The sequence below is a fragment of the Helianthus annuus genome, chromosome 16 (genome assembly GCF_002127325.2).
Source record: "Helianthus annuus cultivar XRQ/B chromosome 16, HanXRQr2.0-SUNRISE, whole genome shotgun sequence".
NCBI classification, from domain to species: domain Eukaryota; kingdom Viridiplantae; phylum Streptophyta; class Magnoliopsida; order Asterales; family Asteraceae; genus Helianthus; species Helianthus annuus.
In genome coordinates this window covers 101,908,593-101,980,681 of record NC_035448.2, presented here as the reverse complement: position 1 = coordinate 101,980,681, position 72,089 = coordinate 101,908,593, and the positions used below count along the sequence as shown (strand labels likewise).

The 72,089-nt window shown below is 39.0% G+C and overlaps 1 protein-coding gene across 2 annotated transcripts; it reads left to right on the top strand.

The window, feature by feature from the left end:
* The first annotated feature begins 57,150 nt into the window (after positions 1–57,150).
* On the top strand, positions 57,151–61,398 carry LOC110917127. 2 transcript variants are annotated; one of them, XR_002580360.2, is made up of 8 exons: positions 57,151–57,291; positions 59,039–59,176; positions 59,263–59,331; positions 59,419–59,573; positions 60,219–60,350; positions 60,437–60,650; positions 60,810–61,012; positions 61,096–61,398. XR_002580360.2 is itself a non-coding variant. In XM_022161742.2 (8 exons), exons 2-7 carry the CDS (start codon positions 59,072–59,074, stop codon positions 60,852–60,854), a joined length of 720 nt encoding a protein of 239 aa, XP_022017434.1. In that variant the 5' UTR covers positions 57,151–57,291; positions 59,039–59,071; the 3' UTR covers positions 60,855–60,896; positions 61,096–61,398. The 2 variants fall into 2 exon arrangements, 1 of the variants encoding a protein (XP_022017434.1); XM_022161742.2 differs by having other exon boundaries at positions 60,810–60,896.
* The last annotated feature ends 10,691 nt before the right edge of the window (positions 61,399–72,089 follow it).

Genomic DNA, 72,089 nt, shown 5'->3' with positions numbered 1-72,089 from the left:
TGGCTGAGCACGGGGCGTGTTCAGTCTTCTGACTTCTCTTCTCTGCTTGGGATGATGCCGTTGAGGGTTCGGGCAATCCACTTTTGTTCCTTTTCTTGTATTTTTGTTAGAATTAGCTGTCTTTTTGCTTCTTTTGTGAATTTGAGCTTATTTCATCCTGAAAATACAAAAGGAAGACAAAAACACTCTTTTTCGAACATTAGTACTTAAAAAGGGTTAGTTTTATGCCTCATTTGATGTAATTTATATGTTGCATTTTACACACATCACCTTTGCTACTCCGATTACCATTACTCAGCAAGCAATGTTGGAAAACGAAACGGGCACTATGCAGAAACCACCTAAGCTCGTGAACATCGAGGAGTAAAAAGGATGGGAAGAACGGTTTGAGAACTGGGTACAAGCAAATTATTTGGATGCTTGGGAATGTATTGAAACGAAATATGTTAGACCGATGAATGATGATGAAGAGGAGATTGCTATCAAAGATCTTAGTGCGGATGAGAAAAAGAAATACAAGAATGAAAAGATGATGATTAGTTTATTGCAATAAGCTGTGAAAGAAAATATCTTGGTCTTATTGCAACACAGTGGAAGTGCATATTCGATTTGGAAAGCGTTAAGATCTAAGTTTGTTGGAAGTCAAGAAATGATTAAGAACAAAAAATCGCTTCTGAAAAAGGAGTTTGATCTATTTCGTGGTTTGAAAACTGAAAACACAAAGCAGATAATTGAAAGATACTACAATTTGTTAGTAAACATGAAGAGGGTGAGCATCACAAAGGATAATGAAGAGCTGATTGAAAAACTGGCTGATGCATTGCCACATGAAACTTGGGGCACACACTTGATGATGTTAAGAAATAAGAAAGGGTTTACCAATCTAACTTTGAGTAAGTTCATTGAGAAATTGGAAGCTCAGGAGATGGAACAAAGAAAGATTTCAAGAATGAAAGTGTTTGATGGTGAACAAGATATTAGGCTGTATTACAAAGCAGGGTTGAATGAAAAGACTAACATGTCACCAAAAGTTGAAACTGCATTCAATGCAAAAAGTTCATCGGGAGATTCATCTAAAGGATCAAGCAGCAAGACAAGTTTTTCATCATATCCGTCATTTGATCCAAACTTAACAGCCACAAAGAATGGCAAGAAGTTACAATGCAACATTGTTTTAAATCTTGAGGATGATCAAGATTACTTGGAAGAGGTTGCAAAAAGTCACATGTCTTTGTTGGGAAATGTGCTAGAATCATATGGAAGCTTAGTTGCAGGTCGGATCGGGAATCCAATGTTGACAAAAGAGGATTACGATCAGATAGATTTTGAGGAGATGGAATTGATGGATATAAAATGGTGCTTAGCAAGTGTGTTGAGGAGAGCTGAGAAATTCAAACAGATCACAGGAAGAGATGATTTCCGCGATGCAGGTGTTTCTACTTTAGGATTTGATAAATCTAAAGTCACTTGTTTTTGTTGCAGGGAAAAAGGGCATTTCAAGAGGAAGTGCACAAACCGCGAAGCAAGTGGAGCTCAGAATCCGTTCAACAACAATGACTACTATCGGAAAGCGATTTATCATCAAGTTGCTCAACAATCACATCAACATGAACCACAGGTGGCTCATGGTAAAAAGGTGATCGAGGATTCTTCAAAGAGAGCATGTATGGTAAATCATGATGAGAAGAAGTCATCAACAGGATTCAACTCGGACAAATATGTTTCAGCAGATGGTAAAGCATGTCTGATAGATCAAGATGATGAAAAATTACCAGAAGGATTTAGCTGGGAAAATTTTAGTTGGGATAATTACTGTCCGGAGAAAGAAATTTTGAAAGCCAAAGCTTTTGTTGCTCGAATTGAAGAAGATAGTGATGATGATAATGATTATTATGCAAAACGAATGCAGAAGCATTTAAAAATGATGGAGGAGAGTGACAGTGAAGATGATAAAGCTAAAAAGAAAAAGAAGAAAATTAAAACACCTGTCAGCAGTGATGATGAAGAAGTTCCAGTGGTCAAGAGAAAAGTAAAGAAAGTTCCAGAATTCAAAATTGATGCAGAAGCTGATGCACGAAAAATCCCAGTGAATTGTGAAAACTGCGAGATTATAAAGAAGAAAAACAGTGAATTGATTAACAACATGAACAGGTTGAAAAAATCATACGATGTTCTAAACAAAGTCATGAATCAGTACAACGATTCAAGCAGTGAACAAGAAATAGCAATGAAAACACTTCAAGGGGCTTTCATGACAAAGCGGAAAATCGTCAACAACTACATTGAGAAGTGTGTCGTGCTGGAGTAGAAACTGGAGAAACACAGAATTGAAACAGAAAGAGTTAATAAATTGTTAAAAAGTTACTCATGTTCTTCTTATGTCATTGACAGGATTTATCCAACTGTTGAAGGCATGAAAGCTTTTGAAGAAGAGATTCTCGAAGAAAAGAATTCTGAAAAGAAAAATACATCTGAAGAAAAGACTTCCAAAACAAAGAAGGATATTAAAGTGAACAAATCTGGTAAAAAACATGTTGGACCGGTTTCTGACCCTAAACAGTCAGTATAAGGCAGTTCATCTCCAAATACAAAGGCGGAATCAATGTAGATGAAGTAACACAACTGTTCCTTTCAATTCCTTCTCTTTTTATGCTTTCTAGAATGATTTTGACAGAGTTTTGTTACAAAGCAATGACTAGGTTCCGCTCATAGTTACAATGAACATCACACATCCGGTATAAATACTTCAGCTGGTTCGCTCATAAGACATGCCTTATGAGCGAAACCCCATGTGTATGTATAAGCGAAACCATCAAGAAACCACATGAGCGAAACCTATGTACCTACAAGCGAAACCTCACTCTAAATATGTACATATAAGCGAAATAGTCAAGATAAACCCTAATTTTGACTTTCAAGATCCAATCTTGACTTATCTTGACCTAAGACTTAATGCAAACGTAGTCAACAGACATTTCATGCATCAACAGACTCCCCCTTGGATGTTGACGAAGTCTTCAGCTCCGAGTCTTTAGTCTTGGTCTTTTCTCCAACTCTCTGTCTTCACATAATAATCATTCTATCTTCACAGGTTCACAATCTTGTCCTGGCTCCATCTTCAGACTTCCCTTTGAGCGTTGATCCAGACTCCCCCTTTCACAGACTTCCCCCTCTCGGTATGCTAGAATCTGAGGACTTGATCTGGTTCAAGCTTTGACAATTAGCTTCCGTGGGAATAATGAAGTCCAAAACCTGTGTCTAAAACATCAATCATTACAAACTTATCTTTTTTACAAAATCACACAATCAATCAGTACTAGAAATCCACTCAAGTATTCAGTTCCAAGTTAATGACCCTGACTACTCAATTAATCTACCAAGTCCAATTTAATGACCTTGGTTGATCTTTTGACAAAACAGACTAATTTTGTAAAAACATTTTCAAACATTTTCTGAAACATGTAACAAGCATCAAATTAATGAACTTGTTTTAACTTTGAAAACATCTCAATCTCTGACAAAGTAAGCTCTCCTCATTCTTCAGCTCAGAACTTTTCCTGCATCTGCTTCAGTCTTCGAGAATCCAACGATTAACTCTCCACTTTGGTTTGTCAAAAATAAAACAGAAACAAAATCTTTTTGGATTTTAATAAAGTGTTCTAAACTAAGAAATGAAATACAGAAACTTAAATTGCAGAAATTTAAAGAATTTAAGCTATTTACAAACTTATTTTTGATAAGCGTGTCAGGGAATCATATAAGCTTTTCAGACAAATTACTAGTATCGTTAAGCTTCATTTCATACTCAGACTTAAACAATTCACCTTGATTGTCGATATACTGATCCATCTTAAATTCTCACACAAATTTCAATTCATTCAGGATACGATTTAGATGTCTTATGAACTTAGCTCATTCATGTGTCCCACCTCTTGAATATACTCCCGTATCCAGAATCCCAGATATCCAGTCTTACAGGTGTGTATACCACAGATGATATCTGTCAGGGGTTAAATGCGAGGGCCGTGAGAGCTCAGGTCGATACTTCCGTATACGCAGAGAGATGACGGCTTCGACTTTCTGGTGTGTCCCCTTTAGAGGATCTTTTAGTTACAACAGCAGCGACTATCAATTTTATTGTTTCATCAGCTTGCTGAGGGTGATGCTATGTTTCAAGCATTTGCAGAAAGTATTATTCGGGGACTAGGTCAGAACTTCCATTCAGCAGAATTCCCGGAATAATACCCCAGATATCACTGAGTATAAAGACCTAGTATCTCAGAATATGGGACCTTTCAAACGAAATTTCAGGGGTTACCTATATATCCAAGTAGTGTTCCCCACGAATTTCACAAGTTTGAAATTTTAGGTTTATATCCCGAATAAATCTACTAAATGTGCGAAAACCTATCGACACATCATTAGTGAGACTGTTTAACTCAGTTAATCTTTACAATTCTTTAGCATACTGTAATTGTCTAGCCGATGTACTATCATTTTCCCTTTTTACACAAGCTCTTTTTTTGATTTTATATTGTTTTTGGATTTTTGCATTTTTTACTGTTTTTGTATTTTCTGAAATATAAACTATATACATCTACTCCCCCTAAATACCAAAACAAGTAAAAAATCGACAAACCATTGCAGATTGTTTCTCATCTTCATCCGCAACAGTACTCTCATCAACGCCAATTATGCCATCCGACACCGAAAGAAGCTTCATACCGTTCAGTTTTAACAAATATTTAAACCGATTTTTATCAAAAGCTTTGGTATGTAAATCAGCTTTCTGTTCGTCAGTGTGGATTTTCTCAATTCGTATCAACTTTTTCTCGAAGCAAACGCGAATAAAGTGATGACGAATTTCTATATGTTTAGTTTTAGCATGATGTAATGGATTCTTTGTTATATTTATAGCGGCCTCATTATCAACAAAAAGAGGTGTGTTAAGAAACTGCAAACCGTAGTCGCGCATCTGTTGTTGTATCCACATGATCTGAGAGCAGCAACTACTAGCAGAAACGTACTCCGCTTCACATGTAGATAGCGCCACAGACGTTTGTTTCTTACACTGCCAGGTAACCAATCTAGGTCCAAAGAACTGGCATCCTACAGTCGTTGATTTGGTATTAACTTTGCAGCATCCGAAATCCGAATCGGAATACCCTTCGAGCGTAAAGTCGCCTTTTCTAGGATACCACAACCCCAATGTAGGAGTTCCCTTCAAGTAGCGTAATATCCTCTTCACAATAATCATGTGCGAAGCTCTCGGGTTAGATTGATATCTTGCTGCGAGGCACGTTGGGTACATAATATCAGAACGTGAAGAAGTTAGGTACATCAAAGAACCTATCATGGAACGGTAGAACGTTTCATCAGCCCTGTCTCTGGTGAGATCTGGATGAATCCCATGATTTGTTGCAAGTGGGGTAGCAGCTGGAGTAGAACTTGACATTCCAAATTTCTCTAGAATATCATGCACGTACTTCGTCTGATGAATGAAAATTCCCTCAGGTAGTTGTTCAACTTGTAGTCCAAGAAAGAATTTCATCTCCCCCATTGATGACATTTCGAATTTTTGCTTCATCACCTGTTCGAAATCTTTGCACAATTTCTCATTCGTTGACCCAAATATTATATCGTCCACATAAATCTGAACTATCAGAAGATGTCCGTCGACCTCTTTAGTGAAGAGAGTGGCATCCACTTTTCCACGTATGAAACTGTTGGCTAGTAGGTGTTGAGACAAAGTCTCGTACCAAGCTCTCGGGGCCTGGTGTAAACCATACAGCGCTTTGTCCAATAGGTAGACCTTGTTTTTGTGGATTGGGTCAGTAAAGCCCGGCGGCTGACCGACATAAACCTCCTCTTTGACCTTCCCATAAAGAAACGCCGATTTTACATCCAACTGATATACTTTGAAGTTCTTCCAAGACGCAAATGCAAGGAAAATTCTGATTGCCTCTAGTCGCGCCACAGGAGCATAGACTTCAGTAAAATCAATCCCCTCCTGTTAACTAAAGCCCTGAACAACGAGTCGAGCTTTGTTCCTTACAACAACTCCTCTGTTGTCTCTCTTACACTTGAATACCCATTTTGTATTGATTTTCCTTTGACCATCCGGTAAATCCACTAGCTTCCACACTCCCAACTTTTCAAACTGACTTAACTCTTCTTGCATTGCAATGACCCAAGAGTCTTCAGTAAGCGCCTCTTTATACTTTCTCGGTTCGATCTGCGAGATAAAACAACTTAATGAAAATTCAGTTTGTAAAGGTGCTACTGTAGAATAAAAACATGTTAAGCCCTGGTCTATTTGACGTCTCGTGCGAACGCCTGCTTGCAAGTCTCCTATGATCAACTCCTCTGGATGATATGAAAGAGTTCGCGGCATTACTTCGCTTGGAATATCCACATCACCTTCCAGATTAGTAACATTTTGATTTGCACTTTGTTCACCAACTTGGTTTATTTGACTTGAATCCAGAATCTGCTCCCCTTCAGAATCTGAATCTCCATGATCAAAGATCGGCATGTTCTCTGATTCTTGATTATCATTCTGATCCGACTGATTATCTTGAGCAACTTCATTCTGTTGGACATCATCGTATTCACCAGCATTACTCGGACCTACTTCATCATCATTTGAAGTTTCCCGTGGTCGTCTTGAATACTCCGCTGGGAACCAACTCATCAAAGAAATCTTTTTCTTCTTCTTCTTCTTCTGTCATGTCAAATGATTCCCACAACTTTTCGTAATGATATCGCCATGAATCTCCTGGACTTTGTGGCGGCATAGTATAACCTTGACATTCAACATTTGCAGCTTCAATAATCCGCTTCTCACTTGGATCGAAGACACGTCGTGTAGGACTTGAATATCCAACAAATATACCCTCAATGCACTTCGGACCAAACTTTCCATAAGGCTCTAAAACTGTACAGGGTGACCTGAACGGTTCTAGATACTTCAAATTCGATTGCGATTATTGATCAGCTCAAAGCATGTTTTGTTGAACTTTTTGACAGTAAGAACCCTGTTGAGCGTATAACATGCGGCGGAAACAGCTTCAGCCCAGAAATTAATTGGTAACTTTGAATCTGCGAGCATAGTTCTAGCTGTCTCGATTAGTGTCCGGTTTTTGCGTTCTGCGACTCCATTCTGCTGCGGAGTGTACGGAGCACTAAACTCATGCAAAATACCTCTTTCATCACAAAATTCTTCCATTTTGCTGTTCTTGAATTCAGTACCATTATCACTTCGAATTCTTTTAATACGCCGTTGGTACAGATTCTTAATTCTTTTGAACAACGCCATCAAACTGTCAAACGTTTCGTCTTTCGTTTTCAAGAAAGAAACCCACGAAAATCTGGAATAATCATCAGTAACCACAAGACAATATTTATCTCCCGTAATGCTCTTGACATTCACCGGACCAAACAAATCCATGTGAAGTCTCTCCAGAGGTCTTGAGACTGAATTGACTTGCTTTGTAGGGTGTGACTTTTTCTTCTGCTTGCCTTTTACACAGCTAATGTACTCCCCTTCCAGATGAAAACCTTTGACATGAACTCCTGTAACCAAATCATTATGCACCAAATGATTCATTTTTCTAAGATGTACATGCCCCATCTTCCGGTGCCACAATCTTGATTCTTTTTCAGTTGCTCTGGACACGAAACAATGAGCCTGACCCGTGGTTGTAGTAGCTACACTCATATCCAACACGTACAGATCATTAACTCTCGGTGCCCTCATGATAATCCATTCCTCAGGGATAAAAAATCTTGGTTTCAAGATCAAACATTCTTTATCAGTGAAGTGAGTGGTATACATCCTGTCACAGATCTGCGAGATACTCAGCAGATTGTTCTCTAGCTCAGCAATGTAGTTAACCCTCTCAAACGTCACAATCCTGTTGGATAACGTTCCTTCACCAATAATCCTTCCTCCTTGATTACCCGCAAAACCTACGTATGCTCCATTTATGTTTCTGACATCATACAGCAACGCAGTCTTCCCTGTCATATGTCTTGAAGCTCCACTATCCATGATCCATCTGGATACAAGTTTTGGAAGATCCTGCACATAACCAACTTTGACTTAACCAACTTCAATAAAGATGCCGATTCATGTTTCGCGATCCAGGAAGCTCCGGAAATTCAAACTGCTTAGTCAAACATGGTGTCTACCCAGGCCTCATCAGCCTTAGGTGTAACCTTGACAGTTTTAACTCTCGCAACTTGAATTTTAAAGTTTTCAGCCATCAGAGGTGGAAAATTTGCATCATAATCAACTTGAATTGAATCCTCAGAAGGTGAAATCTTTTTCTCAATTTTAGGTTTCCAAACTTGTTGAGATATGTAACCCGTTTGTAAAATTTGTCATTTTTAGTTACCGACTTCTTTACAGGTTCATTTTCCACTTTGATGTTGTCATTTTTCACACACTTTTTCTCAACAAAAATTGGTGTTTTACCCTTCACCTCAACTTTCTTTTGTTGAGTCTTCACAGTTTCAGTCTTAGGCTTCACGTTGGTACACTTTCGTGCAATGTGACCAACTTGATTACATCTGAAGCATGTTCGAGTATCAGCCACTCGACTTGTGCCTTCAGACTGAGCCTGTGAAGCTCTTTTCTCAAAGAACTCTTCATTCGATTTTGAAAATATCCCCTTCTCTTCATCAGCAAGTGAACTTGAACTGTTCACAAACTTTTTCTTTTCAACAAACCTCTTGTTTGGAACATTTCTTTTCTGATAAGGCTTACCCCCTGATAACCACCTGACCAATTGTTTCGATTTTTGTTGTTATTATAAAAACGTGATGGATTAACAGATTTCTTGTTGTAAGCTTTTTCTTTCTCAAAACTCATTTTTCTCTTCGTTTGACTCAGATTGTTCACTGCTGACAACTCAACTTCGACCAACTTGAAAACATTTGTCAATTTGTTCATGTTTACATTCTCAATTGGAAACTCAGAATCCGAAAACAACTTATCTGAACCCAACATATTGTACATGACAAGATTTGATTCTTCATTTAAGTTGTTCTTGGATTTTTGTGTCGGAATGTATTTGTCCGAGAAACATCCATCTTCCTCAGTAGTGTCATTATCCGTTTTTAGCACATTTTCAACAACACCTTTTACAATATCATTTTGGATACTATCGTCATTGGAAGATGTAAACGTGACATCAATTGAATCCGGAAGATTCATTTCACTTTCTTCTTCAATTTCAACAAACCCAGATTGCCTTTTCGTGTAATTATCCAAAATCGGCGGTGGAACTCTATGAAAACCCACCCCGGTTCCATCAGAATAAACATCTTCGCCAGCTTTGTTTTTCCCGATGGGTTTGGGAACAATGTGTTGCAAAACAAAGCTTGCGGAGCTGTAACTCTTAAGCTTCAACTAGATTCGCTCGTTTTCGATTTCAGCCTCTTGAAATTTAAGTTTCAGTTTAGCGATTTCATCCAGTTGTTGGTTGATTGATTCTTCTTTTACTCTAAGCACTGCTTTTAGTTGAACGTTTTCTTTGTATGTTTTACCATTTCGATCATCACTATCTTTCATTGTGCTTTTGAGTTTTTCAAACTTCTCTGAAATCTGACGGTTTTCAAGAATTAACTTTTCATTTTCATTTTTAACTCTTTCATGATCAGTTTTATCATTTTCAATTTGGTTAGTTAATTCTTTTATCCGTTCAGTTGAAGCTTGAACCCTTTTGTCACGATCAAGAATTTGATTCTCAACGCTTCTGACTTTTGCTGTCAGATCTTCAACTTTCTTACCGTTGAGATACGTGACTGTATTACAAAATTTGCACTCTTTGTTGCAATTTTTGCAATCAATTTCCATCAATTTTCTTACCTGACGCATTTGTTGACAAGTTTGAACTGACCTACCTTTTTGACTCAAACACGGAGTTAGAGTCTACCTCAAGTGCCTTAGCAGCCAGCACTTTGTCAGCCATTTTTCTGAGGTTTTCAGCAGTTAACTCCTGCGTTGTGTCAATAACCTCAGTGTCAACTTTCTTTGCCTTCTCTATCTCTTCTTTCTCTTTCTCTTTCTCATCTTTCTCTTTCTCATCTCCAGTTCCCCACCATTTATTCTGCCAATAATCATCCTCATCTTTAAACTCCTTGATTATTGCTTCCAGATCAAGAGTTTTGTCATCAACTGCAATATTTCCATAGGGGTCAAGATAACACTCCCTGTCCGGATCCCATCTTCTCGCTATCCTCGCTTCCAGATAGATGCCAGATATTCTAATTATTCTGTTTTCAGCCAACATTTTTCTGTATTTATACTTTTGCTCTTCAGTTCTGTTGTCTTTCCACGGAATAGGTTTGGTTTTTGCCATGAATGCGTAGCCAACCGCATCTTCCTCCGGTAGAACCTCTTTACTCCAATCATACCCCTCATCATCATAAATCACCGCAAGAGCTCTAGATTTCTCTTTGTTATCTTCAACCTGCTTCAATCTAGGCGGCTCGGATTTATTCTGATGATATATCGCCTTCTTGTAATAGTCTTCTCTGAAAGGGTTCTCCAACTCATCAGCATATGCGTTTCTGTATTCTCGCTTAAAATGACCTTTCTGCTTACACTTGAAGCACGTCACCTTGGACTTATCAAAACCCAGCTTGGTAGATGGACCACCAATTGTCTTCCTGCCGGTTATTTCCATGAAACGCTGTGCTCGACGAACAGCACTGGCCATACACCAACGAATGTCGATTAGCTCCATTTCTTCAGGATCTATTTGATCATAGTCCTCTTTCGTTAGGTTGGTGTTGCCTATCTTCCCTGCTACTAACCCTTCATATGACTCCAACACAGATGCTAGGAAAATCATCTGCTGTTTAGCTGACTCCTCATCAAAATTCTGAGCATTCTTTAAGTCTATTGCGATGTTGCATTGAAACCGATTCTTTGCATCAGAATGACTTGCAGATGATGAAGATCCACTGTGATTTCCACTGCTTTGACCACTTTGACTTTCTTTGCTTGCCGTGGACACATTCTCAACAGAAAATGCCGTCTTGGGAGAAGTTGCTTTTGGCATCTTGCTTTTTGGATAATACAAATCCAAATTCTGCTGGTAGGATGAGTGATTGACTTTGTATGTCTTCTTCAGTTCCAACTCATGACTTTCAAGTCTCTCAATCAACAAATCCATAGTAAGATCTTTCGGCAAGATAGTGTTTCTTAGCATGAGAGCATAATATCTCCAATCCATCTCGTCTGGTAATGAATCGAACAACTTGTCTACTAGCTCATCGTTAGAATACGTAATTTCATGTCTAGCTAGCTCTAGTTTCAAATGCCCAAACCTCTCGATCATCTTTGACACTGATTCATTCTTTAGACAACCAAACATATCAAACTCTTTCCTAAGAAGTTTCTTTTTACTTTTCACAATTTCAGCACTTCCTAGACATTTTGTTTCTAGCTTTTTCCAGAGATCTTTTGCATTTGAATAATCGATCAATGAGATTATGTCTTCCCGAACGAACTGAAATAACAATGCCACACATTTTTGCTCAGCTACAAATGATTCAATCTCCTCAGCTGATCTTAAAGTTTCACCATTTTTGTTTCCATTTTCATAACCGTTTTTCATACTCTTCCAGCTGGGAAATGCAAATGCCATCAACCAATCTTCAAACTTTCTTGACCACCGACTGTATTCCTCGATAGCCATTAGCTTTGGAGGTTTATTGAAGGTTCCAAATGCACTTTCAGATTCCCAAGCTTCCATTAACTTTTTCTTCGCATTCGGCGGATTCTCATTCGTATTGCTTGACGAAGTATCATCATTTCCAGAATTTCCCGAGAATGCATACATGTCGCTAAACGGGTTCAAGAATATGTCATCCATCTTGAGTATTCCTGCAAAATCAGCAAACACTTAGAAAAATTTTCGAAATTTTTAAAACTGTGACAAATGAGCGGAATCAGTCTGAGTGACTGATAAGCGAAATAGCTAAGTGTCGAATAAGCGAAATCACACTTGACAAATAAGCGAAATATCAATGTTCTTATGAGCGAAACCAGGTATTGTCCGTATGAGCGAAACTAGTGATTGTCCGTATGAGCGAAATATGTCCTAAGAGCGAAATCACAAGTCCGTATGAGCGAAATACCTTTGTTGTCCGAATAAGAGAAATATGGTTTTTAACTGATTTTTACCATTTTTAAGCCGTGTTTTAACCTGATTCTTTCTAGGGTTGGTTATTACTGTGTTTCACACGTTATATTCAAAATTCAGGCCATTTCAACCGTAGGAACCAGTTCAAATCGAAAAAGTATGAGAGAAAGTGAGTAGAAATGAGAGAATCTGGTAGAATCAAGCTGTAGTAGTATGAACTCCTCATCCTGAGCTCTGATACCACTTGTTGGACCGGTTTCCGACCCTAAGCAATCAGTATAAGGCAGTTCATCTCCAAATACAAAGGCGGAATCAATGTAGATGAAGTAACACAGCTGTTCCTTTCAATTCCTTCTCTTTTTATGCTTTCTGGAATGATTTTGACAGAGTTTCGTTACAAAGCAATGACTTGGTTCCGCTCATAGTTACAATGAACATCACATATCCGGTATATATACTTCAGCTGGTTCGCTCATAAGACATGCCTTATGAGCAAAACCCCATGTGTATGTATAAGCAAAACCATCAAGAAACCACATGAGCGAAACCTATGTACCTACAAGCGAAACCTCACTCTAAATATGTACATATAAGCGAAATAGTCAAGATAAACCCTAATTTTGACTTTCAAGATCCAATCTTGACTTATCTTGACCTAAGACTTAATGCAAACGTAGTCAACAGACATTTCATGCATCAACAAAACAAGGTGTCAGTTACAACAAGTGTCCACCCCCGCTTGAAAATGGATATTCTCCAAGAAATTCAAATTCAGAAAGAGTCGAAAAGACGACCAACTTACAGTGGGAGTCAGAGTCTTCAGTCAATTTACCAGAAAACATTGATGTCACGTTTACATCATCTGACACTGATCATGAGTCCGAGTTAATAAAGAAAGTGGTCGATCAGGTGTTGGATAAAAATGAAACAGAGGAGCAAAGTTGGAGTCAAAATCAAAGTCAAAGTCTGAATCCGACACATCATGTCCAAAATTCAAACAAGGCAAAAGAATTTACAATAATGAATTCCTGCTATCAAAATCTAATTTGGGTGATGAAACATTCAAAGTTGCATATACATTGAATGATTCTGACAAATTATATTCTGATGAGGAATTTCCAATAAAAGGTGTCAAAACTGAAATGATAAAAAAGGTTTTCAAACTAACAGAAATCAGTATTTCTGAAATAAAAGATGTAAATCTTTCTGAAAAACCTAGAAAATACACCTCAAGAGTTAAACAAAGAGAAAACAAGAAAAAAAGGTTACAGTTCTGGTTCTGGTTTTCAAAAGAAACCAAACCATATTGGTAATTTCAAAAAGAAAGGACTTGGTTTTGTACCACCAGAAAATTATAAAAATGATAAAACTTATAAACCAAAAACAGTGTTTGTTTCAGGGGCAAGCTCGGAAGAAGAGGAGAAAAGCGCATTCTGGAGACAATCAAACAAAGAATTCCTTGCAAAAAAGCAAGATGAAATGAAGAATGGAGTTGCTCAGAACAAAGATGTGACAACTCGTGATTCGAACCTGCTTCTGTGTAACGTTACGTGCTTACGTGAACTGTGTGAATTGAATGTTGTGTTTTGTTATATGTGAATGTGTGTAATCCATGTTTAGTTGAAACCCGGATCGTACAACGACACACACCCACACTTGATCGTACAAAGCCATTTGGGCTTTACACCTTGTACGCGGGTCCATAGGGCACCCGAATGGGGTTCGGCCCACTTGTATTGCACGTAAACAAGCATCCATCTAGGGGTTTTGTTCTTTCACTTGTTACAATTCTCACACATACACAAACCCTAGACTTCCTATCTCTATCTCTCGTTTTGCTTGGAACTCGACGGCAGCCACAACTCTCTCCCTCTCGAAGCTCTTGTCTTGGCCGGTTCCCCTTTCCTCCTTCTAATCGGTTAGTTCTTGTGTCTTTTGATTTCATGTTGTTGATGCTATGATCTATGTGTTTTGCATGATGTTTATGTAGCGATGTTCATGTGAATGGTGTTATATAATGATATGCTATGAACCGAATAGAATGATGATAAATCTGTTGGTATGTTATGTAATTCGGATTGTGAAATTGTTTATGAATCGGGCTGTTCTTGATGTATGCATACCGAATGATTCTTAATCGACCGTATGGTGGTCACTCAACATTGTTCCTATGATTTGGATTTGCATGATCTAGGGTTAGAACCAAACACCTAGTAATCGGCTGTGATAGAATAAAACGGATATATGTTAATGATTTTGGTTGGTGTTCGTGATTATGTTTTGTTTAGGGTTCATGTGATTTGAATGCTAGATGTGCTTGTTTGATCGATAATTGCTTTGGTTTAGAAACTGTTTCTGTTGATTGATATCATAAGTTTGGAAACCATTTAATTAGTTGTAACCGATTGCTTGATATTCGGATAATTAAACCGATCGCACAAGGCATCTTGTTCGCACAAGATGCCCATACGTACAAGCTGACCAGTCACACAAGTCCCGGTCGCACAAGATTGGCATGATCGCACAATATGATATGGAATCGCACAACATGCTGGGCCACACACAAACGTACAAATTGTTAAGCTGTTGGGCCGATCAGCCCAAATAGAACCGCACAAGAATCAGGTCTGTTCTGTTGGGCCGGACAGCCCAAGTGTCCACACGCACAAGAGACCCTGGTCGCACAAGGGGTCTCCAGTCGCACAAGGTGCCTCAGTCGCACAAACTAATTGTTGTCTGCTATTTGGGCCGGGTACGGTTGGGCCTCAAAACTTAAACCCTGTCACGCAAGCCCAACAGGAACGCACAAGGCTTTTGTTTGAGCCGAGTATTTTTATGTTTGGGCTTTCTAATCGCACAAGACTTGAACGCTATTTGTTGGGCCGTTTTCTTTTTAGATATTGGGCCGCTTGTTACTGGGCTTTACCATTGGTTGTGTATACGTGTTAGCATGATATGAACTTGACTGACAATATGTGATACATGTTTGCCATGATCTATACGTGTCTGTAACGTGATTAACTCCGTGTAACTATACGTGCTTTACTCGAATCAAACCTGACGCGTATGATAAACATGCTAGGACGTGGTTGATCACATTGTAGCTTAACTGAATCTTTTTGTGTATCATACCGAGCAATCCCAGGTGAGTTCATTGCATTTTCTCAAGCATGCGTCCCGGTGGTTTGGGACAACTGGTAAACATTTGGAAGGGAAACATTGGGTAAACAACTTAATCGGTTTTGGTTATTGCCTGGAGGGCAATGGGGGTAATTAGTTGATAGCGCTATTAGGTGGAAAACCTCACACCGGGCCGTAAGGACGGGGGTGAACTAATTATCTGGGTTTCACTATGGTTGTTTAGAGGCACACTCCTCGGTTACGTAAGGGCGGCTCCCCTAGGGTAACTAACTGAACAACATAGTGGGTTGCTAAGAGGCACACTCCTCGGTTACGTAAGGGCGTAGCCCCTAGGGTAACTAACTTGAGCAACATCGTAACGCATCATTGAATCGCATTAACATATATCTGGTAACACAACACGTAAGCAACACTTTGAACTCACCAGCGTAGTCTGACACACTTGTTTGCATGCTTGTAGGTCGTTAACGTTTGGAACATGGACTTGCTATCTGGGAGTGCTGGAGTGGTCATGGATCGAGACTCTTGGATTCACTTATAAACAATGCATTGATTTTGATTATTATTATGAAACGATTACATGCTTCCGCTACACAACTTTTGAGAATTGATATCATGTAGACATCTTATTTGGTAATTAATGTCATGACTTATCTAAATATTTATCATTGGTTCAATGTGATTGGTGGCTCGAACTCTGATGCGTAACACGCCTCGTGGGTTTCCGCAGGTGGAATTTGGGGGTGTTACAGTTGGTATCAGAGCCACTGGTTATAGTGAACTAGGTTTTAAAACGTTTTGTAAAACCAGACTATAACCGAACAACTTCGAAAATCGATCATGACACTCAGCTCCAGATTGCAAGGTTCGTCTCTCTCTCACTTTATACGTTACTTGCTTAGCAGTCACACACTCACAGCGTACATGAACTGAAACATTTAACACCATAGTGACTCGATAGTGTGACACTACTCTTCGACTTATGTAAACCATAGAACTGTGATATCATCTGTTGTGTTGTTTGAACGGGGGAAACTTCGAGCGCAAGCTAAGAGGCACTGAGACAAGCATGCAAATTGCCTTATTATTATGGGTGCACACTTAATAATGACGCGGGGTGCATGCGAGTCCCAGTGAGGCTTATCGAGCGTGAGAAGGGTTCTGCCTTACTATGTGTGGACTTGGTAGTACGTAAATATCAGTATGATACTTAACTCCTATCTCGTTTCGATTTCTAAAACGGTTTATTCCCAACTATAGAAACATGAGTGGACGAGGACACGGACGTGGTAACATCACCATGACTCAGGCTGAGTTGACTGACCTAATCAATACTCGCGTGGCTGAGGCTTTAGCAGCCTATCAAGCTGGTCAACAAGCGCAACCTCAACCTAACCAGCCTGCGTGCACATTCAAAATGTTTATGGACAGTAAGCCACAGACCTTCACCGGGACTGAAGGGGCTGTGGGACTCCTAAGATGGTTCAAGAAAGCAGAATCTGTGTTTGCTATCTGTAACTGTCCCGCTGGGGACAGGGTGAAATATGCTGCGGGTACCTTGGCGGATGGTGCCCTAACGTGGTGGAACGCCCAGGTACAGTTATTGGGCATCGAGGCAGCGAATGCGACAACCTGGGAAGACTTTAAAGAACTGATCAGGGAGGAGTACTGTCCTCGGGATGAAGTGCAGAAGTTGGAAAACGAGTACTACGACTTGAAGATGGTTGGATCTGAAGTCGAAGCGTATGTGAAGCGATCGTATGAACTGGCCGACATGTGCCCGAACTTGTCCCGGCCTATGTCTCGGAGAATTGAGTTATTCATCAAAGGGTTGCCTCCCGTGTGAAGAGCTTGGTCACTGCAGCCCATCTCAATGATCTGACACAGATCGTTCGTCTGACTCATAAGATTGTGGACCAAGAAGTAGAAAGCGATTCGTTACCCCCGCGTATTTCGGCCACTAATGCTGCTACACCCACTGCCACTGCGTCCGCTAATGATAACAAGCGGAAGTGGAGTGATCATGACAAAGCATCTAGTGCTGGCCAGACTCAGAAAAGGCCAGACAACAGCAACCGCAACATCAGCCAGTCGTCTTCTGTCAATCAAGGCCAGGGAAGTGGTCACAACCAGGGTTCGTATGCAGGGAGAAAGCCACGGTGTAACAGGTGTGGCTATCATCATTGGGGGCCGTGTGGTCGGACGTGTAACCAGTGTGGTAAGCCGGGCCATGAGGCCAGGGATTGTAGGACCTCACAACCCAAACACCAGCAGCAACAGAACCAGCAAGACCAAGGACAACAGGGGCAACCATCCCAGCAGAACCAGGGCTTCAGGAAGGGGTGCTATCAGTGTGGTGATGAGGGTCACTTTAAACGGGATTGCCCTCAGTTAAACCAGAACACCAACAACAACAACCGCCAGAATAACGACAATGCTGGAAACAACAACAATGGCAACGCGGCAAGAGGTCGAGCTTTCGTGTTAGGACAAGGGGACGCGATGAACGATATTTGAACTAATAACTTACTTTGGGTTTTCATTATTATGTTTTCGCTACTCAAACAAAGTTTGGTTTGAACATCAATCGTATTGGGTTTTATGAATTATTTTAACTACTTTACTTTATGTTTGATATGATGGATGGTTTGATAATATTGAACGCACCTACCGTATTTGTGAACCTTATGAACAGGGTGTGCAAACCCTATCTAGACAAGTTCTTCATTGTCTTCATCGACGACATTCTGATCTACTCCCAGAGTCAGGAGGAGCATGAGCAGCATCTACGCCTTATTTTGGAGCTTCTTCGAAATGTGACTTCTGGCTTCGTGAAGTTCACTTCTTAGGCCACGTAGCGAACAAGGATGGGATCCATGTCGACCCATCCAAGGTAGACTCGATCAGGAACTGGCCTGCACCACGTACGCCAACGACGCCAACGGAGATACGCCAATTCTTGGATTTGGCAGGTTACTACAGACGGTTTATCAAGGATTTCTTGAAGATTGCGCAGCCACTTACACTACTGGCCCCGAAAGGGTGTCACCTATCGTTGGAGAGAGCCCCAGGAGACTGCTTTTCAGCACCTGAAGGATAGGCTTTGCAGCGCACTTATTCTCTCTTTGCCAGAGGGCACAGACGATTTCGTAGTGTATTGTGACGCATCCATCCAAGGTCTCGGATGTGTATTAATGCAGTGTGACAAGGTCATTGCTTACGCTCCGCGCCAACTTAAGAATCACGAACGGAACTACACGACACACGATTTAGAGCTGGGAGCTGCAGTTTTCGCGCTTAGGATATGGCGACACTACCTGTACGGTACCCGGTGCACGATTTACACCGATCACAGGAGTCTCGAGCATATTCTTAAGCAGAAGGATTTGAACATGCATCAACGACGATGGGTTGAACTACTGAACGAGTATGCATGCGCTATCAAGTACCATCCAGGCAAGGCCAATGTTGTGGCTGACGCCCTCAGTCGGAAGGACACTTTACCTCGGCACGTGCGAGTGCTACAGCTTACGATTCAGCCTAGCCTTCCAGCACAAATACGAAATGCTGAAGCCATACGTGGCTCACGACAGCGATTAGAACAGAAGGCAGACGGCGCTTACTACATAACTGGACGCATTTGGGTCCCATTCTTTGGCAAGCTTACTTTCCGACGCGTGAGACATTCGGAATACTGGAAAAAACGGTGACTTGGTTCACAAACTCAGGCTAATTGATGAAACGGGATAACTATCGTAATGGTATGTATGCCCTAGGTTTAAGGCAGTGGTTGCCCGATGAAACCCTGGTGATACCCTTACCAGAATTTGAGGTCATCGGATCAGTTGTATATATCAGGGAATCTATCGAAAGCATGGGCTAAGAAGTCAAGGTTCGTTGGCAGGAGTCTTATGACAATCGTGAGGGCTTGTTAAACTTCAATACGTGGACTGAAGATCAGTACGGATATGTTAAAACTTCAATGTTCTCAACTATTTAAGGGATTGAACCAACTCTTGTTACCACTGGTGAATTTCGGGACGAAATTTCTTTCAAGATGGGGAGGATGTGACACCCCAGGAAAACCAGCAAACGATATAACTTACTTAGCTTTAACTTATCTAACTTTCTCAGTGAGTGCGTACCAAATTTCGGGACGAAATTTCTTTTTAGTTGGGGATACTGTGACAACTCGTGATTCGAACCTGCTTCTGTGTAACGTTACGTGCTTACGTGAACTGTGTGAATTGAATGTTGTGTTTTGTTATATGTGAATGTGTGTAATCCATGTTTAGTTGAAACCCGGATCGTACAACGACACACACCCACACTTGATCGTACAAAGCCATTTGGGCTTTACACCTTGTACGCGGGTCCATAGGGCACCCGAATGGGGTTCGGCCCACTTGTATTGCACGTAAACAAGCATCCATCTAGGGGTTTTGTTCTTTCACTTGTTACAATTCTCACACATACACAAACCCTAGACTTCCTATCTCTATCTCTCGTTTTGCTTGGAACTCGACGGCAGCCACAACTCTCTCCCTCTCGAAGCTCTTGTCTTGGCCGGTTCCCCTTTCCTCCTTCTAATCGGTTAGTTCTTGTGTCTTTTGATTTCATGTTGTTGATGCTATGATCTATGTGTTTTGCATGATGTTTATGTAGCGATGTTCATGTGAATGGTGTTATATAATGATATGCTATGAACCGAATAGAATGATGATAAATCTGTTGGTATGTTATGTAATTCGGATTGTGAAATTGTTTATGAATCGGGCTGTTCTTGATGTATGCATACCGAATGATTCTTAATCGACCGTATGGTGGTCACTCAACATTGTTCCTATGATTTGGATTTGCATGATCTAGGGTTAGAACCAAACACCTAGTAATCGGCTGTGATAGAATAAAACGGATATATGTTAATGATTTTGGTTGGTGTTCGTGATTATGTTTTGTTTAGGGTTCATGTGATTTGAATGCTAGATGTGCTTGTTTGATCGATAATTGCTTTGGTTTAGAAACTGTTTCTGTTGATTGATATCATAAGTTTGGAAACCATTTAATTAGTTGTAACCGATTGCTTGATATTCGGATAATTAAACCGATCGCACAAGGCATCTTGTTCGCACAAGATGCCCATACGTACAAGCTGACCAGTCACACAAGTCCCGGTCGCACAAGATTGGCATGATCGCACAATATGATATGGAATCGCACAACATGCTGGGCCACACACAAACGTACAAATTGTTAAGCTGTTGGGCCGATCAGCCCAAATAGAACCGCACAAGAATCAGGTCTGTTCTGTTGGGCCGGACAGCCCAAGTGTCCACACGCACAAGAGACCCTGGTCGCACAAGGGGTCTCCAGTCGCACAAGGTGCCTCAGTCGCACAAACTAATTGTTGTCTGCTATTTGGGCCGGGTACGGTTGGGCCTCAAAACTTAAACCCTGTCACGCAAGCCCAACAGGAACGCACAAGGCTTTTGTTTGAGCCGAGTATTTTTATGTTTGGGCTTTCTAATCGCACAAGACTTGAACGCTATTTGTTGGGCCGTTTTCTTTTTAGATATTGGGCCGCTTGTTACTGGGCTTTACCATTGGTTGTGTATACGTGTTAGCATGATATGAACTTGACTGACAATATGTGATACATGTTTGCCATGATCTATACGTGTCTGTAACGTGATTAACTCCGTGTAACTATACGTGCTTTACTCGAATCAAACCTGACGCGTATGATAAACATGCTAGGACGTGGTTGATCACATTGTAGCTTAACTGAATCTTTTTGTGTATCATACCGAGCAATCCCAGGTGAGTTCATTGCATTTTCTCAAGCATGCGTCCCGGTGGTTTGGGACAACTGGTAAACATTTGGAAGGGAAACATTGGGTAAACAACTTAATCGGTTTTGGTTATTGCCTGGAGGGCAATGGGGGTAATTAGTTGATAGCGCTATTAGGTGGGAAACCTCACACCGGGCCGTAAGGACGGGGGTGAACTAATTATCTGGGTTTCACTATGGTTGTTTAGAGGCACACTCCTCGGTTACGTAAGGGCGGCTCCCCTAGGGTAACTAACTGAACAACATAGTGGGTTGCTAAGAGGCACACTCCTCGGTTACGTAAGGGCGTAGCCCCTAGGGTAACTAACTTGAGCAACATCGTAACGCATCATTGAATCGCATTAACATATATCTGGTAACACAACACGTAAGCAACACTTTGAACTCACCAGCGTAGTCTGACACACTTGTTTGCATGCTTGTAGGTCGTTAACGTTTGGAACATGGACTTGCTATCTGGGAGTGCTGGAGTGGTCATGGATCGAGACTCTTGGATTCACTTATAAACAATGCATTGATTTTGATTATTATTATGAAACGATTACATGCTTCCGCTACACAACTTTTGAGAATTGATATCATGTAGACATCTTATTTGGTAATTAATGTCATGACTTATCTAAATATTTATCATTGGTTCAATGTGATTGGTGGCTCGAACTCTGATGCGTAACACGCCTCGCGGGTTTCCGCAGGTGGAATTTGGGGGTGTTACAAAAGAGACAAGAACCTGTTTTCAATGCAAAACAAGTGGTCATATTGCCAAGAATTGTCTTAATGCAATACAATCAAAACAGGGAGTGTCTCTAAAACTGAAAGAAAAGATGGTTGAAAATGAACCACCAACCGAACCGTTTGTTGTTTTCAAAAACTTTAAATTTGAGGTTGGTGAATGTTCGAAAAGATTTTACAAGAAGAAAGCAAATCTTGATAACCAAAAATGGGTTGTTAAGAAATCTGATGAAAGTACTAGCAATGATTCTGATTCGTCAAAATCAGAGGAGCTATCTTCTGGCGATGAATCTGATTCCACAAAGTCAGAGGAGTCACATGTTGATCCAAAATGTGAAAACTCAGTACCTCCAATGGATGATGCAAATTTTCCACCATTGAGGGCTGAAAATTTTAAACAAAAGGTTGGAAAAGTTGAGATTTCAAATCAATTCTTTTCAGAAAAAGAAGAATTTGATGTTGAAAAAGCCTTTAACCCCAAAGTAAAGCATATTTTTGGAAAGATGATTGACAGGAAAGTCAAAGGGGTAAAGGAATTTTATGAGAAGAAGATGAACGGTAAGAAACCGAGTGTAGGTAACTCGGAAATTCCCAAGGTCTGTCAGGCTTGGGAGAACATTCTTAACTGAAAAACCTGACATGCCGGAGCTTCCAGGTGGGTAAGTGTGGAGCAGGAATCGGCATCATTTTTTTATATCAGGATTGTTTGTGCATACCTACAAGTGGTATTTTTCTTGAGAAATTCACGAAAAGTGATTTCGTCCTACAAGTGGTACAGAGGTTGGTTTTTACTAAGTGATTAATCAAGGTCATTAATTTGAACTTGATGTAATCCTCATACAAATGGTTGAAAAACAATGTGATGAACCCCTAACCTAAAAATGGTTTTAAAATCAACAAAACTTATTTTCCGGAAAAACCATTTTGATTAAAACAAACTTAAGTGTTTTGAAATCATAATGGGAAAATAGTTTGTTGTAAGGGGGAATTCTGATTGTTTATGCCGAGTGAAGGGCGAATTGAGGCGATTCGATTTCAGTTGTCAATTTTCTTGTACAGTTTGTTTTCAAATTTCTTTAAATGGCGAAATGAATAAATATTTCTTTTCTTTACTGCATTTTGTTTAAAAAAATCTTACATCCAAAAAGATTTTGAGTGTGTTTTAGCATAAAATGTCACACCCCGACCACGTAAAACAACAAAACGTGGCGGAAACGTCGGGGAGTGTTGTAACAGAATCATTGTTTCACAACCATGGAATAAATAGTTTCGTTTTATTAAATCAAATGTATTACATTACATTAGAAATTAAAACAAAACATAAACAAATAGTCTTTCGTTGTTATTAAGTCACTAAGGCCTCGTCCATTCCTATGTGAGCATACACCAATATTGTCACACCCCGATTTCCACGTGTATCACCGGTGGGCCCGGTAGGGGATTACCGTGACGTAGTTGGCAACAATATAGTCAAACCACACAATATATAAATGCACAGCGGAAGCAATAAGATAAATATATTTCAACCATTGAATGTAATATCAAAGTATCACAATCGTTGAAATAAAATCCACAGGGGATCAAATTAAAATGTAGGTATTGTTCCACAGGTGTAGGCATCTTAAGCTTGCGAGACTCTTTATTGATGCTAAGGAGAAATATCCAGTCAATTACGCTTAGAACCTGCATTTAATCTTTTTAGGGAAAATATGTCAGTTTACACTGGTAAATACATTCAACCGACACTTTTATAAAATGTTTAATAAAATTGATTTGAATGCACAAGGCACAAACTCTTTATAACTTGGGATAATTTATGATTAAATCTTGTAAAAGAATTACATGTCACTATGCGTTCGGTCGCCCGGGTCGTGCCGGGTTAAAGGTTAATAGACACGCCACAAAGCATAAAGCCGTGGCGGGAAAACCAACGGTTATACCTTTAATAATATAGACACATTACGGGTGTACGCCTACACCCGTGTGTCGAGGTCGTGGCCATTTCGTAAAATGATGCCAAGGATATCCGGGACATGGTCATTAAGCTCCCAAAGGCGTAAAGCCAACAAAACAAGTTTTTAAACGGGTCACATTGATAATACCCAACTACTAATGAGTTGGGGTCAATTTCCCGACCAAGCGGTATTTTAAATACCGTAACCCAAGCCCGTATTACGGAAAATAAGTTAAAAGTATTTACCTGAGCAAGTATTAATCCTTAATAAACAATGCAAGTTTCTTTTACTGGTCTCCTATTCTGGAACGAAGGTTTAAATCAACCTATTAGAATCCTAACGGGTCTTTAATTTAGCCTTAGCTTAGACCGGTCAGTTTCAAAGGATATTTACGGTTTAATCGCGTGAAAGGCGAAAACCGGGAATGGAATGTGATTCAGACCCGACAAGTTTGAAGACTTGTTTTATATGGGTAATATAATCACACTCTGGATTTTGAGGTCAAAACAGTAAGGTTTGACCCGTTTCGGCTAGTTTATGTAAACTAGTTACATAAGCCGAACCGTGCGCGCAAAAGGCGTAACGGGTAACCGTAAGAGTCCTACACAAATTTCCTAAGTCAATATGCTTTAAAGAAGTTGTGGTATCAGTAGGATACCTTCCATAATGCCCGTAACGAGTTTTAATCCAATATGTGCCCCGTAGGGGTATTTCGGTCATTTTAAAGATCATAAAAGAGGTTTCTGAGTTCTACAGGAAATCTGGGTTTTTCGATCAGTTTATAAAGTCAAAAATACTCTATTTATTATTTAAAATCAGTAGCAACTGGAATCGGGTCAAAATACTTTGTAGAACTCAAATTATGCTCGAAAAGGGTATATTCGGTATTTACCGAACCGATGCCATAACCGCAGGTTATGAGCAGGTTAAAAATCATTAAAAATCTTTAAAAATCCCAAAATATTATTTTACATCAGTGGGTAAAAGTTTTGGTGTCGAAATATGGGTTTAGATAGGCGTTATGCTAATTGCGCCATTTAATTACTAAAGATTCCGTAATTGCGCTATTTAGCATAACTCTTATCCTGGACCTCGGATTGACGTGAAATTTTAGGGACATGCTTAAAAATCAGTAACTAAGGTTATGGTCCTTTCACATGTCTGAAATTCTCGTTTTAAAGTGAAAAGGGCGTTACGGTCAACTTTTAAGCATTTAACGGAAAGGTGTAAAAGACTCGGACAAACAACGAACCCGTCACAGAGGGTCATACCATCATGTAACCTGGTCCTAAGAGAGTCCTGAGGCATATCTAAATCATACCATAACGGGTCAGAACTGAAGTCAAAGCAAAAGTCAAAGTTTTGCGACTTTCGGTTCCGAACCGGGTCAAAACAGTAAATGGTCGGATCAAACAAGCCTAGACTAGTTAATATACTTATTATCATGTTATATGAGTGTTAAAACAGATTACACGCCATCTACATTATGATTATGCTTAAAATCGCAAAATAGCATTCTGTTGACTTTTTCTAAGCAAGTTTGACTCGACATTCGGACTAGTTAGAGTGGGAATCAGAGGGTGCCCTTTTAGGGGTTTAATGCCCACATGATTACCAACATATAACTACTTTTGATTCGACAAACCACTGGACCATTTGTGATTTATCGCCAAGTCAACCGTTAATTACGATGGATTGTCTTTTAGGCTATATCTAAGCAAAAACTAAGCCACAAAGGGTTAGGCATACTTACAGAAGCTTGGTGCACGACCAGAGATGTTAGAAGAATGCTCTTGAGCTCCAGAAGTGGTCAAGAAAGCAGGTTTGAGGTGTGTTGAACAATGGTGCACTAGATGGCCTTTTATAGTGAAATTTTGGGCACAAGATCATTACAACTCAACCTATAATTGCTCATGGATGATCAGCAACTGTCCCTGAGTGTTAGGGGACATGTAGGGGGCGCCCATGCTTCAATTAATGCATCTAAGGTCGGTTACAAGCTCAAACAGTGAATCTGTGATGTTTTCTGCATCTGGCACCTTGACGCGGCCCGCATTAAGGTTCAGGCTAGGCTCACGCGGGCCGCCTGAATCCCTATGTCAGGAACCGTATCTTCATATGGCTCTCTCTAATGCGGGCCGCCTGAGGCCTGTAAATCAAGATTTTCAAATCTTTTGCCATTATTAGCCTGACCTTTCGGTTTCGAAGGGGTAACTTTGCGATTTGGGCCTCGATTATTTACGAATAAGGGCCTCGTGACTTTTACCCGCGTAGCTAAGTCCCCGGTTAGTTTAATTACTATCCGAAAAGCCTTATCTTTCATTGTTGACGCTTCTAACCCCTCGCATACGAAATTGATCATAAATTTCTCGTTTTAGAACGGAACTTCGCGAAATTTATATCGTATATTCTAGTGAGCGAAGTTTACTGTTACAAAGCCTCGGGTATGTTAAAGGGTCACTCAGAGGTATAACTTAAACATGTTGACACAATTAACCCCTGTAGTTTGTAATCTCTCACTTTCTTCCGTATTTCGTTCCGTACGATCCATGATTTATCCGTTTGAAGGTACGAGCATCATTTCGGGTTACTGTACAATGTATTTATCCCTCGTTGACATTTTTAACCCTCGAATTTACATATTTTCCATGTTTGTCAACTTTAGTCCTTTATTCTGTATCTAATACCACGTGTAAACTAAAGACACGTGTCAATACATTATTGGACGCAAAATTTCGAGGTGTTGCATCCTCACCCCCTTAAAAGAAATCTCGACCTCGAGATTTATTGGAATAGATGAGGGTACTTCTCCTTCATCGTGGACTCTACCTCCCACGTATACTCGGGACCTCTACGGGCATCCCATTTCACCTTCACAATAGGTATGTACTTCCTGCGAAGTTTCTTGACCTACCGATCCTCGATTGACACAGGTTTCTCAACGAATTTTAAGCTCTCGTCGATGTGTACATCTGTATGTGGTATAACCAGTGATTCGTCAGCAAAACACTTCTTCAGGTTACAGATGTGGAACACATTGTGGATACCACTGAGCTCCTCTGGTAAGTTTAATTTGTAGGCAACCGATCCGACACGTTCGATTACCTCGAAAGGTTCAATATATCTCGGGCATAGTTTGCCTTTCTTACCGAATCGCATCACCCCCTTCCAGGGTGATACCTTAAGTAAAACCTTGTCGCCTATTTCGAAATTGAAAGGCTTACGCTTCAAATCTGTGTAGCTTTTCTGCCAATCGCGGGCAGCTTTTAATCGATCATGAATTTGGAAAATTTTGTCCGTGGTTTCAAATATTATATCAGGTCCTGTCATTTGGACATCTCCTACTTCTGCCCAACAAACGGGCGTTCTACATTTTCTACCATATAAAGCTTCAAAAGGTGCAGCCTTAATGCTTGTGTGGTAGCTGTTGTTATAGGAGAATTCGACCAATGGTAGGTGGTTATCCCAACTGCCACCTAGGTCGATCGCACATGCACGAAGCATGTCTTCTAACGTTTGGATTGTATGCTCACTCTGTCCATCTGTCTGAGGGTGGTAAGCCGTACTGAAATTCAAACGTGAACCCAAAGATTGTTGGAAGCTTCTCCAGAAGTGTGATGTGTATCTGGTATCTCTATCCGAGATGATAGATACAGGCACTCCATGAAGGGCTACAATCTTGTCTACAAACAACTGGGCTAATATATCGGAGTTATGAGTCTCCTTTATGGGTAGGAAATGTGCTGACTTGGTCAGTCTATCAACTATCACCCATATTGTATCGTTTCCCTTCTTTGTCTTTGGTAATTTAGTGATGAAATCCATCGTCACCATTTCCCATTTCCACTCGGGAAGTTCAGGCTGTTGTAGCAAGCCGGACGGCTTTTGATGTTCAGCCTTTACTTGCGCACAAGTCAAGCACTTTGCTACATAGGTGGCTATAGACTTTTTCAAGCCTATCCACCAAAAATTTGCCTTCAAGTCCTGGTACATCTTATCAGCACCAGGATGAACAGAATATCGGGAACTGTGGGCTTCCTGGAGAATAACGTCACAAAGACCTCCATAAACAAGAACCCATATCCTTCCATTCAATCTCAGAATTCTGTCTTTGCCAGAAGATAACTGCTCTTCAGTTACCCCTAGCTTTTTGTTTGGATAGTTAGCTTCTAACACAGCTTCTTTCTGTGCAGCTAACAATCGTTCATTCAGACTGTTCTTGATTTCAATGCTCTTGGCATTGATCCTTATCGGCTTTACTCTTTCCTTCCTGCTCAAGGCATCTGCGACTTCGTTGGCCTTGCCTGGATGGTATCTTATTTCACAGTCATAGTCGTTCAGAGTTTCCATCCAACGTCGCTGCCTCATATTTAGATCTTTCTGATTGAACAGATGCTGAAGGCTTTTGTGATCAAAATAGATCACAAATTTAATGCCATACAGGTAATGCCTCCATAGTTTTAGTGCAAATACAACGGCACCCAACTCCAAGTCGTGGGTGGTGTAGTTCTTTTCATGTACTTTTAATTGTCGCGAAGCATAGGCAATCACCTTGCCCCTCTGCATAAGCACACAACCCATACCGGTGTGCGATGCATCACAATATACGACGAATTCTTCCATTCCGTCTGGCAATGTCAACACTGGAGCATTGCTCAGCTTTTGTTTGAGGATATCAAAAGCTTCTTACTTCTTAGGGCCCCAATCGAACTTTATTTTCTTTTTAGTTAAAGAAGTTAGGGGTGCATCAATTCTTGAAAAGTTTTCGATGAAGCGTCTGTAGTATCCTGCCAGACCTAGGAAACTGCAAATCTCCGTAGGTGTCTTCGGCTCCTGCCAGTTCATGACGGCTTCAACTTTAGCGCGATCCACCTGGATACCACGCTCGCTGACTACATGTCCAAGGAACTGGACCTCTCGTAGCCAAAAGTCACATTTAGAGAACTTGGCATAAAGCTTTTCTTGATGAAGCAGTTTAAGGATAGATCGAAGATGCTTTTCGTGGTCAGCTTGACTTTTCGAGTAGATAAGGATGTCATCGATGAAGACGATGACAAATTTATCCAAATAAGGCTTGCAAACGCGATTCATGAGATCCATGAATGCGGCAGGTGCCTTGGTGAGCCCGAAAGGCATCACTAGGAACTCTAAATGACCATATCGAGTCCTAAACGCAGTTTTATGCACGTCTTCGTCCTTGACCTTCAATTGATGGTACCCTGACCGTAGGTCAATCTTGGAAAAATAGCTCGCTCCTTGCAACTGATCGAACAGATCGTCGATCCTGGGCAAAGGATACCTATTCTTGATCGTCACTTTATTCAGGTCACGGTAATCGATGCACAGACGCATCGAACCATCTTTCTTTTTGACAAACAGGATTGGCGCTCCCCAAGGAGATGAACTTGGTCTAACAAAACCTTTGGCCAGCAGATCATCTAGCTGCGTCCTTAATTCTTTCATTTCCGTGGGTGCCAATCTATAAGGCGCTCTTGCGATAGGTGCGGCTCCGGGAATGATGTCTATACTGAACTCCACTTGCCTATTTGGTGGCAGGCCAGGCAGTTCTTCTGGGAACACTTCGGGATAATCAAAGATGACTGGGATGTCTTCAATTCTGGGTTTCTCCTCACCGACGATTACCTGTGCCATATAAATGACACATCCTTTCTTCAGACATCTGGATGCCTTTAGCATAGATACATGTGCAGGCAACCCATGTCGAGTATCTCCTTGGATGGTAAGTGGTTCTCCAGACGGAGTCTTGATTACCACTTGTTTCTGGTTGCACACGATTTGGGCTTGGTTATGCGATAACCAATCCATACCCAATACTACATCAAAACCAGCGAGTTTAAAGGGTAACGGGGATAAAGGAAATGAGTGATTCCTAATGGATATAACACATCCATCTAAAACAGTTGAAACTGTCCCCATAGTCCCATCAGCTAGTTCTACTTCATAGTTTACATTCAAGGTTTTAACAGGCAATTTTAATAACTCGCAGAACTTATCATCCACAAAGGATTTATCTGCTCCGGAATCAAATAAGACTCTTGCGAAAACATCATTGATAAGGAACGTACCGGTTATGACATTGTCGTTCTGAATAGCCTCTTTAACATCCATCTGAAAGACCCTCGCATTGGTCTTCTTACCTTCTTCAGCCTTCTTTGCCATCTTTCGGCAGTTCGTCTTGATATGCCCCTTCTCATTGCAACTGTAACAAGTTGCATCCTTGAGTTTCTTGCACTCAAGAGTCCTATGCTCAGAGGACTTGCATATCCCACATGGCTTCGGTGGGGATTTCTTTTCAAACCTGCACCTTCCAAAGTGGTGCTTCTGACAAACCTTGCACAAGGGCTTATCGCCCGACTGTCGGTCATTTCTCTTGTTCTCTGACCCCCTCTTGTGGTCACGATTTCCCCGGTGCTTCTTGTTGGATTTACGCGAATCATCATCTTCACGCTTCCTCTTCTCACTGTCGGCATTCCTCAACGATCTCTGCCTCACTGCATCAAGCGTGAGAGACAGAGATATATCTGCCACGGATCTGAAGGTAGCAGGCCTAGAAGCCTTTACAATAGCTTTTATTTCTGGGGCCAAGCCCCCAATGAAGCGCGCAATCCGTTTGGGTTCCGGTGATACAAGATATGGAACCAATCTCGACAGAGTGTTGAAAGTCGTGAGATATGCCTGGCAGTCCAGGTTCTTCATGACTAGCGATAGGAAGTCAGGTTCGATCTTTTCAACCTCGTGCTGAGGGCAGTAATTTTCTTTGATGAGAGCCATAAATTCCTCCCATGTCATGCTATGCAAAACAGCCTTCCCGGAGGCTTGAACCAGAGATCTCCACCATGCTAGGGCTTCACCCTTGAATGACTGTGAAACAAACTTCACCAAGTCTCTCTCAGCACAACCACTGATGTCCACAACAGTGTCCATCTCGTCTAACCAGGTCATACAATCCACCGCGCCCTTTTCCCCAGTGAAATCTCGGGGTTTGCAAGATACGAAATATTTATACGTGCAACCCTTGGCGCGAGGTGTATCCTCGACCACTTTCTTCTTAGGGTGAACACTATTCTCATTGGATGAGTGCCCATCGTCGTCCTTCTTAGGCTTAGACGGAGTTGAGGGTGGTTTGCTGTGAGATTTAGAGTGGGTTTTTGGCTTTGAGTGTGGTGTAGATAGGGTTCTGCTTCGGGACTCGGTGTATTCTTCATACTACCGATCCAAGGCTACCTTAACAGCGTTGTCTACTAGAGCTTTTAGTTCAGCGCCCGTCAAATGAATCTGAGCGTTATCATTGTCATCCTCCTTCGAATGACTGTTAACTCCACTTGGTTCAGCCATTGTATCTTGAATCTGCTACAGAAGATAATGACAAAGTTTATTTAGGAGTTTATTATGGAATTTTCTTTTATGGCAATTCATTAACCATGGTAAACAGAGACCATATTTGGTTAATTTGTCACTCACAGTTTATTTAAGATTTGAATATAACTTATCCTATTTACAAATAATATTGTTAGTGGCACATAAGCCTAGTCACAAGGACGTTTTTATAATATAAGCCGGGATTACAGAGAATCAAGGCATGGAGGTTTGAACCATAGTTCTTTTACCCCTTTTCTGACAGGGAGTCATAGACTACAACTGTCTTTTGTCTTATATGACAACAAGTATGGCCCGTGGGCACTACATCACTAATGGATGTTTTAAATAAATGATCATCTTTATTGACGATTTTAACCCATGATTTTACAATTCATTAATTTGGGTTTTGGAATCCCTTAATGGATTCGTATATAAGAATGGCACGTGTGATTTTAACGAATCACATCTGCCAAGGATGTTAACATGTTTACAGAGGTTAACTGGAATCTGAATCTTTTTAATTAAGTCTTACCATCTTGGTCGGGTCTTGTAATGACACTAGAGTAGGTTTCACTATTAAGATTCTTTATTTAGGCAGATTAATTTAAAAGGAATGATCCTTGTTTCATTGTATATAATAACAAAATGAAATTTATAACATATATTCCATTAATCATAATAATGGTTACATACTGCCCTAAACGGGACTTTTAAATAAATAGATACCTACGCAGAGGTTTACAGAAAACAAGTCCACGCAGGGACCAAATACATAAATAGATGTCCGCACAGGGACTAAAAGATAAGTCCTCGCAGGGACGGAAATGCTTAAGGCTAATGTCCTCACAGGGACCTGATTGTAATTGTAATTACTATAGTGCATAAGAGACTAATGATCTCGTTTCTTCCTCCCTTTTAGTAGGTTTGCTAGGCCTTTAAGGAATCCGCGATTACTTTTACGTTCTTGCTCAAAGTCTCGTTCCACTCGGTTTAGACGGTGGAGAATTTCTTCTTGCTCCGGTGGAGAAAAACGTGGTTGCTGCGACGGTTGTTGAACCGGAGGTCTAGGAGGTATTGGATACCCATGAGCTGAGTAATCTGATCCCCAAAGGTTTCCATAAGCTCTGTCTGGATGGAGGGCATTGTAATTAGCCGCTACCACGTATGGGTCGGCATCATAATTATAGTTGTAGCGCGTGTGAGTCGGCTGCTCAAACGGGTTGTACGCGGTGGAACCGCCGTATGCTGGTATTGGATTGTCATAGCCGAATGGTGGTGGAGGTGGTGCAACTGGTGCAGAATTCACCTCTGCAGGGTGACCAGAAGGTTCCCCTAACTGTGGTTCTTCAGGTACTGGCGGAAAGTGACTTGCACTCGAGTGGCGAGGGGTGCTAAAATGGAATTCCCCTCCTCGAGTGGGCATCCGCGCGCCTGATCTCCTACGCCTTGGCGGATCTGGAGGTGCTGGTTGAACTGGTGGCGGAGGAGACGGTGGCGTAACTGCCACGAAACGCGAATCCTCAGAAGGATCCTGTCGCTGTTGCTGCTCATGAGGCGAGAAGTGATGAGAAGGTGTGAAGTACCAATCACACTGGTTAAACCTCGCCTGGTAACTGTCGGGACCTTGATAGGGCGTTCCATGTAAGGATGACCCATCAGAGATCTCGATAGGGTGGTTGGGAGTACCTCTTGCAGGTTCTATGGGATCTGTGTCTTCATCCATATCTACCGCACTATCTTCGGAGAAATGGTCTTCAGGTCCTAAAGGGTTATAACCTATTGGTTCTTGGACGTAATCAGCCGGGTTAAATCAGCCTTGAAAGAAAGGAGTAGGATCGCCATAGGAATGGTGCGAAGCAGATCGCTGGAGAGGTATAAACGAAGGTTGAGGGTTACTGGGATCGTTCTCCGAATTTGGTCCAAAAGAGTGACGGTATGAAGGTGTCGAACTGTGCGAGGTAGAATGTCTTGCAGGCTCAAAGAGGTTTCTTCTGCGTCTCTGAGGTTCTTCACTCCTTGTACTGGAAGGAGCTCGCATGTTCGAAGGTCCGGCCTCGTGATCATTATGAGTAGTGATCGCCCTTTGCCTCTTCCTCCTCTTCTAATTGTTGGTGGCATATTTCCTGCTTAACAAATTTTTAAATCACAATAAACCATAAAAGACAAACTGGAATAAAATTTCGAATTTGTCCTATGTTCTTGTCTAGACTCAAGTATGTGCAATTGTGTCATTGAGATTAAACACATAAGGATAGTGTTTAATTCACTCAACGTTGGCTCTGATACCAACCTGTCACACCCCGATTTCCACGTGTATCACCGGTGGGCCCGGTAGGGGATTACCGTGACGTAGTTGGCAACAATATAGTCAAACCACACAATATATAAATGCACAGCGGAAGCAATAAGATAAATATATTTCAACCATTGAATGTAATATCAAAGTATCACAATCGTTGAAATAAAATCCACAGGGGATCAAATTAAAATGTAGGTATTGTTCCACAGGTGTAGGCATCTTAAGCTTGCGAGACTCTTTATTGATGCTAAGGAGAAATATCCAGTCAATTACGCTTAGAACCTGCATTTAATCTTTTTAGGGAAAATATGTCAGTTTACACTGGTAAATACATTCAACCGACACTTTTGTAAAATGTTTAATAAAATTGATTTGAATGCACAAGGCACAAACTCTTTATAACTTGGGATAATTTATGATTAAATCTTGTAAAAGAATTACATGTCACTATGCGTTCGGTCGCCCGGGTCGTGCCGGGTTAAAGGTTAATAGACACGCCACAAAGCATAAAGCTGTGGCGGGAAAACCAACGGTTATACCTTTAATAATATAGACACATTACGGGTGTACGCCTACACCCGTGTGTCGAGGTCGTGGCCATTTCGTAAAATGATGCCAAGGATATCCGGGACATGGTCATTAAGCTCCCAAAGGCGTAAAGCCAACAAAACAAGTTTTTAAACGGGTCACATTGATAATACCCAACTACTAATGAGTTGGGGTCAATTGCCCGACCAAGCGGTATTTTAAATACCGTAACCCAAGCCCGTATTACGGAAAATAAGTTAAAAGTATTTACCTGAGCAAGTATTAATCCTTAATAAACAATGCAAGTTTCTTTTACTGGTCTCCTATTCTGGAATGAAGGTTTAAATCAACCTATTAGAATCCTAACGGGTCTTTAATTTAGCCTTAGCTTAGACCGGTCAGTTTCAAAGGATATTTACGGTTTAATCGCGTGAAAGGCGAAAACCGGGAATGGAATGTGATTCAGACCCGACAAGTTTGAAGACTTGTTTTATATGGGTAATATAATCACACTCTGGATTTTGAGGTCAAAACAGTAAGGTTTGACCCGTTTCGGCTAGTTTATGTAAACTAGTTACATAAGCCGAACCGTGCGCGCAAAAGGCGTAACGGGTAACCATAAGAGTCCTACACAAATTTCCTAAGTCAATATGCTTTAAAGAAGTTGTGGTATCAGTAGGATACCTTCCATAATGCCCGTAACGAGTTTTAATCCAATATGTGCCCCGTAGGGGTATTTCGGTCATTTTAAAGATCATAAAAGAGGTTTCTGAGTTCTACAGGAAATCTGGGTTTTTCGATCAGTTTATAAAGTCAAAAATACTCTATTTATTATTTAAAATCAGTAGCAACTGGAATCGGGTAAAAATACTTTGTAGAACTCAAATTATGCTCGAAAAGGGTATATTCGGTATTTACCGAACCGATGCCATAACCGCAGGTTATGAGCAGGTTAAAAATCATTAAAAATCATTAAAAATCCCAAAATGTTATTTTACATCAGTGGGTAAAAGTTTTGGTGTCGAAATCTGGGTTTAGATAGGCGTTATGCTAATTGCGCCATTTAATTACTAAAGTTTCCGTAATTGCGCTATTTAGCATAACTCTTATTCTGGACCTCGGATTGACATGAAATTTTAGGGACATGCTTAGAAATCAGTAAATAAGGTTATGGTCCTTTCACATGTCCAAAATTCTCGTTTTAAAGTGAAAAGGGCGTTACGATCAACTTTTAAGCATTTAACGGAAAGGTGTAAAAGACTCGGACAAACAACGAACCGGTCACAGAGGGTCATACCATCATGTAACCTGGTCCTAAGAGAGTCCTAAGGCATATCTAAATCATACCATAACGGGTCAGAACTGAAGTCAAAGCAAAAGTCAAAGTTTTGCGACTTTCGGTTTCGAACCGGGTCAAAACAGTAAATGGTCGGATCAAACAAGCCTAGACTAGTTAATATACTTATTATCATGTTATATGAGTGTTAAAACAGATTACACGCCATCTACATTACTGATTATGCTTAAAATCGCAAAATAGCATTCTGTTGACTTTTTCTAAGCAAGTTTGACTCGACATTCGGACTAGTTAGAGTGGGAATCAGAGGGTGCCCTTTTAGGGGTTTAATGCCCACATGATTACCAACATATAACTACTTTTGATTCGACAAACCACTGGACCATTTGTGATTTATCGCCAAGTCAACCGTTAATTACGACGGATTGTCTTTTAGGCTATATCTAAGCAAAAACTAAGCCACAAAGGGTTAGGCATACTTACAGAAGCTTGGTGCACGACCAGAGATGTTAGAAGAATGCTCTTGAGCTCCAGAAGTGGTCAAGAAAGCAGGTTTGAGGTGTGTTGAACAATGGTGCACTAGATGGCCTTTTATAGTGAAATTTTGGGCACAAGATCATTACAACTCAACCTATAATTGCTCATGGATGATCAACAGCTATCCCTGAGTGTTAGGGGACATGTAGGGGGCGCCCATGCTTCAATTAATGCATCCAAGGTCGGTTACAAGCTCAAACAGTGAATCTGTGATGTTTTCTGCATCTGGCACCTTGACGCGGCCCGCATTAAGGTTCAGGCTAGGCTCACGCGGGCCGCCTGAATCCCTATGTCAGGAACCGTATCTTCATATGGCTCGCGGCCCGCCTGAACTTCCTTGTTTCTCTAATGCGGGCCGCCTGAGGCCTGTAAATCAAGATTTTCAAATCTTTTGCCATTATTAGCCTGACCTTTCGGTTTCGAAGGGGTAACTTTGCGATTTGGGCCTCGATTATTTACGAATAAGGGCCTCGTGACTTTTACCCGCGTAGTTAAGTCCCCGGTTAGTTTAATTACTATCCGAAAAGCCTTATCTTTCATTGTTGACGCTTCTAACCCCTCGCATACGAAATTGATCATAACTTTCTCGTTTTAGAACGGAGCTTCGCGAAATTTATATCGTATATTCTAGTGAGCGAAGTTTACTGTTACAAAGCCTCAGGTATGTTAAAGGGTCACTCAGAGGTATAACTTAAACATGTTGACACAATTAACCCCTGTAGTTTGTAATCTCTCACTTTCTTCCGTATTTCGTTCCGTACGATCCATGATTTATCCGTTTGAAGGTACGAGCATCATTTGGGGTTACTGTACAATGTATTTACCCCTCGTTGACATTTTTAACCCTCAAATTTACATATTTTCCATGTTTGTCAACTTTAGTCCTTTATTCTGTATCTAATACCACGTGTAAACTAAAGACACGTGTCAATACATTATTGGACGCAAAATTTCGAGGTGTTACAAATATCATCATCAAATATCATCAACTATTGTACCTGAAACACATGTGAAAATACGTCAGCATAAAAATGCTGGCGAGTACATAGGTTTTATGTGAGTGTCAGATTCATGGCTCGTTTTACATGTTGCAATGCTTATTTAAAAACCTTATTTTGAAAAGTATAGCATTGCGACATAGTTAACCAACTCAAATCAAGTTGATTATAATATTTAAAATCTCGTAGCCATGCTTCTTAACTCCAAAAACATTTGTTTAATTAAACCCGGATTGGAAATCATTTTTGAAATAAAAACTCGAATAGTATATATATATATATTGTTAGAAAAACCTTGTAGTATAACTTTGTTTTTGATAACCTTGCCCAAGTGATCCAGATAACACAACGATACATAATGTGTTAAAAGCACTTATATATAGGAAGTACCAGCGGCGTATCCACCATGCTTTTAGCACATTACACCCGCCCCGTTACCTAATCACTTCCCTAACCCAACGGTTCAAACAGATTTCAAACGGTTCATGTCAATCAACAGATATAAATGGTTCACACGGTTCAACAGTTACAAACGGCTCACATAATTCAATGGTTACAAACGGTTCACATAATCAAATGGTTACAACGGTTCACATTGTCAAATAGTTACAACAGTTCAAAATGTAATTCAATGTGTCCATATGCTGGATGAGCATATGCAGCAAAATGTAATGTAAAAAAATGTACTAAGTATGCACACAATGGACATACATAACATAAAAACATAATGAAATCATGTACTAATAGTGTACTAATGAACATAGCAAGTATATGATATGAAAACATGGAAAGCATGAAAGTAACAAGTAGGCACATGTGTTTCACCCCAAAACGTTTGAAGAACAGTAAAAGAGGGGACTATGTACTCACCTTAGGGTGCTTAGAAGTCTTGAACAACAACCAAGCAAAGCTAGAGGGATCACGGAAATCAAACGGCACCTAATATAGGTAACTACATTAATAACCGGACCTAACTCGGAAGATCGGATAGTATGAGGTTTCGTAAACCAAATGAGTATTGGAACTCATATGATATGGTCTAACAAAGCCTACATACTAAAATGAAACCTAACCTAAGTGCTTACGACCCGATATGACCCGTTTAGGTAGCTTACGCTACTTTAACGCGTTGTTCGCGTAAAACGCGTACGGAACGCCTAACTAGTCCTATGACAAGTAATATATGCCTTAACATGTCTAATATTATTGTCTAATCAGTTTAGATGTCAAAATTTAGGTTACATATGCTTAAAATGAATTTATGCGTAAAAAGGGTATTTTGGTAATTTTCCTAAGGCATATAAACTACCTATCATACTATTAATTAAACCTAGTTGACCATAAGGTATAACCTCGGAAGGTTATTCCCTATGCTACTATGGTCACTAAACATGTTTGGTCGGATCCTAATGATCGACCAAATGGGTCGTGTTCGAAAGTCTAAGCGGGTGTTTAGTCCGCTTGACTTACGACTCTACACAAGCACTAAACCCTAAAAAGTGACGAGCTAAACATGCTAAAACATGTTTAGTTAAGTTGAAAAACAGGTTTGGTATCAAAACAAATGGTTTTGATACCTATAAGTAGCTTGGTTACAAAATACGCGAGAAAACGCATTTTGGCCGAAACTACGACTCGTCACTGAGCCTAGATAACGTGGTAATCAGTAGGTATAGTCACTAGGGACCATAACCATCGTGATTACGCTCACGTTATGAAGTTCAAACGAACTTCGCGTTGACCATAAACTGGTCAAAGCAGAAAGTCAAACGCAGTTTGACTTTAACGATAAAAATGAATGAAAAGAACGAAAGAATACTTACAAAAGGTCCCCGCAAGCTATGATCCGATTTACTCTCAGGTATGAAGCATAAACTTCAACTTAGAGAGCCAAAATCAGATCATTGTGGGTTTTGAAAGTGAAAGGAGGTGGGTATATATAGGAAATCTAGAACCGTTAGGATCGTTCATCGTAAAACGAGCTTCGATCTCATCCGTACACATGTGCCCATGGTTTTGTGAAACCATGGGAGCCCATAGTTTCATTAAAACCATGTGCAAATGAGGCGAACATCTGGAACAAGCTGGAATTTAGATTTTTCATTTTGGTCCCTTCCTAAGATAACTATGGCAGAATGTCAATTTTGGTCCTGAACTTCAGAATCCTTCATTTCGGCTCATTTTTGACACGTTTAAGCCCCGTTAACCTCATTTCAAGGCTCTAAAATGAAGTTAAAGTATAGGGAACTCAAAACATGTTCAAAAATATGTCGGATGTCAGTTCATTTGGTCGTACGATTGCGTTGTTCTGTTAATTACGACGGAAGTCGTAACGAACGCAAAAACGATCCAAATCAAGCGACGAATGGAATTTTCTTATGCCAAACACTAAAATAAAATATTTTAATGCTTACATAAATTTTTAGATGTCCGGATGTATTCAGAACGTAAGATATGCGCGAAAATGCAAACTTATGCACTTTTTGACGCTTTAAGTCCCTGAATGAACATAAATTTTATTTTTGCGCACAAAACACCTCAAAGCCTATTTCTAAGCTATGTAAAGGATATTTAGGGTATATTTAACTTACGATCAAGTTCCAGATTGTTCGTTACAGTTCAAATCGGCATACTTTCGCAGTTTGTCAATTTTAGTCCCTGTAAGCGAACAAACTTGATTTCGGCATACCAAACCATCCAAAACTTATTTCTAAGTTATGTAAAGGTTATTTAAGGCATGTTAAGCCTATGTCACTATTCCGGAGTGTTTGTTGCATTAAACTGGTTGTATTTACGCATCAGATCGCGTATAACCTTCAAGAAAGCGATTTAAGGCCCGAAATCGAACAAGAATTGACATGTGCAAACGATACACATGTTTACACAAATCCCAAGTATGAAACCCAATATTTCATTGATTTGGTTTTTGTTTGATGGTCACAGAGGCACAGGTGTCACATAAAATTTTGAAAAAACCAAAAAGATTATCGACAACTGATGTTGGAGAGCTGAATTTCAAAATTCCAAGTGCTAAACATGATGGACATTTTGTGAGGGGGAGATTGTGTATGTTTTCCTGCAAGTGGTCATCAAAAGTTTTGAAAAGTTAAATCATTCTGTTCATTCAAGAGGTTCATCAAAGATTTAACTTGTTAAAACATTTACTGATTTGTATTCTACAAGTGGTAAGCAGAGATAAATTTGTCAAATTGTAAATTTATGAAATTTATTGTGAGGTAGAGATTGTGCAGGTTAGCCAGGTTCCGATACCTGAGGATTCTATGATTAGAGAAAGCCAGGTTTCGATTCTGAGCAGGAAATGAGCCAGGTGACGATCTTGAACCTATGAAAGCCAGATCACGATCCCGAGCACAAGTTAAGGGGGAGTCTGTAGATGTAAGAGTCAAGTTCTGATCCTGGAGATAAAGTTCACGCTAGCTGATGATGCTGATGAACTTAAGGAATCAAGAGATCTGATCAAAAGAATTGGAGAAAAATAAGAGCCAAATTCAAGTCCTGGAAAGTTGCTTAGAGCCAGGTTATGTTCTTGGATCTGTGGGTTAATGATAGAGTAAAGTTATAGCCAGGTCGAGATTCTGGAAATGAAGAAGAAAAGAGAAGATTGAGGATGCCTTACAATGTCAGATACTTTGGAGACGTTCGAGGGAACTGATAAAGACTGAAGATGCGAAGACTCGACACTGAAGACTCGTCAACATTCGAGGGGGAGTCTGTTAGTGCATGCGTCTGTCGACTTCGTCTTGTATTAGAATAGATAGATTAGGGCACGTAGTACGAGAAAATGTCAAATATGGGCTTGGAGTTAATTCCGTACGAAATTACCCTTAGGGTAATTCCGCACGAAATTATGATCTAATTCCGTACGGAACTTAATTCTGTTTGGATGTAATCTCGTGTGAGTAATTCCGCATGGAATTACTTTGCCTATATATAGTGGTGCCTTGTTGTCATTTATAACTTTCCGGCTTGTGTAACGAAGTGCTGCCGAAGTGTCTGCTCGCTGTAATTCTTTGTCAAATCAATCAAAAGACAGTTTTAAGTGTATTCTAGCTGAATTGAACTCGATACGACTATTTTCGCCTTTCATATTGAGCAAAAACTCTTCTGATCGACTCGTTCGGGTCCGAAAACGATCCTACAAAAAAGACAAAGTTGTAGAAGCTTCTATCGCCCACCACGGGGTCATGCTCAGCGGACACGGGGCCGAGGTCAACTCTAATATTCGCAGAATCTAGGGAAATCTAGATAGTACAGATACGTTTCTTCACACGGGGTCGTGCTCAGCGGACACTGGGCGTGGTCAACTAATGCATACAAACTGCAATTAATGAAGAAAGAGAATGAGGATGGACACGGGGCCGTGCCTGAGCTCCTGTTCATGCTATAAATAGAGGTGCTTGGCTCATTTGCAAACCATCCCTTGACACACCACCTCTCTCACACTTCACCCACCACCCACCACCATCACAACACCATTATCCACCACCAGCATCCATTGTCCATCATAGAGTGTGTGAGTCATCTCGGGATCCAAGATTGATCGTAAGAGTTCTTGACAATCAAAGGCCATGTTTGCCTAAGTCTCTTACATCACTTGGTGAAGACAAGTGTTTAGTGTAATACTTTTTATTTTTAATCTTTTCGCACTTTTTATTTGGTTATGTATTAATGACTTTAATAACTAGTTTCTTATGTTGAAGGTCATTCTTCCTTATCATTTGTCCGTGGTGTCTTGGGATTATTTTACTCTCTATATAAAATAAAAGATTTTCACCATTCATATATCCACGGTCTATTATGGAGATATGTTGGCTACCTGGTCGGGGGTTAAGGGAACGATTTGGTAAGAGTCTTGCTATTGTTCAGTGTATAGATCCTACAAAGGACCTGGGTCAAATTTAGTAGGACCTCCTTCAATACCCACCGGTATTGGATGGCGGGGGTCCAAACTCTTTGATCCCCTCATAAGTAAGCTACTATTAAAACTTTAACCTGGCTACTTAGGACTGTATCCCTGCTGACTTGGACTACTTAGCCGAGGGTAACGTCACCTTCAAAAGAGGGGCCTACCACATTATGCATTAATAACTTAATTAGTTATATTTCAATAATCCGACCCTTTAGGATTGTATCCTTGCTGACTCAAACTACTAGGTTGAGGGTAACGTCACCTTCAAAAGAGGGGCCTACTACATAACTAAGATAATCTCTTAAAAAGTGCAAAAGTGCGGAAATAATCAGAGGTTACACTACACACGAGTCGGATCCAAGTGATTCATCTTGTCTATCTGTTTTTACTTTTATTTTATTTTTCAGCATTTTAGTTAGTTTTATTTTTCTAGTTTAAAACCTTTTTCTAACTTTTTGATTTGATTAGACGTTAAGGATAAACCGGTACTAAAAGCTCTTGTGTCATTGGACGACTTCGGTATCTTACCAACACTATACTATGTCAACGATGGGTGCACTTGCCCATATGTGTGTTTAGTGTTAGTAAATATCGTGTTTTATAAATTTAAAACTTGGTTAAAAAGTGTAAAAAGGGCTTAAAATATATATAAAAACCTATAACGCACGACACGCATCAAGTTTTTGGCGCCGCTGCCGGGGACACAAGGATTTTAAGAAAGCTTAAAATCGACGGCCTAATCAGTTTTTCAAAACCTTTTAAAAACGCGCGCACATTTTTCTGCATTTTAGTTTAGTTTTGTATTTACAGTAGCCTGAACACGGGGCCGTGCTGCATATTTTTCATAAAACACCCAGATACAGAGTCTGAACATGGGGTCGTGCTCACTGAACACGCCCCTGTGCTGCACAAAACCAGTAACTTTTAATTCAAACGCCCAGATACAGACCCTGAACACGGGCCGTGTCCACTGAACACAGGGCGGTGTCCAGCTTCTGTTTTCGTTTTTATTTTTGTTTTCTAGTCTCGAGACTCTGTCGTGGTCTGTTGAGTGATTCTTATGGATCAATACTCAGGAGGCCTACAACTACACCTATGAGGAGGATGATTATAGGGGAGACTATTGCACTAATTGTGGTAACCCGCACTCGGTTCAATATTACGACTCATTTCAACCATCCACTTCATACACCTACTATGTGGAGCCCAGGTACGAGCCATCGACTTCATACACATCCTATGAAGACCAAAGGTATGAACCTTCTCCCTCATACTCATATTTTGATGAACCAAGGTATGAGCGAAGATACTCATACTTTGAGGAACCAAGATATGAGTCACCACCTTCATATACTTATTATGAGGAGCCATGGGGTGAACAACCCACCTCATATGGGTATTATGAAGAACAAAATTACGACCCTTATCCATTATATACTTAAAAGGAAGAACAATGGTATGAACCATCTACTTCATATGAGTACTATGAGGAACCAAGGATCGAACAACCGGATTCAAGCTTTGAAAATCCCGATCCTTATTCTATCACCGAAGTAACCGATAGGATATTAGAACACCTTAAATCTATCGAACGCTATATAAAAGAATCTCGCGCAAGGGAAGAGGAGTCCCGCGCAAGAGAAGAATTAACTTGTAATAAAGAAGAGATAGTTGAAGAGGTGAAAATGGAAGAACAAATAAGTGAAAAACCGACACATGAGTTAAACAACGAAAAAGGTGAGTCCGTCAACATTAAAAACCAAGAAGAGTCTAATTTTGAAGAAATTAATCTCTTGTCACCTTCTTTTGAAAATCATTGTTTAGTACCCACTCATGCTAAGTTTTTAAAAGAGTTAAATACTAACAGTAAAATTGATGAAACGGTAAGTATTAAGTTAACTAATGATCAAACTTCGCTAATAAAAGAAGATCCATTTGAAATCAACATTACACCGGTTCCATGTTTTTTTCAAAATTCCTTTATTAGTAATGTCACGATTGATAAAGATCTTTGTGTTAACATAATGCCTAATTACATTTTCGAAAAATTAAGCATTAGTGATTTTTCTCCACTTCAAATACCCATTTTTCTATCCAATCGGAAAGTAATAAAATCAGTCGGTATAGTTGAGGATGTTTTGGTTCAAACAAATCAAATGGTGACCCCAACCGACTTTGTCATCCTCGATGACGCTCCTCTAGTGTTGGGACGACCTTTTGTAAAAACCCACGAAGCTTTGAAAAACCGGAGGTATAACAATCTATCTCTTCAATTAGGGGCATTCAAAAGGAGCATAGATCTTGAGCGTTCAATGAAATATCCTTTTGGCAATAATGACCCCTTAATTGAAGATGAAGATGAACCACCCGATACAAGTGAAAAGATTGACCACTTTTTTAAAGAAGAGGTCGCCATAGAACAAACTTTTAAAGTTCTTGATCAAAATGAGCAACCAAATAAGGAGTCTCCTAAAGACCCACCTCTTGAGCTCAAAGAACTTCCGAAAGGTTTGGAATATGCTTTTCTAGACAAAGATGGTAAATCACCTGTAATTATTTCGTCTAAGTTAAGTAGTGTATAAAAAGAAAAATTAATTAAACTCTTGAAAAAACACAAAATGCGATCGCTTGGAAGCTTGTAGATATTAAAGGAATAAGTCCTTCCATGTGCACGCACAAAATTTTAATGAATGATGACTACAAATCGGTAATACAACCACAACGTAGAGTAAATCCAAATGTACAAGAAGTGGTTAAAAACGAGGTCATCAAATTACTTGACGCCGGACTTATCTATCCTATCTCTGATAGTCCTTGGGTAAGTCCCGTCCAAGTAGTACCAAAGAAAGGAGGTATGACGGTAATAACTAACGAAAAGAATGAACTAATACCAACGAGAACCGTCACAGGATGGAGAGTATGTATAGGTTATAGACGGTTAAATGAAGCAACAAGGAAAGATCACTTTCCTTTGCCCTTTATTGACCAAATGTTAGAAAGATTATCCGGTCATAAATTTTATTGTTTCTTGGATGGTTTTTCAGGTTACTTTCAAATCCCGATAACACCCGAAGACCAAGAAAAGACAACATTCACATGTCCCTATGGAACTTTTGCTTAATCGACGCATGCCATTCGGTCTACATAATGCCCCCGCAACTTTCCAACGTTGCATGGTGGCCATATTCCATGACATGATAGAAAAGACAATGGAAGTCTTCATGGACGACTTTTCTATCTTTGGAGATTCACACGACCAATGCCTCGATAACCTTGAACGAATGCTATCCCGATGTGAGGAAACTAACCTCGCCCTTAATTAGGAAAAATGCCATTTCATGGTAACGGAGGGAATAGTACTCGGTCACAAAATCTCAAGCGAAGGAATGGAGGTTGATCGAGCAAAAATAGACACTATTTCTCGATTACCACCACCATCCTCCGTTAGAGCAATCAGAAGTTTCTTAGGGCATGCCAGATTTTATAGACGGTTTATCAAAGACTTTTCAAAAATTTCAAGACCTCTAACAAAATTACTTGAAAAAGATGTCCCTTTCATCTTTGACAAGGATTGCCATCAAGCATTTCTAACACTAAAGGAAATGCTAGTCAATGCACCTATCATGATAGCGCCTGATTGGAAATTACCTTTCGAAATCATGTGTGATGCAAGTGACTTTGTAGTTGGAGCTGTCTTGGGACAAAGAGAAGAAAAGCATTTTCACCCAATTTATTATGCTAGTAAAACACTTAATGATGCACAAGAAAATTACACAATAACTGAAAAAGAGTTACTAGCTGTGGTATTTGCTTTTGATAAATTTCGTTCTTATCTTGTTCTTTCTAAAATAATAGTCTATACAAATCATGCAGCCATTCGATACCTTTTCAAGAAACAGGATGCTAAACCACGTTTGATTCGATGGATTATACTCCTCCAAGAATTTGATATTGAAATCAAAGACAAAAGAGGAGCAGAAAACACCGCAGCAGATCATCTTTCGCGCTTGGAAGACCCAGCTTTGGAGGCAACCAGGGACGAGCAAATGAACGAAAAATTTCCAACAGAGTCCCTAGAAATGGTGGGAAACAGACAAGAACCATGGTATGCCGACTATGCTAACTACCTAGCTAGCGGTATAGTTGCCAAAGGATGGCCACATCACCAAAGAAAGAAATTCTTTGCTGATGTAAAGCACTACTTTTGGGAAAATCCTTATCTTTTCAAAATGTGTGCCGACCAACTCATCCGACGGAGCGTACATGGTAGCGAAGCAAGAAGAATTCTCCGCCATTGTCATGAAGGTCCATATGGAGGACATCATGGTGCCGCTAGTACCGCACGAAAGGTATTTGATTCAGGATTTTATTGGCCTACCATTTACAAAGATGCCCAAAGTCTTGTTAAGACATGTGACGCTTGCCAAAGATCAAGTAATATTTCTTCCCAAAACGAAATGCCACAAAATGGCATTCTTGTTTGTGAAATTTTTTATGTGTGGGGACTCGACTTTATGGGACCTTTCCCACCGTCAAAAGGAAACAAATATATACTTGTGGCGGTGGATTACTTGTCTAAATGGGCCGAGGCCGAGGCACTTCCAACAAACGATGGAAGAGTCGTGGTAAGATTTCTGAAAAAATTATTCTCTCGTTTTGGCACACCAAAAGCGTTAATAAGTGATAGAGGTACCCATTTTTGTAACCATCAACTTGAAAAATATTTAACAAGATATGGGGTCTATCACCGGGTCTCAACAGCATATCACCCTCAAACAAACGGACAAGCCGAAGTGACTAATAGAGGTTTAAAACGAATACTTGAAAACACCGTAGGGTTAAATAAAAAGGAATGGGCCGATAAATTAGATGATGTTTTATGGGCTTTGCGAACTGCTTATAGAACAACAATAGGTACAACCCCATATAAGCTCGTATATGGAAAAAGTTGTCATTTGCTAGTAGAAATAGCTTACAAGGCCTACTGGGCAATTAAAAATGTAAACTTAGATTTAGAATTTGCTGGTAAAAATTGATTTTGTCAATTAAACGACTTAGACGAATTAAGGAATTATGCATATTCTAACTCCGAAATTTATAAGGAAAGAATGAAAAATTTGCATGATAAACATATTAAACCTAATGAATTTTGGGTAGGAGATCAAGTTCTTTTGTTTAATTCACGATTCGATTGTTTCCGGGTAAACTAAAGTCTAAGTGGTCAGGACCTTTTTCCATCACCCATATTTTCCCACACGGTGCAGTAGAAATTAGATCTCGGAATGGAATGCTATTTAAAGTCTATGGCCAATGGCTGAAGCTCTATCAAGGATTCATTGAGGATGAAGAGGAAGAAATCTCTCTTCAAACGGTCGAAGAATAGAAGCATCAACATCATACCTGGTAAGTTACGAACAAATGGGATGACATCTTAATCGGTAAGTCTTCTAACCGAGTTTTGGGAAAACATGGCACTCACACGAGCACTTAAAAAAATTTGCTTGGCACAAGGCCGTGTCCGCTGGACACGGGGCCGTGTCCGCGCGACTGTCGGGATAAAACCCCTTTTTCAAAACAGTTTCTTCATTCCACACGCCCCGTTTCCCCAAAAACTCTCTGGTTCAGGCGATTTTTCTGCAAGATTCCGACGTCTCTTCTACTTCTAACAACATCAAGGTATGATTCTATCATCATTAGTAGTTAGATTAAGCACTTGCATCTAGTTAAAACATCAAAAATTTGGGGAAAAATCTAGGGTTCATGAACTTCATCCGGATCGAACCTAAAATTTTTGCTTAAATCTGTTAGCATTAGTTTAGATTAGTGTTATAGGAAGTAAATGTACTTGTATTGTTCATAGATTTGCCCGATTTCTCACAAAAACCCCAAACCCTTGTTTTTAAACCGAAAAAGATAAAATCGAATGGGTAAACGATTTGTTTTGAGAAAAACGGCACTTGGGGTTTCATTTTCGGGGAAAACCGCACCTACTGGACCAAAAATTTTCAAGTTTTGGGGACCGGGTCAAAAATGAAGTTTTTGAATAAAAGACGCCTAGACACGGGGTCGTGTCCGCTGAACATGGAGCCGTGTCCAGCTAGTTGTTTCCAGTTTTCTCCGAAAATTTCACTGTTTTGTGCTAACTTTTGGTGTATTCTTTTAGATGTCGAAGAAATTCACAAAGTTCAATGCAAGTGAGCTCGATGCTAAGGCAAGATATGATGTGCTTCGAAGCAGACCGGAGGAATACCCAAGACAAGTGCGCACAGATCTTTTGGGATTAGTGAACCAATGGGACCGCTTCAACAATCTAGTCACCGGGCTACTGAGAGTCGCCCTTACTACTCCCCTTCGCTCGGTCCCCGAATATACTCTGGAATTCTATAGCACATTCGTGTTCAATTCAAGGTGCGACCCATTTGATAATGAGGGGGTAGAATTTCGATGTGGGGGAACCAAGTACTCAATTTCGATGGCACAGTTTGGGTCGATGGTGGGGTTGTATACGGAAGAAGATGCGGGTAATGAAGAAAACACCGGAGGGTTGCGAGAATTATCAGAAAATGAACGCCAAGCCGCTTGGGCTCAAATAGGAGATGGGAATTACAACCCAAGCAGCACTAAGAGCACTAGGTTGCGGGACCCTATTTACCGTTACACTCATCAGGTCCTCACCTACTCTCTTAGTCAAAGGCATGATAGCAGCGGCGTTGTTGGGCTGAGAGATCTGATAGTTCTTCATTGCATTCATACCCGCAGACACCTCGATGTTCCGTACCTCCTGCTCCGAAACATGTGGAACCGGCTTGCTACTCCACCAACCCCTATCTTCTTCAGGGGGTGGATATACCGTCTCTTCAAGCGCTTCGTGAACATGTCTTGGTCTTTCGAAAGGAGCCCATGGTCGGGAAGAGTGGACATACACATCTGCCGCTCCATGAACTTGATCTATGAAGCCGAAGACGGGTCGGTTAGCTTCCAACGAGTCCAAGGGCATGCATGGAACCTGCAAGAGGTACTCGTCCTTCATGCTCCCCAGTTCCAACCACCTCCTCAATACCAATACCAGCCCCATGGTGATCCGGGTCAATCCTCTTCACAAGGAGGCGGTTTTCCTAACTTAGAAAGTTTACATGATTTGTTGCAGGAAAACCTCATGTGCACCAGGAACACCTATAACATGGCGAGCAACACGTACACCCGGGTCGGAGCAATTGAGAGAAACATCTCCGACATTCAGGATGACATCGGGAACATCCGGGAGTACATGGCGGGGCACGGAGGAGGAGGTGATGATGAGTATGAGGACATGGACTAGGCGGGTGGAGTAGAGGCAGGAGCAGCTGGTAGGAGGTCCCACAGGTTAACCCTCTTTTATCTTGAACAATTTCCGGCCTGTGTGCCGTGTGTTGAACAATTTACTTTCCTTTAACTCTTTTTACATTCTGTATTTGTTTTTCTTTTTAACTTTGTGATATGGATGTTGAACTATGGTAATTTAGGATGCTTGCTATGGTTTGGTGTAGTGTTTATTGATAAAACGGGTACATACAAGGCTTAGAGTGCTAAATATTAGTACTACTAAAGCCGGGACAGGAAAACCGAAGCCAGAAACCTGTTTTTCATCTTTGCAGATTGTCTACACGGGGTCGTGTCTAGCCAACACGCCCCCGTGCCCACTTCCCCAGACCTGCTGTTTGTTTAATTCTGCAGCTTTTTGCCAGACATGGGGTCGTGCCCAGCCAACACGCCCCCGTGTCCACCTTCTGTAAGTTTTCGATACTGGCACTCTGAACACGGGGTCATGCTCATCGAGCACGGGGCCGTGTCCAGACGCCCAGTATCATAAAATTTGCTTTTTCACACTTTTTTACACATTCAATCAACCTAAAAACTTATTTTTGGGACACATTGAGGAAAATGTGTAATTTAAGTGTGGGTGGGATGCTAAAACCTTGAATTTTGCAAGTCCTAAATACAAGTCTTACACAAAACTCTATTGGAACCGCTAACCACCCCAAATTTTTTTCAAAATTTTTTTTTACTTGTCTAGGTTTAGTTTGGGAATTTCAAGTTCTAAAAAAGGTTATATTTTTACAAATTTACAACCGATAGCGTCGTGATAAAAAGAACCAACATAAGAAAATTATGAAATGGCATGACAAGTTTAATTAAAATTCGATTATATATACTTGATCACATAAAAACCCATTCCCACAAAAAGTGAGTTTTGAGCCTTTATTGAGCATACAAATAATTTCGTTTCTTGTGTGAATAGCCGCTTGGTTTTTACGACTCTAGAACTTGCCAAGACGATACGTTCCCGGTCTTTACCAACTTAAACCTGAGTAAGTAAATGATGGAGGCATTAGGACTAACCCTTTTGATTTCTACACCATTATTTTTCTTTTTTTTTACCACCTAACCCAAAACCCCCCTAGTTAACCCCTTGAGCCTAAACCTTTTCATTTCTTAACCCAAAACAAACACCCTTTTACCCACCAAAACCCTTTTTCATTTTAAACCCTTTATTTTAGTAACAAGGCTCGGTTTTTCTTATGACTTGCTTATAAAAAAAATATTTTGATGATGATGAAGCCAAAAGAAATAAACAAACAATTTTATCAAAAAGAACTTTGTTTGAAAGAAATGCTTCCTCAAAAATAAAAAGCTATGAAAAATAAAAAGTCTTCCGAAAAACCGATGCTTTTTACGCCTTTCGCCCTTTTTTACTAACCACTAACCCAACTACCCACCTTTAGCCCAAGTCTAACCCTTCACCCCAAAAGTCCTCTTGATATTTACAAAGGTGTATAGTTAAAAAGGAGGAGGATTGATTGCTTGGCAAGCTTATGATAGGAGAAAGTTCCATGCCGCTCTCGAGTGATTCACTAAAAATACATCTTCGGCCGAGTGTTGAGTGATTCCCCCGTGAGGTATGTGAACTTGTGTATAAATGGAATTTTAAAAAGGCATGTTATGCCCTAATAAGTAATTTATCTTATGTAATGTTTTAAATAAATCATGATGAATATGATTGTAAATAAATAAAAATAAAACTTAATAAAGAATCTTGGAAATCCCCACACTCTATGACAAGCCCAAAAACCTTCTCTTCTACCCATTCCGTTTGGGAGTGTAAAGCCACATTATAAAGAGTTTTGCTTGAGGACAAGCAAATATTCAAGTGTGGGGGTATTTGATGTGCACAAAATGCAACATATAAATTTCATCAAATGAGGCATAAAACTAACCCTTTTTTAGTATTAATGTTGGAAAAAGTGTGTTTTTGTCTTCCTTTTGTATTTTCAGGAATAAATGAGCTCAAATGAACAAAAGAAGCAAAAAGGCAGCTAAATCTAACATAAATACAAGAAAAGGAACAAAAGTGGCATGCCCGACCTCCCAGACAACATCTTCCCAAGCAAAACAAGAGAACAGAAGGCTGAACACACCCCGTGCTCAATGAATGATATTACTAATAAAGGAATTTTGAAAGAAACATGGAACCGGTGTGATGTTAATTTCAAAAGGATCTTCTTTTATTAGCGAGGTTTGATCATTAGTTAACTTAACACTTACCATTTCTTTGATTTTAGCACTAGTGTTTAGCTCTTTTAAAAACTTAGCATGAGGGGTTACTAAACAATGATTTTCGAAAGAAGGTGACAAGAGATTAATTTCTTCTAAATTAGACTCTTCTTGAATTTTAACATTATCGGACTCACCTTTTTCGTTGTTTAACTCATGTGTCGGTTTTTCACTTTCTTGTTCTTCCATTTTTACACTTTCAACTATCTCTACGTTATTATTACAATTTAATTCTTCTCTTGCGCGGGACTCCTCTTCCCTTGCGCAAGATTCTTTCATGTAACGTTCGATAGTTTTAATGTGTTCTAATATCCTATTGGTCACTTCGGTGAGAGAAAAAGAATTTGGATCCTCAAAGCTTGAATCCGATTGTTCGATCCTTGGCTCCTCATAGTACTCATATGAAGTAGATGGTTCACACCATTGTTCTTCATTGTAAGTATATGATGGATAAGGGTCGAAACTTTGTTCTTCATAGTACTCATATGAGGTGGGTTGTTCACGCCATGGTTCCTCATAATAAGAGTATGAAGGTGGTGGCTCATATCTTGAATCTTCAAAGTATGAGTATGAAGGCTCATACCTTGGTTCATCAAAATATGAGTATGAGGGAGGAGGTTCATACCTTTGGTCTTCATAGGGTGTGTATGAAGTTGATGGCTCGTACCTGGGCTCCTCATAATGGTTGTATGAATTGGATGGTTGATATGAGTTATTATATTGAACCGAGCGTGCGTTACGACAATTAGTGCAATAATTACCCCTATAATCATCCTCATCATAGGTGTAGTTGTAACCTCTTGAGTATTGATCCATAAGAATCACTCAACAGATTACAACTGAGTCTCGGGACCAGAAAACAAAAATAAAGACGGAAACAGAAGCTGGACACGGCCCCGTGTCTGGTGAACACGGCCCCGTGTTCAGGGTCTGTATCTGGGCGTTTTAATTAAAGTTACTGGTCACGTTGAGCACGGGGGCGTGTTCAGCGAGCACGGCCCCGTGTTCAGACTCTGTATCTGGGTATCTACTCTAAAAATATGCAGCACGGGGGCGTGTTCAGTGAGCACGACCCCGTGTTCAGGCTACTGTAAATGCAAACTAAACTAAAATGCAGAAAAATGTGCGCGCGTTTTAAAAAGGTTTTGAAAAACTGATTAGGCCGTCGATTTTAAGCTTTCTTAAAATCCTTGTGTCCCCGGCAGCAGCGCCAAAAACTTGATGTGCGTGAAGTGTGTTATAATTTTGATATATATTTAAGCCCCTTTTTACACTTTTAGCCAAGTTTTAAATTTATAAAACACGATATTTACTAACACTAAACACACATATGGGCAAGTGCACCCATCGTGGACGTAGTATAGTGTTGGTAAGATACCGAGGTCGTCCAAGGACACAAGAGCTTTTAATACCGGTTTATCCTCAACGTCTAACCAAATCAAAAAGTGAGAAAAATGTTTTAAACTAAGAAAAATAAAAACTAACTAAATGCTGAAAAATAAAATAAAATAAAAACAGATAGACAAGATGAATCACTTGGATCCGACACGTGTATTAGTATAACCTTTGATTATTTTCGCACTTTTGCACTTGTTTAAGATATTATCTTAGTTATTGTAGTAGGCCCCTCTTTTGAAGGCGACGTTACCCTCAACCCAGTAGTTTGAGTCAGCAAGGATACAATCCTAAAGGGTCGGATTATTGGAAGATAATGAATTAAGTTATTAATGCAAATTGTGGTAGGCCCCGCTTTCGGCGGTGACGTTACCCTCGGCTAAGTAGTCTGAGTCAGCAGGGATACAGTCCTAAATAGCCGGGTTATAGTATTAATAGTAGTTAACTTATGAGGGGGTCAAAGAGTTTGGATCCCCGCCATCCAATACCTATGGGTATTGAAGGAGATCCTACTAAATTTGACCCAGGTCCCAAGCAGGACCTCTAAACGCTGAACAAGGGCAAGACCCTTACCAAACCGTTCCCTTAACCCCCGACCAGGTAGCCAACATACCTCCATATAGACCGTGGAGATATGAATGGTGAAAATCTTTTATTTTATATAGACAGTAAAATAACGCCAAGACACCACGGACAAACGATAAGGAAAGATCACCTTAAACATAAGTAACTAGTTATTAAAGTCATTAATACAAAACCAAATAAAAAGTGCAAAAGATTAAAAATAGAAAGTATTATACTAAACACTTGTCTTCACCAAGTGATGTAAGAGACTTAGGCAAACATGGCCTTGGTTGTCAAGAACTCTTACTATCAATCTTGGATCCCGAGACGACTCACACACTCTACGATGGACAATGGATGATGGTGGTGGATGATGGTGTTATGGTGGTGGTGGGTGGTGGATGAAGTGTGAGAGAGGTGGTGTGCCAAGGGATGAGTTGAAATGGCTCCAAGCACTCCTATTCATAGGCTGAACAGAAGCCTGGGCACGGCCACGTGTCCGCTGGACACAGCCCCGTGCCCGTCTGACACTCTCTCTCTTCATTAATTGTAATTCACAATTACAATAAATGCACCTGCAGCACTCTGACCACGCCCCCGTGTCCGCTGGGCACGGCCCCGTGGTGGGCAATAGAAGCTTCTACCACTTTGTCTTTTGTGCCAGGGCTGACCATTCTGGACACTGCCCCGTGCTCGCTGAGCACGGCCCCGTGTTGAGCTGGACACGCCCCGTGTCCGCTGGACATAGCCCCGTGTTCAGCTGGGCACAACCCCATGCTCAGCTGGGCACAGCCCCATGCTCAGCTTTCTTCTTGTTTTTTGCTTTGGGAGATGCTGTCGAGGAGTCGGGCATGCCACGTTTCTTCCTTTTCTTTGTATTTATGTTGGATTTGGCTGCATTTTTGCTTCTTTTGTTCACTTAAGCTCTTTTAACCCTGAAAATACAAAAGGAAGACAAAAGCACACTTTTTCCAACATTAGTACTTAAAAAGGGTTAGTTTTATGCCTCATTTGATGTAATTTATATGTTGCATTTTACACACATCACCTGCTGACTCAGACTACTTAGCCGAGGGTAACATCACCTTCAAAAGAGAGGCCTACCACATTATGCATTAATAACTTAATTAATTATCTTTCAATAATCCGACCCTTTAGGATTGTATCCTTGCTGACTCAAACTACTGGGTTGAGGGTAACGTCATCTTCAAAAGAGGGGCCTACTACAATAACTAAGATAATCTCTTAAAAAGTGCAAAAATGCGGAAATAGTCAAAGGTTACACTACACACGAGTCGGATCCAAGTGATTCATCTTGTCTATCTGTTTTTACTTTTATTTTATTTTTCAGCATTTTAGTTAGTTTTATTTTTCTAGTTTAAAACCTTTTTCTAACTTTTCGATTTGATTAGACATTGAGAATAAACCGGTACTAAAAGCTCTTGTGTCCTTGGACGACCTCGGTATCTTACCAACACTATACTACGTCAACGATGGGTACACTTGCCCATATGTGTGTTTAGTGTTAGTAAATATCGTGTTTTATAAATTTAAAACTTGGCTAAAAAGTGTAAAAAAAGGGCTTAAAATATATATAAAAACCTATAACACACGACACGCATCAGTTATCAAGATTAACGTACAAACGGCATGCGATTTACAAGTCAACCCTCTGTTTACGCAAGTATGAATGAAATTTAACATGACCACTAGTCTACGGGCAGTCCGTTACTCCTATAGCGCTATACATGTTAAATGGAGGCTCGTACAAAGCTAATGACAAGTTCATCACATAAGTATGGTCCAGAAAACACGAATCAAGCATAACAAATAGTAAGCACGTATTGGATTGTTTGTTTATGTATTTGCATAAGAATAGGTATAATAACAAATAGTAAGCACGTATTGGATTGTTTGTTTATGTATTTGCATAAGAATAGGTATAATAAGTGTGTTTGTATATAAAAACATGTTACACCCAAAAGTGTGAAAACGGTAAAATGGGTCAAGTATACTCACAAAATTTGCATAAGCTTTCCGATTATCCAATTGTTGACGAGCAATGAGATTAGGAGATCGAATGTATAAGGCTTAAAGTTCATGGTATGCTAAGAGTCGAGATTCGAAATTTTAAAACATAGGAATATAACATATGAAAGTAACATGTGAACATAATCATCTAGTACATATGATACTTGTTCTTGACACTAGGAAACTCTAAGGAGTTTAAATGTTTTCATGGAACAAGGTCCCATTAGAATCGTGACAAGTTATCAAAGTCTAGGATGATATAATTTAGTACCTTGACATATGAACACTAGTTCATCGTCAAAGATTCGATCACTACAACAAAAATGGCTTTTTAGGACCTTTTCTGTGGGACGCTTGTAAAAGAGGGTCCTAAAAAACTATTTAATAGGACTAATGAACTTTTGGGGTTCTTTTATAATATACTCTATTAAACTGACGTCCTAAAAAACTATTTAATAGGATGGATGATTTTTTGGGGTCCTATTATCATATAATTTAATAGGACACTTAAAATGTAGATCCTGATAAAGTACTTTATAAGACAATTACTCCCTCCGTCCCACTAAAAGTGTCATATTTTGAATTTTCAAAGTCTTTATTTATAAACTTTGACCTTAAATAATTTTGTTTGTGTTAGATAATACTTGATGAAAGTTATATGATTTGAGTGTGATTTACAAGTGTTTTTATCGGGTTAATTTTCATCAAGCTTTATATAACACAAAAATATATAATTAAGGTCAAAATTTATAAATAAAGACTTTGAAAATTCAAAATAGGACACTTTTAGTGGGACAGAGGTAGTAATTGTTAGTGTCCCATTATGTGGTACTGTATTAGGACACTTGATCATCTAGGGTCCTATTATAACATAACTTAATAGGACATGTTGTAGTTAAGTCATAAATGTTCAGTGTTATAGGACCCTTTTCTAGTCGAAGTCATATTAGAACTTAACTTAATAGAACACTTGACACATGGGTCTTATAACTTTAAACTTTATAGGATGCTTAATCATTGTGGTGTTATTATAATACACTGTAATAGGACACTTGATATTTGAGTCATAAAACATTAGTTTTATAAGACGCTTATTCGTTAGAGTTTTATTATAATATAACTTAAAAAGACACTTGACACTTAGGTCTTATAAATTTAACCTTTATAGGACGCTTAATCATTGTGGTGTTATTATAATACACTGTAATAGGACACCTGATATTTGAGTCATAAAACATCAGTTTTATAGGACATCACTTGATAAGTACAATGAACAAAATAACAAACATTCTTCAGCTAAATATCCTTTTGCAATGAAACCCTTGGGTTTACTCGTATTTTTGACGTAAGATTTTAATGATGATAACACTAGCGAGCCGAGCTTTGGCTCATTTAGGCGATATTAAAGCGAGCTCGAGCCTAGCTTTTGACTCGTTTGAGGTTGTTCTCAAAATAGCTCCAGCCAAGTCAAGTCAACCTTGACCTTTGGGTTTTATTCGCGAGTCAAGCTCGAGATTCATAAAAACATGACAAGCCGAGCTCGAGCCTAGTCGTGCTAAGTCTCGACCCGGCTCGTTTACACCCTACTCGTAAACACAACCCATTTAACACCCTTAAATTTAAAACCAAATAAAACTTCCCGTAAAATGTAAAATTTAAAATTTATTTCACACGCCAATATTTTAGTTTTCCCCCAAAACCAATTTCCCAATTTCAAATTAGGTTTCACCAAAATCAGTTTTCCCTCCCCAATCGTTTAATATTCCCGCTCCTCCCTAACCTTCCATCAATTCCTTCCCCAAATTGTGATAACATTTCTCTTCCCCTCTGTCTGATTTCCGTCACAGCAACAAATCACCAATGCTGTCCAAGTACCTTCTAATTAGGTTTAAACCGTCACTCGGGTAACACACTGCCACTCGTGTATAATTAAATCTTTGGGTTTATAGTGTTGTTTGGTATGATGCTCATCTATACAAGAATTATGCCATGATCTTAGTCATTGTAAATATGTAACCAATTGTTATATGTTTTTTTTGATATTCGTCTTTTGTTTATCGCTGTAAATCTGTAATTTTTATACTTGATTATGCTATCTATTTATGTGGTTTTTGGTGGTTAATAGTCTCTAACGCCATGCCCTACTTTATGACTAAGTGTATAGATCCAAACCCACCCCGTACACCCTAAGGAAATGGAAAAGAAAGTTCAGTAGAAACATGATATTATGTATGACTAAAACCGGTATCATGATGATGCATAGTCATAAATCCAAACCAGATTATCAATTGGATTTAACACTCATGCCCTAGTTCAAGATCGTCATACTATGTGGTATCTAGATTTAAGGTAAGATTATGTCATATATGGGAAGTCCATTTTCGTACCAATTTTATTGAGGATGCTTACAAAGTTTCTAGACATTATTTTGTAAGTTTTTCGTTAAAGTTGATTATTGTTGATATATTCTTGTTTTTTTGTTCCTTCATTGTCATAACAACAACTGTAAGCTCTCTCTCGTGGATACCCTTAGTTTAGCAGAGCCTTATTATGAAGCCAAACTAAGTTAATCGACCACAAAAGTTTGAAAATCAGAGTGTGTTACATCAGAGTGTATTATATATTGATGTTTTATATCGACACTGCCATGTGGGTTAGTGTTTGGTGAGAATGTGGGATTGAATATTGATGTATTGTTTCTATTCGTAAACAAATATATGTAGATCGTTTTAGACGGACGTTAAATACATAAACAAAATCAAGAATAAACAGAGAATTGCATGAACACTTTTATCTTTTGTTTTAACCGTAATACATAAGCCGGATGGGTAACCGTCTACCACACTCTCTTTCTTTCACATTCATAGTACACATGTATTATGTAATTCTCTACCTAAAATTGGTTAATCTGCCCCTGGTCAATAAGACTTATAATCATATGTAGGGGTGCAAACGAGCCGAGCCTTATCGAGCCCGAGCCGAGCTTGAGCATAAAATAAAGCTCGTTTGTTTATCGAGCCCGAGCTCGAGCCTCGCATGTGAAGCTCGTTAGGCTCGTCGAGCTTTATCGAGCCTTAGTGTAAACGAGCCGAGCTTATATAAACTTGTTTACAAGCCGACCTCGAACCTAAAAATAAGCTTATTTAGTAAACGAGCCCGAGCCCGGGCTTCACTTATCGAGTTCGCGAGCCTAAAAAAACTATTATTATATTATTTTTACTTAATATTTTAATTGATAGATAATAAACATGCCGAGCTCGAGCTTCAGAAAATACTAACGCGCTGAGCTTGAGCTAAAGCTCGAATTGAGCCGAGCTCGAGCCCGAGCTTTCATAAGTTAATCGAGCTCGAGCTCGAGCTTGAGCCTGGTCAAGCTCGGGCTCGACTCGTTTGCACCCGCTCGACTCGTTTGCACCCCTACTTATAAGTCATAACATTTTGACCAATCTGTTTTGACCCATATATGTTTCGACACATGGATGGTGTTATCGAATTGCTGTTTGAAAAACAAAGTCAAAATTATTTTGACACATATCTGTTTTGACCCGTTACCCAACCCGCTTAAGGATCAGTCAGATCTCTCATAACTACACCCATGCAAACCCTTCGAATGTTTGTGTTATATTAAACAACCACTATCTTTTTTAATAGATAGGAACATATGAAATAACTACAAGGCGGACAATGGAAATGACATTCTCTCTTTTACCAAGGAAGCCAGTGTTGGTCTTCACTGGAACTTCAGTAATGGGCGTAAACCCCGAAAACGGAAAGTTTTGCAGTCATGTGGTACGCGCAGTTTTCGCCCATGATCTCAAACGCATGTAACATTTGCAGTATTTGGTAATTTTCTTTTCGTTTTATCAACTTCACAGGACTATTGGGACTCTATAAAGAACAATGAATACTTTTCGACAGAAGCTCTCATGGACTTATTAAAACAGGTATTTAATATATTAATTACCATGTTCTAACTGTTTGATTGATTATATGTTCATGGATTTAGTTACGTGTAACGTGTTTTGTTACAGCTGAGGATATACAAGACTCCTGATCTGGAAACACCAAAATATCAGATACTTAAAAGAACTGCAACATATGAGGTACGAAAATACAGCCCATTTGTAATCGTTGAAACTCAAAGTGACAAACTTGCTGGAAATACAGGATTTAACGATGTAGCGGGGTGAGTTTTTGTTTATTTTGGACGACTTTAACCCGTTCAAGTAGTTCCTTTTCAGTTGATATTTTATTTGGCCCGTTTGAGATAAATCACAACCAAAGTGAACGCATTCATAAGTAAATATAAGTAAATAGACCGAAACCGTCACCTATACAAAGTAGTTGGTGAAGGGTATTTAAGACATCCAACTAAATGGGTCATGTTCGCGGGTTCAACCCGACCCGAACCCGAAATTTTAGACGAAGCTGAACCCGAACACAACCTGAATATTCGTGGGTTGACCCGAACATGACCCGTTTAGCCAAATTATTTTTTTCGAAAATTAATATATTGATACAAGTACATTTAAATTATTAAATCTTATGTCAATTTCTCTTTTTAAGTTATAATTATGGCATAAAATACACATCAATTTTAATTTATGACAAATAAAATATTGCAAAAAAAATATAATATAATACAATTGGGTTATGTTTGAAAAAAATGGGTTAAACGGGTCAGCCCGACCGGGGTGACCCGAACCCGACCTGTTGAGCTAAACGGGTTCAACCTGAAATTGTAGACCCGTTTAGACTAAACCTAATCCTGTGAATTTCGTGTTAGCTTCATGTGGTGTCCGAAATAATAGATAACATGCCCACTTTTCAGGTATATATTTGGAAAGAACTCTAGGGTAGAAAAAATACCAATGACAACTCTAGTTTTCACTCAAGCATTTGATCTCGAGATGTCGAAAATGTCGATCCAAATCGTTCTTCCATCCGAAAAAGACATAAACAGGTCAACTTCTATTACTTTAGTTATACAAATAACAAATTTTATCATATTACTATAAACTAAGATCTAAGGTGAATAATGTTCTCCAGTTTACCGGACCCTAACAAAGAAAATGTTAGTATACGGAGCGTTGAAGGAAGATTTGCAGCCGTATTAAAATTCAGCGGCAAACCAACAGAGGATATTGTTCGTGAAAAAGAAAAATTACTGAGGTCTAGTGTTCTTTCTGACGGTCTCAAACCAAAAGACGGGTGTTTATTGGCTCGCTACAATGATCCTGGTAGAACAAAAAGTTTTATGATGGTAAGTTTTTCTACAACGTGTTAGATATTATGAATTAATGATGCTAATATTTTACATTAGGTTTGCATGTTGGCTGTTTGTACAGTTTACGATTTAACAGTTTCTAAGTTCTAAGTTCTAACCTTTGTATATGTTTGTTGTGTGGATTGTCTGATGAAGCGAAACGAGGTTCTTATTTGGCTCGAGGAGTTTTCGTTGGACTAGTTCTTATCAAGTTTGATATGTAGCCACTCATCAAAGTAAGAGGTATCCACCAATATATATGTAATATTTATTTGTATTCCAGATTTGAAAGGTTATTAAAGTCATGTGGATATTCCCAAGCAATCTTGTCTACAGTTCTTAGCAATATGAATATATAGGTGCTTACATATCTGAACTCCTATTTAATCTTTTACAATTATATAACTTTGTATTAACATTTATTTCATTTATACTTTTTCAGTCCCCATATTGGTTCTACAGCCCAAACAACTTTTTTTGTCTAGTAACAAGATATTATCTTCAAGAAGTCACAATAATGATGATAGATTTGATATGTGAAGCATTGGAGTAATAGAGATAAGAAGATTTATGGATTGCTTGGAGCTAAGTTTTTTTTTACAGTATGATTCCTATGGGAAAGAACGTTTTGATTTTTTTGTAAACATTTGAAACATGTTTGAAACTTATTATGCATTTGTTTGCTAACATTTGTAATATGTTTTGGATCGAACTTATAATTGAAGTTATGATATTATAATTTCTACACATTTTCACTTATATTGTGAATAAATAATGGTTAAGTTACCATATAAACGTCTATTGTAGCATTTATATTAAATTGATTTTTGTGGTAAAAAATATATGCTACTAAAACTGATGTCACAAAAAACAATTTTTTTCTTTGTGGCAAAAACAAAAAGTGCCACTAAAATCCCAAAATTTTATAGTGGCACACTAAAAAGTGCTACTAAAAGGCTTTAGTGACACTTTTTTATGTGCTGCTCATTTCTTATGGGGTGTTTAGTGGCACTTTATTGGTTTTATGTGGCACTATTTGTATGCCACTATTTGGATTTTTTTTAGTAGTGTGTCCTAATATGTTTTTTAGGACGCTATTTAAATTGTCTATAGACATAATATGCGACCATAAAAATGGTTTTGTAATCTTATATGGTATATTAGGACCCTTTTCTTGGTATTAAATTAACTATAATGTTACATCATAAGGGTCCTATCAATTAATTTCTAAGGACGCTTATAAGTGTATCAAAAGATTAAAAGTATGTAAGCACATGTTAGAACATCGTAAAAGTGTACTAATATGTTTATATTAGGACACTATTTTGGTTGTTAAAAGACACATTACGCGACCATAAAATTGGTTTCATAATCTTATTTGAGATGTTAGGACGCTTTTTTAGTTCCGGGACCTATTACGACCCCTTTACATAAAACGCTTTTACCGTTGGTCCTATTAAATGAAAGGTCCTATAAAATAGGATTTTAGGACGCTTTTGCATGTACTAAAAACCTAGTTTTCTTGTAGTGGATTATTCGGATAATATGTTTATGTATTATATAGGTTACATTAATATGCCCAATAGTTTAACAGTTCAAGCATGAGGTAGAAGATTAAGAGCTTCATTTAGGTACCTCTAAATGTCATGGAAATCATGTAGGAGGTAGGAAGATCAAGTCTTCCATTTAGTCGAATTCTCATACAACAACAGTTATCACTCTAGCATTTAAATGGCACCCTTTGAGGCTTTATATGGAAGAAAATGTCGATCGCCGATCGTATGGCACGACATCGGAGATGCGTAAATTACCGGTCCTGAGTTATTACAAGAAACGACTGACAAGATCCTCCAGATACAAGACAATCTCTTGAAAGGACGGAGTCGTCAAAAGAGTTACGCCGATAAATGCCGCAAGCCCCTTGAGTTCGAAGTTGGCGATTACGTACTCCTAAAGTTTTCACTTTGGAAGGGGGTGATCTAATTCGGCAAGAAAGGAAAGCTAGCGCCTCGATACGTTGGACCCTTTAAAATTCTTGAAAGAATTGGCAAAGTGGCCTACAGACTCGAATTACCGAAGGAACTCAGCAACGTACACCGGACTTTCCACGTTTCGAACCTCAAGAAGTGTCTAGCCGAATAGAATTTGCATGTCCCTCTCGAGGATTTTCAAGTGGACAAAACATTACACTTCGTGGAAAAGCCAATAGAGATCATGGACCGAGAAACCAAGAAACTCCGACGCTCACGCATTCCTATAGTGAAGGTTCGTTGGGAAGGCAAACGCGGCGCCGAGTTCACTTGGGAACTTGAGAGTGATATGAAAGCTAAATATACACATCTCTTTGTTACGCCTGCGCCTTAATTTCGGGACGAAATTTCCTAAAGTGGGGGAGTTTGTAACAACCCGACTTTCCAAGTCAAAGTCAAAGTACAAGTCAAAGTCAAAGTCAAGACATGTCAGTATTCAGATCTGTCTTTTCTTGCTTAATTATTACTTTGTACTCTCGAGATTCGATAAATGATATATTGGTTAACGATATTTTAAACTATGATTACTACTAACGGAAAGTAACAATGCGATAAACGCATAAAACACAACTAGATGTTATTTTACTAAACGCTATCGCATCGCAAGCTATTGGTATTATTCTATATGTGTATTATTATGTGCTTTATGTGTGTGCTTGTATATGTTTTGGGATGTTATTCGCAAATGCAATCGCAACTCTATCGCAACGCAATCTCACTGCAACTCGAATCGCAGATTTACTTTTATGATTTTTATGTGTTATGTTATTTGTGTAAGTACTTGTTAATGCTATCGCATCGCTTACTCGCAACTCGCTTAAACGCAACGCAACGCTTAACACACGAAACGAAAGTTGGAAAACTAATTCGCACAAGCCAACTGATCGAATGACCATACGGTCGAATGATCATCCGACCGGCCGTCCGACCCACTTAACTCTCCACCGCCTTTCTCCCTTTCACAGTATAAATACTCACCTGTCACATCAACTGTTCATTGATGTGACAACCCTATCCGACCAACTCGCTCTCAGCTCATTCCAAGCACTTCTCTCTCGATTCCAAGCGATTCCGTAAGTATTTCAACCTAAATCTTGTACTTCCATCATCAGCACACACTTTCTCATCATCTTTTCCATCAAATCTTACATTTTCACCATGAAATCATCGGATTTGGACTGCTTTAGGGTGATGTCATCTCGGTTTCTTATGAACACTGAAGTGTGACATCATCACATCGAGATTCGCCCAGATCTAAAGGATCTCTACACATTTTCACACAAATCTTAACAAGATCTAAACGATTATCAACTGTTTCATACTTTTCTTCAACATTCTACTCAAAATCGTTAGAATCTGGGCTCGTTCAGGCTCTCTACTCATTCTTTAGCAGTGAAACAGTCTGAGAACGGATTTCTACCGAATAGACGATCGATTCACGGGTTGAACATGAAACTCCGTCAAGAACAGTTAAGTCTGATCAAATGGGGTGATTCCCATCCGATCGACTGAGCTGAACTTGGAGTGGTTTCCGTTGTTTGACACGTCGTCATACCGTCTCCGTTAAGTTTCAAAACCTTTAACTTGGAAAATTTTACAAACTTTCAGAACATCAGATTTGCCGATCGAATAACCATCCGATCGGATGACCATCCGATCGAATGACTGTTCGACAGGTGGCTCGCCCTTTTCAACAAGTTCAACACTTAAATAATTTTACAAAACTTCAAAGAATATCACACTTTCAATCAAATAGCCATCCGATCGAATGACTTGACTTATACTACAACGAAAACTTCAAAAGTTCAAACATTTTACAAACACTCACTCAATCGAATGACCAGCCGACCGACTCATCATCCGATCGCTCACCTCACCTAACGCACCGTTTACACGCTGTTCAACACTTACACTGTCGTTCTATGCTCAGGCTAATCTCCAAAGCGCTCCCTTCAATCAAAGGCTGTGTTTATTTACTAAACACATACTGTGAGTATACTCGATCCCTTTTTGCTTAACGCACTTTTGGGTGTTACATACGTTACCTATATCAAATCACATCAACACACAACGCAAACACTTTTAAATGCTAGCCGCTCTCGCATGTATACGTTTTTCGATGAATGCTTGTATGTTATGTTTACACAGTGATTGTTGCCTGACACCTTAGCAACGATAGTATTATAGTTTGGACTCAGCACCTGTCGTGGACAGGGGTTGTTCAGGGTTTTACTTCACATGGTCACGGTGGTGATAATGTGTTGCACATTCTACAACTCGCAGTCATGTCGGTTGCATATGTCATTGTCGATAGCTTACTTGCTTCACATTTCTACCTGTTACATGCAGGTTATGCATAAACACTTTCGCTATATTATATGCTGTTAAACTTGGGTACTCACCTTTACACTCTGTGTATTGACTTTATTTTAACATATGTGACAGGTGTCTAGGATGCTATGTTTGCTGATCTTTTGTGGAATCAAGATAGGCAGTCTAGAAGCTACACCAAATAGAAAATCTAGGTTGTCGGACTTGTTTTGTTCTTGAGACTCTCTATCTGTAATAATTGTTTGTGGGATATTGTTGATTGGTATGGGACAATTAATCGTTTAAGTATTGCCATATAATAGTTATGGATCTCTTGAGCAATCCGGTTCGCCTAGTGTCGCGCCTCGATGTTTCCGCCATTGGTTGGGGTGTGACAGGGGGTTAATCTAGGATTAACATGACTTATAGGAGAGGGTGGTCCATATTAACCTAGAACATCTGCAACTCATTGTCAATACTTACTCTCACACTCGGTGGTGGTTAAAGGAAACACCTGTGAGAGACTAACATGCATTGTTATCATCTTGATTTCAATATAAAGAGGAGCTTCCAAAGTACTCATCCAAGATGGTCTTAGGATATCCTCCTCACATTGAAATGCATTGTAGCTTCATAAGTCAAACATGCTATCACAAAGTTCATGCGGCTGGTAACGTTTAGCCACTTCTAAGGGTCAAACGGTACAACCCTCATAATAGAACTCAAATGATATGAAACTATGAACTACTATCATTTTACGTAATAAGAGGGTGTCTCTATGATATCAATCCTCAACTAATCTGCTAGGCATAAATTATAAACTTTTGAGATTGAATTATATACATCTCTAAGAACTACACTCTGGCATGTAGAACAAGGAAACTACTCCACATCGACAACAAATAAATGTTGGCGTTAACAAGAGCAAAACTTCTATGAATGAGGTAATAATTTATAAAGTCAACCCTTACCCTGTTCAGACCTACAATAAATTTGAATTAAGGCTATATGGTGTGGGGGCAATGCACCCAGCCATATCAGTTGGGTGACGCCTCAAACACCGCCTCTCCCCCGCCATTAGAGGGCGCCATGCAAGGTACCGCCAACCCCGTAGCTGGCGTGAAAAATGATCTAGTGGGTCCCATATTTTCTTGACCAATAGATTTTTTTTTCTTTTCTTGTTCTTTTTTTAAATAGGGGGCGATAGGACTTTAGTGGGGCTTTATCCCACACCATCAATGTTAAGGGGAGCGACATTGTAGCCATAAAACCTACGTGAAACTGATGTAGCTTTATCCAACACCATATAGTCTAATAGTTGATTTTAACACTATGAACTAAGCATGAGATGTTGGAGTAGAAACTCCATCGAAATGGCGAAATTACTCTAGCGTTTCCCATATCCGATAGGGTTTGCTCCAAACACATAATTCTCACCACTAATTTTAACTACTCTCTTTAGCAACATCGAGAAACTATTTTAAATATTAAGTTTTATCTCAAAAAGAAAATTTTAAAGTGATTTTTAGACAGCCCATACCACCAAAAAATGTTTTGTTTTATTCAGAAACAAGGTACAAGTTTCACTACACAATGTACAAACATTTACAACATTGTTAAAAAGGTAGATGTCCATATAATAATTACCAACCTCTAGGATAAGGAGCCCTCCCACACTTCCACTCCCTTCACATGGAGACCAAAAGTCAAAAAGTCAACACTTTCCTCTTCTTCATCATCATCCTTCTATCATCTCACCACTCACTAGGAGCTCCAAAAGGCACATGGGTCGGGTCAAAATACCATATTGAATGCACAATGTGTGCCGCTTGTGACAACCCATGCAACCAACAACCACCACCATCATCACTACCACCGCCACCACCCTCCTCCTCCTCCTCCTCCACCGGCGGCGGCTACTACTACTCCCCACCTCCACCATCCTCCACTGGCGGTGGCTACTACTACTCTCCACCACCACCCTCTCAAGGTGCCTACTACTACTACCCACCGGCGGCCACCGGCAACTACCCCGCCCCAGGAACACCAAACCCCGTAACAAACTACTTCCCTTATTACTACCACAACTCTCCACAGTATGATTCAGCCACTGTGTTGTCACTTTCCGGTGCCACCGTAGCCATGTTGGTGATCAACATATTGTTAGTTTTTTAATTATGGAGTAAAGTACAATCTTGGATGAATAAAGGTGTCAGATTTGGCAGATCTAACACGTGGTTTGAACATCGGTGAGTTTCTGGATTTATCCATCAATTATTCATCGAGTTGCAGAGAATTCTTGGCAGTTGCTGACATAGTTGGAAGCTTCTGTGTTGCTCTTGTTGTTGCTCAAGTGATCTGTAAATTCTTGATATATAATTTATGTTATTTCTTGCAGTTTCTGATGACTATTAAGGTTTATGTTTATAATTAAAAATAGTATTTATATTTGTTTTTGGTTAATTAGTTTGTTTTTTCTTTTTAAATGTGTCCTTTGATTTAGGATTTGGTTGTTCAGAATTGTTAATTGGAGTATACCGAAATTATGATTCTTATATCTAGGGAGTATGAACTTATGATTCATAAAATGACCAATGACTATTTTCTATTTAAAAAAATGGAAATTAGTTTTATTATTATATTCCTAGACAGTAATGATTCATAACTCGTGTATCACAATATCACATGCCATATCTTACCATTATAACAAGGAGTGATAAATGTTCAAAGAATATTATATTTACTTAGTTTGAAAATTTTCAATTGCTAATTCATTTCAACTTGAATGGTTATGAAACCTCAATTATAAATTGTTAACTAAATAAGATACTGTACTTTTTAATATTTAGAAAATTGTATTAAAAAGCTTCTAATGATAGTCTTTATGGGAAACGTAGTGTTATCGAGATGATACTTGCACATGTATGATTTTTTATGATGAATGGTATTTTTTATCATCTTAATTGCACACCAATATCTACGTTAACATGCAAATATTATTGAACTCGATGTTTTAACAAACCACAATGTATATAAAAGCAATAAATATGTTCGTTTGTCTCATAAGAGGGTAGGGCGCTCCACTGGTGATGGAATTCCATCACTCACAACATTTAATCAAGTTTCGTCACGTCATCGAGCTTCATTCCATCACTAGTGATGGATTTTACTAGGGGTGCCCATCACTAGTGATGGCTTTTTTTTTTTAATTTTTAAAACTATAAATTAACTATAAAATAACAATAATCTATACCCGGTTTACCTTACAAATAACTCAAAAAATACGAAATTTAATTGAAAAAAAAAACATTTTATAGCATAAACCCTAAACTCTAGGATGTGTTTAGCACAACAGAACTGTAAAAGAGCACTGAAACGAAGCCATAATTTCCTCTCCTTCAATCAAAAATCAATTACCAGCAACAAACAATCCGATTCACAGGTTAGTTTCTTCGAATTTCACAAACCCCAATTAATCAATTTCTAGGGTTTCTTTCTTTAATTTCTTGTTCAATTCAATGCGTATGAGATTTTGTTACTCGATTCAGTAGTTGCATATGTAATTTAACGCGTGATGATAAGCACGCGTCATCAGTTCAACGCGTGAAAATAAAGGGCGGCGGCGGTGTTTTGACGCTGATTAACGCGTGGAAGATGATTTTCCACGGGACGCCCCGACCCCCTAATATAATCTTTTTAAGTTATTGGTATATTTGCATTCATTTGACATTCAAAGATGAAAATAGACGGCACCGTTTATGAAAACATTCATGTTTACAAATTTGTTGTTTTAAAAACAGTTTTTTGATAAAGTATAGTATTTTCAAAATAATGATAAATAACAAGAAAAAATAAATTGATATATATATTGAAAAACTTTGGTAGGAGGTTTGACAAAGACATGTAGGGATATCCTTTAATATGCAAGGGTGTCCAACCATTATTCTTTGGACCTTCCACCCTACTTGCGCACTACTAGGGTGCCTCATCATCTGCGTTTTTTGAAATTTCATAATTAAAATTTTACCATCAAATCTCTTTTAAACAAATTTCCTATACATACATTTACCAAATAAGAAATAATGTCAGGCAGCTGTCTGGCACTCTCATATTGGACCAACCAGTTTATCATATTATATCCATTTTAAATTACGTTTTTGCCCCTGTTTAAAATTACCGTTTTGCCCCCAGCTCAAAATAAAATTATGCCTTTGTCCCTATCTCAAAATTACGATTTTGCCCTTAATTCAAAATTACAATTTTGCCTGACACTCCCCTATTGGACCAACAAGTTTATTATTTTATTCCCATTTTAAAATTACGTTTTCGCCCCTCGTTAAAATTACGGTTACGCCACAGCTCAAAATAACATTACGCTTTTGTCCCTAGCTCAAAATTACGAATTTTCCCCCGATTCAAAATAAAATTGTGGTTCTGCCCTCAGCTCATAATTACCTTTTTGCCCCCAGTTCAAAATAAAATTTTGTTTTTGCCCCCAGCTAAAAATTACGATTTTGCTCTCTGTTCAAAAATGTGATTTTCCCTGTTTAAAAATTATGATTTCGCCCTCAGTTTAAAATTACATTTTTTCCCCAGTTCAAAATAAAATTATGCTTTTGCCCCCAACGCAAAATTACAATTTTGTCCTCGGTTCAAAATAAAATTGTGATTTCGCCTCCAGCTTAAAGTTATGATTGTGCCCTTAGTTCAAATTTATATTACGTTGTTACCCCAAGTTAAAAATTAAGAATTTGCCCCTGTGAAAATTTACAATTTTGCCCTGGTTCAAATTTAAAGTACTATCATCACATTAGCTTTTGGCAAGTTACGATTTTACCCCAGTAAAAAAGTACAACGTTCCCTCAGTTAAAAATTGCAATATTGCCATTGTTTTAGTTTTTTTTTTATCAAAACTATAAAAGTGTTTTGTTTTAATTGGTTAACTCGATTTAATTGTTTTTCGTGTCAATGAGCTGCCTAACATTCGCTCATTGTTCGGCCATTGCCCCGCAACGCGGGCAAGATATTAACTAGTAAATATACATTTTGATTGAAATGTCATTTTAGTCGGATGAAGTGAATGTGAGGATGTTTCTGAATGAGTTGGTCGCTAAAAACAAAAACCGTGTCGAGTTTAAACAAACTCAAGTTTATATACAGGATGATTTAATAAACGTGTCAAATACCGAGCTTTATTTATTGAGCTCGAGGCTGATAGCAAAACTAAACAAGCCTACTATTTATATGATTCTCTTTAGACGATTTAATATGAATATTTGTATAATAATTATTATTATAATTATAGTTACATTATACCATATAATATATATATATATATATATATATATATATATATATATATTAAATTACATCATCTTAGCTACACTAATGATTTTTCTTTTATATTTTTGTTGTCAAACATTTTTTGGGTTCATTTTAGCCATGTAAAACCTAAGTATATTTTATTTTATTTTTCTAAGCTAAACAGAAAATATAAATAACTCATAATTTTGTACTAAAATGCTTTTTTTTTCTCTGTATTAAATATATTAACAATTTGTGTATTATTATTTCTATATTCCTTTTACTAAACACATTTTCATTAATTTATATTAAAAATCAGGTCTCCACCACTGCTATAATAAATAATATTAAAACATAACTTTCTGGTCAGCGAACCCTGTCAGCCAAAACCGTGAGTGCCCGTGGTTGTGGCTGTTGTAGGTTGGTAATCTTTGACGTGTCAGGTCGCAACACCACGTCACCATTTTTTTCTATTCGTTACATTTTATTTTGTTTTTTGTTGTTTTACTTATTTATATTTTGCAACTTTATAGTAGTCTTTACAGTTTAATTCATATGCGGATTTCCTGCCGAAACACGTGGTGGGGAAATCCTAGTTACGTACAAGTTATTATACAAATAACTAAATAATATATATTATTTTATATATAAATTATAACTTTGAAAAATTTATTTAAAAATATAAAAAATTGCATTAATTAATTAATAAATAATAAACCAATATATTAATTGTTACATCATCTTAGCTACAGTAATAGTTTTTCTTTTTTATTTTGGAGTAAATTACCATTTTAGTCCTTGAGTTTTTGTCCAAATTGCCATTTTATTCCAAATAGTTTTTTTTCTCCTTTGGGTCCCTGACTTTTTCCTTTTTATTGCCATTTTGATCACATTACTTAACTTAGTCTATAAACCAGGTTATAATCAAGGGTATTTTTGGCATTAAATTTTATTATGAGGTTTATAAATTATGTTGTAAACTACCCCTGCTTATCACTACACAAGAGTTAATGCAAAAATACCCCTGGTTATAACCAGATTTTTAGACTGAGTTAGGCAATGTGATTAAAATGGCAAAAAAATAGAAAAATCAGGGACCCAGAGGAGAAAAAAAAACTACTTGAACTAAAATGACAATTTAGACCAAACATTAGGGACTAAAATGGCAATTTACTCTTTATTTTGGTTATCAAAAGTTTTTCTTTTTTTATTTTAGCCACATTAAACCTAAGCATATTTTATTTTATTTTTATAAGCCAAATAAGAAATATAAATAACTCATATTTTTGTATTCAAATACTTTTTTTTCGATGTATTAAATATATTAAACAATTTATGGGTTATATTTTCTATATTCTTTGACTAAAAACGTTTCCATTAACTTATATTAAAAATTGGGTCTCCCCCAGTGCTATAATTAATAATATTAAAACACAACTCTCTGGTCAGCGAATCCTGTCAGTCACGACTGTGAGTGCCTGAGGTAGTGGCTGTTGCAGGTTGGTAATCTTCGTCGTGTTAGGTCGCAACACCACCTCACCATTTTTTTCTATTCGTTACATTTTATTTCGTTTTTTGTTGTTTTACTTATTTATATTTTGCAGCTTTATACTGGTCTTTACCGTTTAATTCATGCGCGGATTTCCCACCGCAACGAGCGATGGGGAAATCCTAGTTATATACAAATTATGATACAAATAACTAAATAATATATATTATTTTATATATAATTTATAATTTTGATTTATTAAAAAATATAAAAATAGCATTAATTAATTTATAAATAATAAAC

Bases quoted from the DNA above. Each gene is read 5' to 3' on its own strand.
- LOC110917127 (XM_022161742.2), top strand. From the start codon at position 59,072: ATGGAAATGACATTCTCTCTTTTACCAAGGAAGCCAGTGTTGGTCTTC. The intron at 59,574-60,218 runs GTGAGTTTTTGT...CCCACTTTTCAG, and splicing joins GGATTTAACGATGTAGCGGG to GTATATATTTGGAAAGAACT. The intron at 60,651-60,809 runs GTAAGTTTTTCT...TGTCTGATGAAG, and splicing joins GAACAAAAAGTTTTATGATG to CGAAACGAGGTTCTTATTTG.